Source organism: Azolla caroliniana, unplaced genomic scaffold, assembly GCF_043228905.1.
Source record: "Azolla caroliniana isolate FFs.n. ecotype wild unplaced genomic scaffold, voAzoCaro1.0.p SCAF_11, whole genome shotgun sequence".
NCBI lineage: Eukaryota > Viridiplantae > Streptophyta > Polypodiopsida > Salviniales > Salviniaceae > Azolla > Azolla caroliniana.
In genome coordinates, this window is record NW_028230446.1 from 8,550,962 (window position 1) to 8,623,050 (window position 72,089).

The window sequence follows — 72,089 nt, forward strand, 5'->3', positions numbered from 1 at the left end:
TCCGCGGCAACCCAACTCGATCGCAATCTCAAACTCGATGCGAACTCCAGCACCAAAGCATGTGAGCAGACCCAGTATCTGCAACTCATCGGGAGTCTAATCTACCTCACGATCACACGACCTGATCTCAGTTATCCGGTTGGTCTCCTTGGCCAATTCATGCAAACACCACGTTGTCGTGAAGATTTTCGGCAATAGTGTGAAAATCCCATAAAACGTACAAAATCGAGTATAAATCACATAATACAATAATTGTGAAGATAACATTTTAAATAAATTTAATATCTAAGTACAAAATGAAGGAGATTTCGAATGCACTTTATTACACGAGAAACGGACAACTAAATGTTAAGATATGAGGGTATAAAGTTTGTGAAAGGAAAAGAAAAAATTGTGAGATATCCCACATAGGCACGACAAATACGGCTCTCATCATATATAACGTGGAGCAAAAGATATTATCTTTGTGTCTATGTGTGGAGCATAGAGAGTTCAAGGTAACTTGAACTAAGAGTGGAGGTGGACTAGCTACTCATAAAGGGTTTTGGCCAACCAAAACCGGACCGGCGATGGAGCCGGTGATCCGGCGCCAGTGAGAGACCGGCATCTGATGACAATCCGGCGACGGCGAGGCGGCGACATCCGGTAACAGTATCCGGCGACGACATCCGACAAACCAGCGACTAGATATATACATATATACATATACAAGGAGGGCAAGGAAGGATTCGAACCTTGCACCTCCAAGTTAGGAATCAATTGGCTTACCATTAAGCCATGTTATTTAGTTGAAATTATATTTCTATCATTGTACTTTTACATGTAAATTCTCATACATAAGAGCTAAAATGAGTGACATGGTTATCATGCACCACATGTAATACATAAGCGCCAAATGGCAAACATGCAATTTATGCATGTCTTGTACCCTCACATGCATCATATGCATGAGAGCATCTATAAAAGAAGGAAGGGGGAGGAGAAAAAACACGTTTTTTTTTATTATGAAATTAAGAAGAAGAAATTCGTTATCAAATTGATGGTGTAACTTGTTTCTTAAATCTAAAGTTAAAAGTTCAATCAATCTCTCTCAATCGTTTAATCTTAACTTCTCTCTTTCCCAAACTATCTTAAGTACTTTCTCGCCAAAGCTTGTATCGACTTTGAATCCTTCCGATCCAGAACCCCGGCGGTTCCGCCTCACGATCCGCGCGTAGTGACGGATCTTCACGATAACGTGATACTCATTTAGATTGCGCTAAGCGAGTTCTACGATACGTGAGCGGCACAATGGATTGCGGCATCCTTTACAAGACTGCGATGCCAATACGACTCGAGGGGTACACAGACACCGATTGGGCCGGCTACAAAGCCGATAGAAGATCAACCTCCGGATTTGTTTTTTCCCTCGGCAACGGAGCAATATCCTGGAGCAACAAAAAGCAACCAATCGTTGCTCTTTCGAGCACGGAGGCGGAATACAGGGGCGCGGCAGTGGCCGCATGTGAAGCCGTATGGCAAAAGGATACTCAAGGATCTGGGCATACCCATCAAGGATCCGACTTCCCTTTATTGCGACAACATGAGCAGTATCTATCTGGCTCGGAACCCGGTGTTCCACGCGCGGACAAAGTATATCAAAGTGCACTATCACTTCATCCGAGAGCACGTTCTAGCTGGCGATGTTGAGCTACAACACATTAGCACCAATCTTCAAACGGCCGACATCTTCACTAAAGCCTAAGGAGCCGACAAGCTAGGGCAATTCATGACCGATCTCGGATTGACGATCCCTGACCTGCCAAGCTTGAGGGGGAGTACTGAAGACACTACGCAATAACGCGTGGATTCCACAACCGTGCAAGACACTACGCAGTAACGCGTGGATTCCGCAATTGCGCAACAAAGCCGTGAAGAGCCAATCTACCGTGCAAAGCCGCGATGAAAGACGCAAGCCGAAGCACAGACTTCGCAACTACGCACAACGCAAGCTGGAGCACGTATTCTGCAACTCCGCATAAATGCGAGTCGAAGCGTATTTCAGATACCGTCTGAAACCGACTCGACTTGAGCTTGAGGGGGCGTGTTGAGAATCAAGCTCAACATGGTTTAGTGTGTGAACTCACCTTGAGAGTGAATAGACACTCCAACGGTCAAGAATCACCATTAAGTCACCACTTTGTATTCTAGCATTTATTATGAGTCATAGAATCATATTCTATGACACATAACTTATGAGCTTTCACATTCCCCATGCTCTATGAGTCTTGTAGTTAATGAAGAGAGAGGGTGACTATATAAAGCACCCTCCTCCCACCTTGTATTACGTTGAGTCTTTCTCCTTTGTTAATATAATCTACCTTGCGTATATTCTATGTCTTACTCCTTCTCTCTCTCTCTCTCTCTCTCTCTCTCTCTCTCTCTCTCTCTCTCTCTCTCTCATACACACACATAGTTCACATCTATTCCGCTACATAAGAATCATACCTGATTCTTTACAATCATATAATGGTCCTCGACGTTGTGTTGTCTCGATTTCCATATGGAGTGGGGCCTTCCATCAAACTTGGCTTTAACCCTAACCCTAACCCTAACAATAATAGATAGTCTAGTGCCCATATTAACTCCAACAATCATCAACGTCCACCATGACGACAACAACAAAGAACCAGTAACATCCTCTACACCTGTAACACAACCACAAACGAGGTGATTCAATCCTATAACCTATTTACCCACTATTTATTAATCCCTACACATACCATAATAGCTTTGAGCTTCCTCCACGACACCCAATCTACTCCCATAATGTATCCATTTTGGTGGCTTCCTCTATCCAACCACATCCACCTATGACAATCAGTGCCCCTCCTTCTAGTAATCCGCATCGAAACCTGCATAAGCCACCGAATATACACTTTCAACAGCATTACAACTACGGCTTCCCTCAACAACCCACATTTTTGCAAACACCACCGCCATCAACGCCATCGTCACCGTCGTCATTGTCGATGTTGCCGCCGCCACTGTCTATGCCCCTCCCACAACATACACCGCCTATGGCACATAGTAATCCCCCCCCCCCCCTACACATACCCCATTATATACATGAGTATGGATCTGCCTCTGACAACAATCTCATACCCAAATGTATATTCCCCACCCCCATTACTTCATAGGATGTTTTGTTTGGGACTGCATATGGTAGTAGACATGGGTGCTACCTCCTCTCCTTCCATCTCCGCCTATTGTAACAGGGTTTCAAAACCCTAATTCCCATATCTTCCCCCCTCATAGTCAAACTCACACTCTCTCTAATCAGGCGCTCTCACAAACTACCCCTCCCCCTCCAAAAATCAACTACATCACGGACCCATATCTTTCATTGAGAAAGACCTGCGCAAGGCCTTCTTCAATATCCCAATTTTGATGCGGTGTCGTCCGACAATCAGCATGTCGTCAACGTACAACATGAGTATTATGAAGTCTCCTTCGTCAAACTTCTTCACGAACACAAAATGGTCGGCCTACGTCTTGTGTATCCTTGGTCAGTCATGAAGGAATCGAACTTCCGGTACCATTATCAAGGGTCTTGCTTAATCCATATAAGCTCTTCTTCAACCGGCACACCAGGTTCTCCTTCCCTTTCTTGATGAATCCTTCCAACTATTGCATGTAGATCTCCTTCTCAAGGTCATCATGCAAGAATGCAGTCTTCACATCTAATTGTTTGACCTCGAGATCCATGCTTGTTGTTATGCTCAAAACCGTCCGGATAGATGTCATCTTCATTATCGGGGCAAAGATCTCGTCGAAATCCACTCATTTCTTCTGTTGGAAGCCCTTCACCACAATGTGGGCTTTGTACTTTGGTGGATTTCCGGCGTCTCCCGATTTCAACTTGTATACCCACTTGTTTCGGAGCACCCTCTTTCCCTTCGGTAGGTCCATCAATTCGTATGTGTGGTTCTCATGCAAGGAGTCCATCTCGTCCTGCATGGCACTTAACCACTTGCAATTGTGGGTGTCCTTCTTTGCTTCTTTGAAGCTCTCTGGCTCCCCCTCGTCGGTCAGCAGTACATGCTCTTCAGCCAAAAATCTCTGGGGACCCTTCTCTCTTTGAGAGGATATCTTCTCTCCTTGGTCGACACAATCGGCTCCTCTTTGACTTCTTCTGTCAGTTCTTCATCCGAGTCGGAGTCGGCTCTATGTTCAGTTGACTGCCTTGTTCCCTGTTCGACAGTCGACCTGACTCTCGGTTCGACTTCGACTATTGACCCGAATTCGGTAGACTCTCCAGGTTCTTCAGTCAGTTTTCAGCTTCCGATTGTTCGGGCGGATGTGTTCTTCTCCAACTCCTCGTCGACAATTGTCATCTCCTCCATGAAGACTATGTCTTGGCTCCGAACAACATTCTTGTCGACTATGTCCCATAGTCGGTAGCCGAATTCTTCATCTTCATATCCAAGGAATATGCATAACCGAGTTTTCGGATCTTGTTTTCCTTGTTTGTCCTTTGCTATATACACATAGGCAAGATAGTCGAACACCTTCAGATGCCTGTATGAAACGTCTTTGTTAGTCCACACTCTCTATGGTACATCTCCGTCCAAGGGTGCCAAGGGCGATCGATTTATCACATACGTCGTTGTTATCAGCACCTCAACCCAGAACATCTTGGACAGCTTGGCATGTGCAAGCATACTTCAGACTCTCTCCATTACAGTTCAGTTCATTCTCTCAGCCAACCTGTTCAGCTCTAGCATCTTCGGCACGGTGTACTTGAGCCGGATTCCCTTCGACTGACAGTACTCCTCAAACTGCCCTCGGTATTCGTCTCCGTTTGTCCGCTCGAACTGCTTTCAATTTCCAGCCAGTTTCTCTTTCTACTCTCACCGGTTTCGACCAAGAAGAAGGACCAGGTACTCCTTGAAGACGGATAGTACCTGGTCCTTCGTCTTCAGCGTGGAGAGCCACAACTTCTGGTTGTTGTCATCTATAAAAGTCATGAAGTACTGCGATTTGGCATGTGACTTCGTGCCCACGGAGCATACATCGGTATGCATGAGTTCAAACGGTGCGCTCCATCTCATCGGTGGTCTCGACTAGAAAGAGGTTTTGTTCTGTTTTTCGGGCAAGCAATCACTGCACTTCTCAAGTTGCACGTTTTTCACCTCCAAAATGAGGTTATCTTTGGCAAGTCTCTACATCCCCTATCTGGCTCATTTGACACAACCTCTTGTGCCACAACTCACCGACAATGTCGGCTGCCACATTTGCTTCCTCCCGACATATCCGAGCATGCATCAAATATAGCGTGTTGGTCTTCTTAGCATGGGCCACAATCAAGCTTCCTTGGCTGAATTTCATGACGTCATTCCAGATGCTACCCGTGTAGCCTTCATCATCCAGCCGATCAACTGATATCAGGTTCAGTCGAACCTCCGAAACGTGTTGGACATCTTTAAGTATCAGTCGACGTTACCAGGCACACATCTCTGATGCCAACAATTTGGCATGCACCTTCATTTCCCATCCTTACAAAGCCATGGTCTCTTGCCTTGTATGATGAGAAGCATTTCTGGTCAGGGGTCAGGTGGAACGATGCTCCCGAATTGACCACCCATGCCAATTCACCGCCAACAAAGTTCACTTCTTCTGCTCACTTATGAGCAACAACTCCTCCTCACTTGTCGTTATTGCCAACGTTCCCTTTCGGTTCAAACTCTTCTTCGAGTCGGCATTGTTAGCTCCCCCAATCATTTCAACCAACTAAACCTAGTTGTTAAAGCGAGACTGGCAAGTGGTTGGGGGCATGAATTCTTTGTTCCGCATAAAGAAATTCAAAGGACGGATCAAATGCTAGGAAACAAATCCTGATTTTGCTTGCTTGCTTGTGGGGAAATCACAAAGAAGTTCCGAGACGCGGGCGGCAAAAACCCAGAGACCTTGCAAGCAACATTGCTCGCCCGTAGCAATGCTTGCCTTAGCCATTATCACCCACCAAATTACACTTTTCAAAGCTCGCTCTAGCCATTTCTCTACTGCTTTCCGGCATTGCCGAAAATGATTGAAATGAAAGGGTTTCAATTCTTCTAGAAGTGCCCCGACTTCCCATAGTAGAAGCACGTTGGCCTCCCCCTTGACTTCGACCTTGTCCCCGACTTCTCTCGGTTCAGGGGACTCCTGTTTTGACCTCTTCTTCTATGCATATCTCTTTCCATGACTATTGCACTTGGGTCGAAAATTGCCTCCTTGTCCTTTCGACGAGCCTCCTCATCCACAAGCTCGATTTTACTCTTGCCAGGGATATGTGCTTCCCTTCTGGTCTAGCATTGCTCAGTGTGACTACCAGTGTCTCTCAACTATCCAAAAGGGACCCGAGCAATAACAATGCCAATACCTCATCGGCTAGTGGTACTTTGAGTGAGGTGGTCTGGTTTATTAGTCCCTGCATTCATATGCTCTGCCATGTTGGCACCGTCTTGGTACATTCTTGTTCTCCAACATAATGTCGATCTTCTCCCAGAGTTCATGAGCCTTGTTCTCCTCATTAAAGTTATTGTATAGGCTCATGTCGATGAAGCATCTTATGTATGTCGTTGTCTTCATATGCATTACTTCCCAAGTCGTTCATCAATCTTGTCCGGTCTTTTATCTCCAAACTATACCCACAACCGGTGATCCTTGACCACCAACATGTCCCTCATCTTCAAATTCCACATTGAGTAGTTGGAGCCAGTGAGCTTCAACATACATGCCTTTGATGCCTCCGAATGAATCTTCCATTTCACTTTGTTTTTGTTTGAAGTTTAGAACTTCGCTTTGATACCAGATTGAGAGGAATCGTTCTCAGCCACAACCGAGTTCCAAACGCACAATCGAAGAAACAGAATCGAATATAGAGATTGATGCACTTACACACAATAAGTTTTGCCCTAGTTATTCATACTCATATAATGTTTGGGCTATTTACAAGTATAGCCTCAACAGGCACATCTAAACATATTTACTAATATGTTCCTACTATTGGTTCACACCGGATCCTGCTCGTCTGGTTCCAATCCGGAGGGATCAATTTCCCAACAATATGTATATTCAGTGAAGGGTGAAGGGTGTGGGTCCACCATGCAATGCACTTTCCCACATGCATGCCATGTGCAGCCGGTCGGATACCCAAAGGAAGGTCGGAGTCGAGTTGGTCAAGTGTGAAAAGACAAGTCGAATAGTGTATTTTTATTAAATAGAAAAGAGAGTAATTAGAAATAGAAGAATTAGTTAACTATAGGATCTTGCCAAACATGCAAGTGTACATTCTTGGAAAAGACTCTCAGATCACTTATAAAATAGGATCCAGAGCATTGTATTTGTATCATTCTATTTTGGTTAATATAAGTTTTTGGTCGCTAGTGTATCTGTCGTGTCGACTAATCTGTGTATTCGTTTATGTTCGGATCTATTCTCTGTTATACGTATATTATATCTAATAGTTGATCAAGTTCCTATTCCTATTTATAGTAGTTAAATCTACATTACGATTATGAGTAAGCGCATTCCACAGTTGACAAACACCATTTCTCCAACCACAATCATCTTGATAGAACGGTTCAATGATAGAACATTCGACCTATTGTGTCTGTCAATAGAGAGTCAACAGAGTGTTAACAAGAATCTAGACTCTAATACTAGATTCAGAAACATGCATCCATATTCTGAAACATTTGCTCTCATAAACATGTAGGGATATTAATATATCATGCAAGTTTTCAAAATGCAACAAGAAGGAATATTCAGAAATCATCCATTGCATACAAACCATTATCAAGAACATATTAAAAAATCATCCCAAGCAAACATCCAACAAGAATCTAAACCCTAATACCTTTTCAAGAACATTTTAAAATTTTAAGCATCCATTTCCAAACACTCAAAAACTTTCACAAAACCATTTTCAAGGAGCAAAAAAAGAGTAGAATCCAATAAAATACATACATCCCAACTCAGTAGGTGGTGATGCACAAATGTAGGTGTAGGTTGTTGGCAGCTCCAAGCGATGATGGCTTCTTCCTTCCCATAACCCTGGCTGCCATTTCAAAAATGTGAGGAAAATGACATACATTAGGGTTTTAGTTGACGACAATTATAAGTCAGGCTCTCCCAATTCTTGGGATCCCTCAACTAGTCGGGATCCCTTTATGAGTCAAGCTCTTGCCTTTGAGTCGGACAACTACAAAGTGTGAAGTCGATCAATTGAGATTTGAATGGTCAGGCTACTCGGGCTTCTAATAGTAAGATTTTCGATGGCACACTTTTTTTGGATAAAGATCTGACGGTGTAGATCACACATGCCCTTGGAAACGTGCTTTGCATTGTTTGTGGCCGCAATCCCCTCACCATGTCTCGTTATGATTTGGGTGCAAATAGACGCGTCATTATGCCTGTCACATTCAATTTAACATAGAAGATGTGTAACCTATGGAAGAATTTATGGATGATCACATAGTTCATGCGTCATGCTTACTAAATGAGTTTGTTTGTATGACTTGTAGCAAAGGGCTTGGCTTCAAAGCTTATATAATTGTTTTGTGGAATTTGATATTGCTTAGTATATTGCATACTTGTGTTTAGTATGTATTTGAGAGCTATCATGGATGTTAATGTACATGTACTTTCTCTGACATATATTTGAGAATTGAATTATATTTTGTCATTCACAACTTCTACACATCACTTGTCCACTTATGGAACACCAAGGTTTTCACTATTATATTGCAACCCTAAACATCCTATTTGAATAGCTTCCCTTCATGAGAAGTTTTAGTTCTTGAAGAAACCCTTAAAGCCAAACAACTTCATATCCGCTGAAAGAATGCCACCCTCGTACTCGAAAGGGGTCATTAACGAGGGCATATTTGATGTTCATTGTATGTAAGGCCACCAATGACAAGAAGATGCACATTAATTGTCTGATTACACGCTCCCATTCCTCAAAACATGATGTGAGCGGAGCCACCTCGATGTGATCTGTAAGCTGCTGCGGTGGCCAACGGAGTGGGTTAGTTAGTGACTCCACACTCGTATTTATTGTACACATATGTAGGAGGAGGTGGTGAAGGAGAGAGAGTGGCTTTGGCTTTGGTTAAGTTAATTCAGTTAGTAGAAGTGGTGTGCGTGCTTAAGAAGAAAAATAAGGTCAACTGTATATGTATGTATACACACATATTTTAAAACTTAACTTGCACTATGTATGTATGTATGTATATATATATATATACATAATAACATTGTTAAAGAAGAGCTGATTCGTTTGTTTTTGTTTTGTTTCTGAGGTCGGCCCCCTGATCAGATTAGGTTTAGGGCTTTGGAGAGAACAAACAGTGCAGACACAATCATAGCTGGCTAGGTTTCCGCTGACCTCTCGTTTGTCATGGGGGACTACGAGGGAGATAATGGGACCTACGAATCCCCTCCCAACAGAAAAGACCAGTCTAATAGAAGCAGACATCGCGAGGTAAGAGCTTTGCCCATCCACCCTCGCTCTGGTTCCGTGGATGTTTTGTTTCCTGCGTCTATGTTCTGGCATTATGGTTTTGCGTTTCTGAACTCGAGTAATGGAGTCATCTTCCAGTCGGAAATTTTATGCTACAAAGTCGAATTAATCTTTCTTGAGGATAGAAGACTGTTTTAATTGCATTTTCTGAATCTCAAACATTTTTAATTGGCCACTTTTATATCAGAAGGATTCTGATGATAAGAAATGGTGTGAACCTTGAACTAAGCGTAGCTGCCCATCCAAATATATGACACTGGCTATTTTTGACAATGTTACTATATCGACAGAAAATGTACTGGGAGGAAAGACATCTGGCTAAGGGTGAAACAACTCGAGTGAAATGAAAGGGTGGGTGGATTAGGTGGAAGATAAAATATAATAGACCATTCTTGACATCATAAGATGTATGGATGTTTATCCACCATAGGCAGAGATGATTGTAATCCAATTGATCCGTGAATAATGAATTCAAGTTGTATAAGGGCAATGTATCCTAAAAACAGGATAGAGTGCGCTTGATAATTCTGCCAATTCTGAAGGTGCATTTCCCAATTTTGGGGACTTTCTTTTCGTAAAATAGAAATAAAGTCACGTTGCCTGTCTACAATCACAGGAACACAGAACTTACAGATGCAACCACAGAAATGTTGTGCAATTTCTTGTGTAACTACATGTCTTTTGCAAGTCAGGTCTCCAAGCTTCTTTCTTCAATGTATTTTTTGAGGCATTGACATGCACAATGAAACAAAATAATAAAATCTATGTGTCAAACTTCAATTTTAATATTGATTGGTGAGTTGAATAATTTATATTATTTCAGACATTGATCTCACATAAGCTTGATTGTATCCAAAATAACAACGAATCACCATTGATACCATGGAATTTATTTACGTAAAAGATACTAAAGACTAATAAATTATTGATTCCCTTAGACATTTGGCAAGAGAAAATATTGTATTTTTTGGAAAAAAGAGAACTGCTTTTCAAGCATCTGATATCCTGACTTTATGCTGAACTTTTTCTGTCTGACAGCACATCTTGTTTTTCTAGAACACTTAACAAACACGAATCACATTGGACGATTAAGCTTTTGTTATATTTTCACTTGGTTTGACACTTTACTAGTCATGGTACTCTCTCCATATCACAATGGAGAACCCTTTGAACAAATTAGAATTGTTGACTAGTGATAGGCGTTGAAAGAATCGTACAAGTAGATTGATATAGACTTTGGCTTTGGTAACTGGTGCAAAGTTTTTTTCATATGCCTGAAAAACTTTTTGTTTTTACAATTTTTAACATTATCTAGAAACTGAATAACTAACAACTATCCTAGTTAGAGATACAATGTGATAAATAAAAGCACTAATCACATTTTATGGATCCGTCCATCTTGTCCCATGACATGCTGGATGGGCAAGGAGTTCCCTCAAAGATAGAGGGAAGAAAGCCGAATCTACTTTCTTTTTAAAAAATATCTAATTCGATGTAAAGAAGCTAGTGATTTACACAATGTTCTAAGTGATGATAGTCACCATTTTTTATGTGATGTCTCTTTTGGTTCAGAGGGATGCACATGAATCTAAGGCAAGAAATCAGACAAAGGATCACGATCGTGATTCAAAACGTCGAGATGGAAATGATAGGATTCAGAGTGAAAGGAGTGCTAGAGATAGTGAACAGAGATCTCATAGAGACAATGAACACAAATCTCATAGGGATAATGATCATAAATCACATAGAGGCCGAGATCGTGAACGAGGGCATGACCGTGACAGGTATATTCTGTCTACATAATTTGTAGCAAAGTGTAGTGTTTTTATCCATGGCACTCTTAACACCAGTGTGTCACACTAAAACTCTTATTTTAGTTCCCTACTTTAATTGTCTATAGTGGGATATTTATATAACTAAATTGGTGCAGACATGGCTATGATCGTGATCAAGATCGGGAGCATAGGCACAAGCATAAGTCACGATCTCCACCAAGAGACACATCAAAACAACACTCCAGATCTCGTTCACGTTCTCGGGAACGAAGGTAATTTGCATATTTTTTTCAAAACATATTTTGTTGCTATTAGTCATTAAGTATATATTTTTAATTCAGACATATAGTTATATGATATGCGAAAGTTGTAATCCTAAGGGAAATTTCTCTATGAAATGGAATGAGGGCAATTGAGATAACTTAACTGCAAGTCAATATGAGGAAGAAAGGGAGCTTATTATAGGTTAATATCTCATAAGAGGGAGCATGTTGGAAGCCAACACAACCAAACTGTGATATTCCTAGTGATGAAGAGCATGATAAGCACTCCATTCTGAAAGAAAGAAAGATATATTAACGTCTTTTAAGAGGCCAAAATGGCCTATAAGACCAAACAAGAGATTACATCTTTGGCGTTGTATAGAGAAAGAAAGAAAGATATATTAATGTCTTTTAAGAGGCCAAAATGGCCTATAAGACCAAACAAGAGATTACGTCTTTGGTGTTGTATAGAGAAAGAAAGAAAGATATATTAATGTCTTTTAAGAGGCTAAAATGGCCTATAAGACCAAACAAGAGATTACATCTTAAGTGTTGTCTCGTCTTTGAGAACAAATCAATATAAGTCCAAACAAGAGATTACATCTTCGGTGTTGTACAGAGAGAAAGAAAGATATATTAATGTCTTTTAAGAGGCCAAAATGGCCTATAAGACCAAACAAGAGATTACATCTTAGGTGTTGTCTCGTCTTTGAGAACAAGTCAAAATAAAATAAATATTACACAGTAAATATAAAAGTAAATAAGATGAAAAGAAAAGAAACAAGGGAATCTGGTTTTTGGCACATGTGAGATTCTCAAGTTAGGTATATTGTAGCTTTTGTCTTCGAAAGATCTCTAGCATAGGTCGATCCAGAATGGAAATGTCTCCGAAGCAAGGGAAGCACCTACGATGGCGGGAGATAATGGCTTTTATTTGTTGATGACAAGGGTTTCGAGGTCGTGGTCCATGGGGCCGGGGCCTACGTGCACGGCAAATTGCCATTGCCCGATCAATTATAACCCTTTGTTATGTCCTGGTCTGAAGCCCATTTATGTATCCCGTGATTGACTTGTAGCATTAGTAGGAGTGATGGGGCTAAAGAGAGAAATAGAGATGTTTGAGTAGGAGCTATAGATAAGATGTTTGAGTAGGAATTAGAGATAACAAAGTAGAACATCATAACTGCATGTAGCAAGCCAACACAACCAAACTGTGAAATCCCTAGTGATGGAGAGAATGATGACGAAGCACTTTGTACAGAGATTTTGAGTAGGAATAAGCGATAAGAAAGTAAAAATATCATAATTGTTAACTTGAAGTTTAAATTGTGTAAAAAAGAATACTATGAGGATTATTATAGAGAGAGATACCTTATCACATGTTGTCTCACACTTATTATTTATGGTTTTAGGTCGAGCTTTGTGGGAATCTAATGCTGACTCTGATGCTAGTCATACCATCCTTAATTTTTTGTTCGCTACAGTCTAGCAAACCCCTTGTCCTAATTTTATGGTTTTCATAGAAAATTTAAGGTTTCTGGCCATTATAAAAACAGGGATGAAAGTTCTACATCATTTTCAACAATAGGGTATTTTTTAAGGGAGAGTCCATGATTTGCTGGAACAGGTAGACGCCAGGCTTGTTTATGTTAGTTTCTGTTTTGATAGATCATCGAAGCGGCAAAGTGGATTTGACATGGCTCCACCAGCTGCTGCTGTTGTTAATGCTGCATTGCCAGGTTTGTCAACTGTTTATTGTCATTTTGTAACTGATTCTGTGTATTATTCAGCTGATTTGCTTAATTGAATAAGAGTAAGAGGGCTGAAGACAGTGATGTTGTTTGGAGTGCATGGATAGGTCTACCATCAACAGTTCCAGGAATGTTGCCAGGAATGTTTCCATTTGCTGCAGCTCAGGCTAGTATTCAACACCACATTAAAATACACTTCTTTATTGTTTGTTAGCTTGGAATTCAATTGTTAGTAAAGGACATTGCAAAATTTTGCATGTTATAGCAGCAGTTCTTGCCAGTTCATTTATTACTATGATCTATTGCATTGCTTTAATCAATAACTGAGCATTCTAAATTTAAAAAATTGCAATGGTAAGCATAGGTGGCTTCCCTTTTGTAAGCCCTTCATTTTGGTGCTTTTAAGTTTGAACCTAAATTATCTGAAAATGGATGTTAATTTCTGCAGTTCAGTGGACTACCAACTGTTTCTATGCAATCAATGACCCAACAGGTCTGATTTCTCATATGTTAACTTTTTTCAGCAATATGTGTAGAGAACTGAAGATAGAATGACAGTTTGCTGAAATGTCTAAAGGCAGAGATACAGAAACTAAAAACAATTATGGGGTTTAATACATAGAAGAGATTAAAGAAAGCAGAAGCAGTTCCGCAAAACAAAAGCCCACTAAAAAATGTACAAGGTAGGCGTGCACACACACATGCTATTCAAGATACATAGAATATACTCTTAGGAGAAGACCTTTAAATGCTGATGGGGCCTCATAAATACCTATTTAATGCTGAGTGGGAATCTTGTCCAAGGATCCCATTCAATGTACAAAATATTCTTATAGGAGTTGTACAGTTCTGAAAATAAGACTGTAAAACTCTAATAAAAAATCAGAAAATACTAAATTATATAAAAACCTTTGTATAGTTTAATAGGAGCAACTAAGGGCTGTTAATCCCAACAAACTCCCATTTAAAGGAGCTGGGTTACTCTACTAGGTAACTCCCACTCTCTCAAGGTAGTGTTGATAAACACTTTGGTAAACGATCTTCCAGATTCTTGGCTGTATCATTACACCATCCTCTATCACCTCTCTAATGAAGTGATAGAGAATATCGATATATTTAGTTCTTGCATGGGAAACAGGGTTCTTTGTGAAACATATGGCACTTTGGCTATCACAATGTAGGACTGGAACTTGCTTTGGGAGGCCATGCTCAGTGCACAAGAGAACTAACCAAATGGCCTCTTTAGAAACCTCTATAGCTAAGATATTCTCAGCTTCTGTAGTAGAGAGTGCAATAATCTGTTGCAGCAGTGAACACAAAATAGATTTTCTTGTGTCTACATCTCTAGCCATATTAGAATCACGATAACCATGAAGATTCAAGTCACCTTTGCCATAACAAATGCATGTTTCCTTAGTGCCTTTGAGATATCTAAGGATAGACTTGAGGGCAGCCCAATTGTTGTCCAGGTTGAACTCCTACTACTCCTACTGCATATGAAATATCAGGTCTTGTTGATACCATGCATACATTAATGACACACAAGCTGAAGCATATGGGATAGCTTGCATTGTATCTGTTTCCCCTTGGTCTTTGGGACAATGTGCTTTTGGAAGCTTTACTTGTGGTTGAAGAGGCACTGAAGGTGGCTTTGCATTAGTCATCTGAAATCTTTCCAATACCTTCTCAATGTACTTTTCTTGGAACACAAATAGTAACTTCTTGTCTGTCTCGTCTGATTCTTTTTCCAAGAATGTGCTCAGCTTTTCCGAGATCTTTCATGGGAAATGCAGATTTGAATTTGTATTTTACTTCTTGCAAAGTTGTTTCATGCTTTCCTGCAATGAGCATGTCATCAACATACAAAACCAAAATAATAGGACTTCAATTAGTTTCCTTTTTCATATAGAGACAAGGATCTGCTTTACCCCAAGTGAAACCATTTGAGAGCATGAAAGAGTCAAATTTCTTACACCATAGGTGCGGATCTTGTTTCTTCCCATAGAGGCTGTATTGAAGTTTACAAACTAGATGCACATTTCCTGGCTGCAACATATAAAGCTCTTCATTTAGACTTACACGAAGGAAAGTCGTCTTTACATCCATATGATATAACCAACAGCAAATCCCAAAAGGCTGAAATAGTGAAAAGTGTCCTAAGTGTAGTCATTTTCAGAGTCGGCAGACCTGCTGAAGTCAATTGATGAATAAGAATTGGAATTATTCGACCTAGAGAGGCCGATTGACGAGCAGAATCCTGCAGGTCCGCCTCCTGTTATGTTTGGAGAACTAGAAGACTCCCCACTTGCTTTTTGATGAATTTCTTCATCAAGGATTGCTCCTCTAACTCCATCAAATGTAAGGCTTGCACTATCTGAGAATGAGATTAGAAGAACCTCCCATGTTTTAGGCAATGTCATGAGTAAGAACGTAGCCTTTATTCTGTCATCAGAGATTTGCAATCTCACATCTTGAAGTTGATTGAATAGACCATTGAATTTTTAAATGTGTTCAACTGCAAACTTGGCATCATCAGGTCGTGCAACCATGAGCCTTCTCATGAAACGAACTTGATTCACTGCAGTTGTTACTCATACATAGTCTTCAATTTGTGCCGTACGTCATGACCACTAGGCAGCCCCTTGATATTTCCTAAAACTCCATCTGATACTGCCCTGTAAATGTGGGCAACTGCCTTAGGTTTGAGCAGTAAAGTTGCATCATCCATACCAGCTGATTTGTTTTCCTCCAATGCTTCTGCACATCCTTGTAAGTAAAGTGTGCTTTCCATTCTAACCTTCCATAGATTGAATCCAATGCCATGAAATGTCCTGAATTCTACCCCAACATTGGATGATGTATTTACTATGGTAAAAGGATGAATATGGAACAGACATGAAAAATAAACTCACTTATTCAAAGTGGAAGACTACGCAATGGAGCTCCTTAAAGTTTGCCACCTCACTCTGATACCAGTTGTACAGAAGTGACGATAGAATGACAGTTCTCTGCAATATCTAAAGACAAAGGTGTAGAAACAAAAAACAATTATGGGGTTTAACATATAGGAGAGATTAATAAAGCAGAAACAGTTTTGCAAAACAAAAGCCCACTACTTGAAAAATGTACAAGGTAGGAGTGCGCACACACCCATATATGCTATCCAAGATACATAGAATATGCTCTTAGGAGAAGAGCTTTAAATGCTGATTGGATAGCTAAGTCATGGCCTCATAAATACCTATTTAATGCTGAGTGGGAATCTTGTTTAAGAATCCCATTCAGTGTTCAAAATATTCTTGCAGGAGTTGTAGTACAGTTCTGAAAACGAGACTGTACAACTTTAACAAAAGATCAGAAAATATTAAACTATATAAAAAGTTTGCCTAGTTTAATAGGAACAACCTAAGGGCCGTTAATCCCAACAATATTTCAGCTATTTGACAAATGTTTTTTTAATGGAAACAAGGCAACAAGGCATGCAAGGAGAGTGTATGTTGGGGGTCTACCCCCATTGGCCAATGAACAGGTATTTTTTCCATGAGTTTCGAGGCAATGAAGGCACTGTTATAATGTGTTTCGTGCTATATAACTTACATAGCCATGGATAATCTATCATGTAAGCTTAATTATATATATTGATAAGTTGGAGAAAACATATCTTTAAAAGATGAAAAAAATTCAATCAACTGTCTATGCTTTGTGGAGTATGCAGAAATGTTTGTTTTAGGAACTAAGTTTGTTTCCTGGCCTAGACCATTGCAACTTTCTTTAGTCAAGTCATGGCAGTGATAGGTGGCAACTCAGCTGGTCCAGGTAAATGATTGTAGAAACTGCAAAGATTGACTTCACTTTAACTCAAAAGTGGATTGTACATATTACTCATTTGTAAGTTTGTATAAATTCTCTAGGTGATGCTGTGGTGAATGTTTATATTAATCATGAAAAGAAATTTGCATTTGTGGAGATGCGAACTGTTGAAGAAGCAAGCAATGCAATGGCGCTTGATGGCATCATATTTGAGGTACATGTTACTTTGTGTAAATTATCCAGCGTTATAGGCATTGGATATAATATTTTCAGCTATTGTTTCTATATAGGGTGTCTCAGTCAGAGTAAGGCGTCCAACAGATTATAACCCCTCAGTAGCTGCTACCCTTGGCCCAAGTCAACCCAGTCCACATCTCAATCTAGCTGCTGTTGGGCTAACATCTGGGTAGCAATTGCTTTAAAGGACCTTGAAAGTTTTTTGGACGAATATAATTGAAATAATTCTCTTAGTGTTCAAGTTTGATTTGCTAGGGCTATTGGTGGTGCTGATGGACCAGATAGAGTTTTTGTTGGAGGACTGCCATACTATCTTACGGAAGTACAAATCAGAGAACTATTGGAGTCATTTGGGTAGGACTCTTATGCTAATTAATGTTATACCATAAAGTATAAACTGATTAAAAGGTATTTTGTTCATATATTTTTTGCTGAAAAGCAAGGAAAGCAGAGAAAAATGGCTATCTACTCAAAAGTCTGTTAAGTGGTTTAGTCTATCATGACAATTGACTAATTGGTTTATAGTGAAGGGTAGTTTCAGCCTCAGAAGATAAATGAAGGTCAGGGACTCTTTAATAAGGATGTTGGATTAGATTCTGTTAGGGTTACATGGAATCTCCTTGGCTATGGAAAAAGTTCTCCAAAACAGTCTCACGGGTCTTGCTAATTGCAAACCAATAAATAACCAAAAACAAGAATATAAGACATTTGAAAATTACAAACTAATTCAGAGAAAAATTTCAGGCAGAACCCAAATCAACATTTTAAACCATATTTCATTGAACCTCTACAAAACAGAACTTCCTTTTATTAAATTTGTGTTCTCCAGCTGTGAAGTTTTGAGGCTGCAGTGTATCTACTCATTCAGCACCCAGCAGTCGAATCAATCATCGTTAGGAAATTACAAGAGATGAGCTCATCTTTAGTTGGCACCAGTAATGATCGCTATGTTGAGATCAGATTGAATTATGCCCTCCATAGGGTTAATCATATGAAGTAATTCTTAGAGACCGGTCAGGATACTAACTAATGTTGACCTTTAGAAAGAAATTTTAGTGAATCATTCAACATTGTCAGGCTATAAGCACATCATTTGTTGCCCAGGGTCATGTCTGAAGAGATGTCTGCAAGAGAAGCAATGGAAATGTTATTGTAATTGTGATGCTATTGTTGATCGGGTAGGGTTGTTGCAACTCATTCATGAAAAATCCTTGGGAACATGAACTAAGATGCAGTCAGCTACTGCACTTTACTCCACATTAGAGAAAAGGGAGTTCGGTTGGCACCCAGGTATCCAAAGTTTCAGTTTCAATGGCAGTTCTTGACTTAGTTCTAGTAATAAGGCCTATATAATAACATCACAGGTTTTAATTATGATTTAAAATGAGAGAATATAACAGAACAGAGCAACAACTATCATACACATTAGACTATCAGCTATGAAGGGATTTAACTTCTGCAATGTGTAGGAATTCAGTATTATCTTGACATGATTGGCGTGATCTTTGATGAAGAAGTTATGAGTTTTTTTATCTATCTAAATCTTCGTATCCATGCCCTGCTTTTTTTCATTTTTTTGAAAAACGCCTCTATCTTTATCCATTGAAGTTCCTTCCTTCGTTGATTGTTATAATACTTGAATCCTTCATATTGAGCTTTATTCTTGGGCATCCTAGCATCCAACATACTTGCAACAATATTTTCTTTTGAATAAAAATTGATTTCGCAATTAGCTATGCATATTTGTAGAAAGAAATCCTTTTTTGTAAGTACTTTTCTTAAAAGGTTTCTTCTCTTTCAGTAAAGGAACATATGTGTTTTGGAACTCATGTAGTATGCATGCTATTATGCTGGTTGTATGCTATATCATTGTCTTTAGAAGGTGGATTTGAAAGTTTGATTAACGATGCATATTTTTAGGAAGAAATCCTTTTTTGCAAGTACTTTTCTTAGAAAGTTTCTTCTCTCTCAGCAAGGGAATTTACGTGCTTTTAGATAAACTTCTAATGTAGTACACAAGTGCACTCTTCTATAATAAATATTTGAAACTATTGTTTTTAGAATTTTATAATCAATCAATTTCAATTCTCTCATAGTCATTCACTCTTTGAGTGGCACACAAATATATAAAGTTCAGAAGCCCAACATATTTTACGAGGATCTTGTAAATGCATCTGTAAATCAATCACTTGTTTCGTTTGCATAATCTCCTCAATATGTTTTCCACCAGCATTGATTTTCTTGCCCATGTAACGTGCATTAGTGATGATTTATAAATCATACTGAAATGCAAGCCAAACCAATCAGTAACCATATTGAATGACCTCTGAGAAGAAAAAATCAACTTCATAAAAAGTTGAGAAGCAGAAAGAAATGCTAAGCCCACATATTCATGTTAAAGGAAAAGTAAAAGTTAAACAGAAATGTGTGCAGACACATTCCAGCTGACGTGCTTTTGGAAAGTGATTCAATGTCACAGATGGATTAACTGTTTTTTTAGGTCACTCCGGGGATTTGATCTGGTGAAAGATCAAGACACAGGCAACTCCAAAGGCTACGGATTTTGTGTTTATCAGGTAAAACCTAGGCCGCAACAATCATGTAGTAGTTAGTTGGTACAGTGAAGTGATAATATCTAGGGCGTGAGAATATGCATGCCGGAGCAAAGAGAGTGGTTATTTTGAATTGATTTACCCACTTACGATATGTCAGGATCCAGCTGTAACTGATGTGGCATGTGCAGCACTAAATGGACTGAAAATGGGTGATAAAACGTTAACGGTTCGAAGAGCAACAGCCAGGTAAAGAATGTGCTGGATCCATTCAGCAGTGTAAAATGCAGACACACCTAATATGTAGACACATTTTTCACAGTGGGCAGCCAAAACCAGAACAAATGTTTGGTCTCCCACAATCACAGCAACAATTGACAATGCAGGTAGTCAATGTAACTTTCCTCAAGATTTAGGAACATGCTTTATCTCGGAGATGTAACCATTTTTCTCTCAAGCAATTCATTTGTGTACTATATGATTGCTAGAATTTGGCTATGCAAATGGGTGGAACAACAATGGCTCTGTCAGGGTATCCTGGTTTGATGACAGGATTCTCTGCTGGTTTGATGCCTGGAGTGACAACTGCGCATTTGTTATCCACTGAAAGTCCATCCAAGGTTATTTGCTTGAGTCAGGTATCTCTTTATTTAGTAATATATTATATTTATGTTGTCATATCTATGTGATGTTATAATAACACATATCTGCATGTTTGAATATGCACACATTATAAATTTGGAGAAACTCTGAAATACCCGCAAGTTTTTCTTTATTTCCAAATGACTTTGCCATGTGCATTTGAGGTAATAATGAGAATTTAGGTCAGGTATCTCTTGATTCTGTAATGTATTAAATTTACATTGTCATATCTATGTAATATTATACTCACGTATATGCATGTTTAAATATGCACACATTGTAAATTAGGAGAAACTTTGAAATACCCCGAGGCTTAGTCTTTATTTCCATGCGACTTAACAATGTGCACTTGAGGAAGTAATGAGAAGTCAGCGGCATTCTGGGATATACTGAGAAAGTTTTTCTTTATTTCCAAGGCGCTTAACCATGGGAATTTGAGGAATTAATGAGAACTCAGGTTGGGATATAAAAGAAAAGTTGGAACATTTCATAGTTTTTCTCTATAAAGTATGTATGGATTCTATCATATTGTGTACCGCAGTACGTAAAATCCATGTTCGTCTAGTATAACATTCGTTTTCCTATGTTGGAAAACGAATGCGAATGTTATCCAAACATTCTTGTGTTTTTTTTTTGTTTTTCCCCCATTTTTTTAATGTTTTTTTTGTTTTTTTTTTCATTTTTAGGCTTATCTACCTCATAATAAGTAGTTAATCCAAAAGAATGGTATTTATCATTCTTTGAGGGTATTTTTCTTTCGCGAATGCGAATGCACGTATGGTTCATACTATGTTGTGTACCATGCATGCATAGTTTGTGTTTCGGCCCTAAGCAAAACTTGGAAAAAACTCTAGACTACCTCTAAGTTTTTCTTTACTTTCAAGGACTTAATTATAGGCATTTGAGGAAATAATGAGAATTGAGAGTCATCTAGGGATATACTATAAAATACCCCTAAGTTCTTTATTTTTGAGGGCTTATCTATGGGTGAAATAACGAGAACACATGCATTTCAGAGTTTTCCTATAAAATTTGTATGGATTCTATTACATAATGTAGCATGCATGCTTAGTTTGCGTTTCAGCCCCAAATAGAACCTAGAAACTAAAACGTGAATTTTGGAAAAAAGTCAAATTATTCTCTCACAACTCTCTTTTTTTTGTATCTTTATCTCTCTCTCCCAAAATGCAAGCTCCATTCAACATTCCATTTGATGTCGAAAATGGGAAGCATGATCTCTTACGTCATTTGATTACGCAAGAGATCAATCTTATTACAGAGGATATATATACAAAGAGCACTAAAAGAAGAAATGAAAAAAGAGATAGAGAAACAGAAAACAGAGTTGTATGTCTCTCTCAAGATTGAGTTATTAGAAGAGATGCGGAAAGACATAACAAGCCATGTCAAGAAATCAAACTTAGAGCTCAAGGATGACATGACACAATACCTTAAGGATGAAATATTCTCAAATAAGGTTGAGTTAGTAGCTATAAAAGTTGATTTAGAAAAAAGGACAAGAAGCAGTAGAAAAATGCATCTCTACAGTTAAAACCAATGTCAAAGGAAATACAAACATGGGCAGACATGGCCAAAGATGCCAAAGCTCAAGCTAAGCATGCCCAAAAAGAAATTAAAGCAAATGCTCCTTGGATAGAGGTAGTGAAAAAACAAAAAGGAACATCCATGGATAGGATGGCAATGATGAATCCTACATTAGAAGAGGAAGCCAAGAGGAAAGCTCGTGCGTTGCATGTACGAGTGGTTGGTTGGGCCGAAAAAGGAAGCCCACAAGAAGATGCTAAGAATCTTGGAACAAAGATTGGGGCATCGGATGTTCCATTTGCTTTAGCGTGGAGGGTGGAAAGAGAGGAGTCTAGAGCTAAAGCCCTTATTATCCGCATCATGGATATTGACAATAAAAAAGCTTTCCTATCTAAAAGAAAGGTACTTAAGGGTGAGAAAATATACTTAGATAATGATCTCACTCCAGCCCAAGTGGCACACCGCAAAGAAAACATGCCATGAGCGCTTGATGCAAGAAAGGAAGGAAGAGGGGCTGTATATAGAGACGGTAAGGTCATTATTACAAAGAAGAGAACCACATGACGATATATGGCCTATGAGACCCTATGCGTGACTATATGGAATTGCAATGACTCTCTATGGACACGTTGGATATTTTGAAGATACCTTCAAAAACACAATTATTGTTATGTATACAGAGACCCACCAGTGCATCGCTAGCAAACTCCTTGAGGTACAATGATGTAGATCGGAGTCAATATGTCGTCCCCAACCTCGAACACCAGGAAGCACTAGAGGTTCGGGAGGAGTGGCTGTGTTATACAAGGATATAGATGGGAGTCAATATGTCGTCCCCAGCCTCGGACACCAGTAAGCACTAGAGGTTCAGGAGGGATGCACGTTACATGTGGATGCCAATCAAAGAGGTGATCTTACGGAGTTATATATTGCAATCTGCTACTTTCCACCTGCCTACTCAAGGTTTGCACCTCTAGGTGAGTCACCATATCTATCATTATATGATCATATCATAAGATTTGCTACAATGGGGGACATAATACTATTAGGAGACTTTAATGAAGGAACCAAGGATGAACAAACAACTATGTTTGACACCAATGAGGCTGTTTATGGAGAAGTTATGGCAGAAGAGGTTGGTCTAAAGCGACAAGCTCAAGATATGAGTGTTACAATTGAATATGACAAACACTTTCTAGCCTTGGGAAATGTGCATGGATTTGTGATATATAATGGATTGTCACAATGGCCTGGATCAGATGCTTTGACATGTTGGAACCCAAAAGGAGGTGCAAGCACAATCGATTATCTAATGGGATCTCCATCTCTTATGCCTGAAATAAAAGAGTTCACTATTTCGGGTAGACCTATTGGCTTGGCAGCAGATCATGCATATCTACGTTTCGTGGTAAAGGATGGATGCACAAGGGATGTATATGCTAAGGAGAGTGGGCTGGCTAAGTATCAATTTACTCATGAGACAATTGATGTGTATAATTGTGGAGTATATGATGGCATGCTAGATTTGGATCCTTTCGCACCCCTTGATGAACTTACCCAAGGATTGTCAAAATCATTGCATAAAGCAGCCACAAATGCCTTTTCTCACACAACGGCCAATCCCCCCAAACTTGGTAGAGTAATACAAAATAGTTGGTATGATGAGGAATGTTGTGATACAAGGAGATGCTTGCAGCGTGAAGTAACTCGGGGCATTTATACACACAAACAAGTGAGAGCAACCTTCCAACGCCTCACGGAAGAAGAAGAGATCGTATTTAGCTAAATTTGAAGATCATTTGTATGCTTGTTTCTAGGATAAGAAAGTAAAAGAGCTTGGAAAATGTTTAATGAGAGGCAACCTACCACACAACCGACCTCACCTTAGGTGTGGCATGAATATGCAAAGGTCCTATATGATATCCCAAGACAACCTCCTCTTCCCCACCCACATGGCTCATTCCCACATGCATCAACCTTTTTTACTCCACAAAATGTAAGAAATGCCATTGATCGGTTACAATTTGGGAAGGCCTAGGATCATGATGGATTGGTGGGTGAGCACTTTATCTATGCCCGTGACACCTTGATCCCATTGCTAGCACACATCTTTAATAGAGCCATGTATGAAGGTTTCCCTACTAGATGGACTCAGCATACCATTGTGCCAATCCTCAAGAGTGGAGACCCCATGATGCCAAGCAACTATAGGACAATAATGATTGGCCATTACTTGGCTAAACTATATGGATTTATTCTAGAATGAGAATTGAGTATATGGGCAGAGCAGAATGGCTGCTGTTCAGCTGGACAGGCAGGCTTTCTGAAGGGGTTCACAACGTTGGACCACATATTGACCCTCTAGGCCCTTATTGAGGAGGGCAGAGTCCATAATAAGAGGATTTATTGCTGCTTTTATATTTACGGAATAATGTTTATTTTATTTTGACTTGTTCTCAAAGATGAGACAACACTTAAGATGTAATCTCTTGTTTGGTCTTATAGGCCATTTTGGCCTCTTAAAAGACGTTAATATATCTTTATTTCTTTCTTGCTTTCTGTATCCTCTGTAACCTCAATTTTAAAATGTCACTAATGTTAAATTGTCTCAAAATGAATGGCTTGCACAATTCACCACATTTAAGCTCTTGTGATTTCCCTTGCCGCCCCAAGGCTGGATAGGAAATAGCAAATCTAACAGAAAAACTACAAAAGCAAATTTTATTCATCCAGATGAATAAAACATCCACAAATGTTTTGCAAGCTGGCATATTGATGAATATTGGAATGTGAATGTATAGAGGAAAAGAAAGAGACAGGAACTTATGAGTTCATATTGTAGTCAGCCGCATTGGATGCTCTCCAAATGAATGGAGAATTGCCTAGCATATTTGTTAAGGTCAAGTACTGAAATACTGGGAACATTATTGAGAGAAGTTGGCTGATGTGCAAGTTCAAATCTAGACAAAGATGCTAAAGCAACACCTACCATCACACCAATGTCCACACTCTCACAGATTGACAATAGAAAGTGAGGGCCATGGTTACTAGAGTTTTAAGCATATCTCATTGTTACACTTGCCAAACCTGACTTCTGGCTACATGTAGATAAACCTTTTTTTCTGGCTTTAGTCCTAGCTTTCCCCCATTAGTTCTGGGAAGAGGACTTAGTAAAGTCTTGTAGGTCCCATGTGTCATTTTGGCCCTCAACGTATATAGTAGGAATTGATACTTCGATGCGAAGACATGCATGACCCCAAGTTGCATTGAAAGTATCCTCCCATTTATGAGGGGTAGGTTGGCACTTCATGATGAAAGAACACCATTTCCATTAACTCAGAGTCAAATTTCCAGTTGGTAGTGCCAATGTAATTTATTTCTCATTAGATTTCTTGTATCAGAGATCATGGTGGATTGGTTATACTTTGTTCAATATGGGTATCTACGCAGATTGATATATACTTATTGGTGCTTTGCATGTTTATGACCAGACAGATCCTCCATCCAGAATGGACAATGTTGGTTCTTACCATCAGTTAATTCTCCTTTAGATAAAAATGCGTGGACTTTTATCTCTTTCCTATTAGTGGCAAAGATACTTGCATTACCCTAGCCTTCGGTAGTTTCACTCATTGGATGATCAATATAACTATTGTTGAAACTTGAAGCATTCAAGCGTTTCTGGATATGCGAGCAGGATTTTGGCTAGTTTATAATTACATCTATCTCTAAATTCTAGGATTTTGTTAATATAGTTCATTAAAGCTTAATATCTGAGAAAAAGCGATCCTTATTGTGAAGTCAGTTTTTGTTTGTAAGAAAAGATTGTTGCAAATACGTTGGATGCTAAGATTTCCAAGAGTAAAGCATGATATGAAAGGTTCAAGTATCATAACAATCAAAGGAATGAACTTGAAGGGATAAAGTTGGAGGTGTATTTCAAAAGTGTCAAAAAGTAGAAAAAAGCAAGGCGTGGACACTAAGATTTAGATAGATAAAAAAGCTCATAACTTGTTCATCCGATATTCAAATTTCGAAATAAAAGATGCATAGAAAAGTTGACAATGGAAGGTTTCCAAAAATATCTTGTATGAAAAATTTGGGAATATAAAGGAGAAATAGTGGTATAAAAAACGACTCATATAGACTAGCGTATATTTCTTAAAAAAAGCAAGAATAACGCAACCAGAACCCTAGAAATAGGAGGGAATTCTTTGCCATAGGGGAAGGAGGGAGGAGGAATAGGTCTACAAGAAATGAGAAGAGTCTTGGTAGAAGGAGCGAAGACGGGAAGTCTATTTTGGTTTAGAGTCATAGAAAGAAAAAAAGTTCTATGTAGTTGAGGTTTTAGTTGGAGTCTAAGAAGTTTGTATTGTTCCCCTAATGTTGTAATATAACATTCCTTTTTCTTTCTTTTCTCTATCTCTCTTCATCATTTTTCGCCCTCCAAGGAGGGTAGATTCCTTTCGTATTGTTCGAAGCCAAGATGGCTTTTCAATTTGCTTTTGCAGGTGATGGCATACAAGATGCTGGAACTTTTTTGGCCGCTTTTGATCACATGCAATGTCAATAGGGAAGATGACAAATATTGAGAAACTTCCTTTATTGGTGGCCCCTTTCTATGGAAGAGCAAGAAATTGGTATGAGTCCTTACAACCTAACCAACAAGTAAATTACCAACTGTTGGTGCAACAAACAAAGTATATTTGACTCTGTAATGCAATGAAAGTACGGGAGGAACTATTTCGCTTGCGAATGTCCTCCACACCAGAGTATACTGGTTACGAGAGGGAGTTTATTGACCTCTGGACTATGTGGATTCGATTACGTGGTGGAACAGAGGATGAATGGTTTAAGATGTGAGACAATTTATGTGGAGACAGAAAATATTCTTACTTTGCTGTAGGTAAAATGTTCTGCAGAAAAGAGAGAGATGCCACAAAGGGGAATGTTTGGTTCCATGAAATAGCAAGGGTTGCGATTGAGGATTCTTATTATAGGAACTCAACATATCCTTGGGTGGTCCTACAATTGGGTTAGGATCATCATTTAACAATTTTCTGCTGAAAGAAATCATAATTCTTTTCTTTTGAAGTTCTTAAAACTTGTACTCTAGATTTTGTAATGGAGGGAGATTATAAAGTGCCTTTAAAATATCCAATTTGTGTGTATTGACAACTTTGTGTAGCTTAGTTTGACTGTACGCTAGTTTCAAACAAAATCTCTGAATTAACAAAATCTGACCTTTCATATCCTAAATGTATATCTTTACATTTATTGTACTTTAAAGGTCTTTTGTTTACTTAATTTTGTAGTTGATGTGATCAGATTTATCTATTTCTATCAATGGAAACTGTTTTGAAGTGGTTAAATCTGTTGCCTTATATGTGTCTTAGATAAGTCCTATGGATATGTATTATTATGTAAGTATAAAAAATACATTTGGAGGGTTGGGTAACTAGAGCCAATCCCAATGGGATACTTGTGGATGAGCAGGATTGTTTCTTCAAATTAACTCTGCACACTGCAAATCACAATTTGCTTCAAACCAATGCACAAGCCTCTCCATCACGGGAGAATATTGGCAAATCTGATGGGACATGACTTAAAACTTAGGATATACATTTGTTAAAATTCTCTGGGGTTCAATTTGAGCTTAACCAATACCAAATGGTGTGAGGGAACTGGGATGACTGGCCCATGAACAGAGAGTGAGAATGGCAGTCGAGACTGCTAAACAATATATAAATATTTATGGCTTTGATAATGACAAAAAAGTTACAATTTCAATTTAAAAAAGATCTGAAGGTTGAAAATTTCTGTTAGGACCCTGCATCACATGCCTGACTTAGAAATCTCTTCCTAGGATGGTGACCTGGTTCCTAGAAATCTCTTCCTGCATTCCTGAGGGGTTTCTGGTTTCTATACTCAATTGGCAAATAACAGGATTCGAACCTGTATTTTCAAATTCACAATTTGATAATCTGACCATTAAGTCAGACCCATCTTTTGTATGACTTATCATTTTGTTGTATGTGCAAAATTGTATTATTGAATGTCTGGTTGTTTGCAGGTAGTGAGAATAGAGGAGCTAAAAGAAGATGATGTATATGAAGAAATATATGATGACATGAAGGATGAGTGCCGGAAATATGGTGAGTTGCAGGTCCAAAGTTAGTTTCCCTTGTATTATTTTCAAACAGCAGTATATGTCTGTTAAAATTTTCACTCTTTATTACTGTTATCGTTTTCTCAGGTACCCTTGTAAACATAGTGATTCCTAGGCCAAGTCTAAATGAAGACGGTGGTGCTGGTGTAGGGAAGGTAATAAATGTGTTATTCTTGTCTGTCAGTTTTTTAATGAATGGATATTGGTTTGACATTGTGTTCTCTGATATGGTGTGATGATTCTGTGGTATGGAGCTGCCGCTTTCTCTTTCACATGATTCTGGATTTGTTTGACTAATTTAAATCTTCACATTTTTTTATATATTCTGCAGGTATTTTTGCATTACAGTGATGAGAAAGGGGCTATCAAGGCAAAGGAGGTTCTAAATGGAAGGAAGTTTGGTGGTAACACTGTATTAGCTGTATATTATCCAGAAGATAAATTCTTGGCAGGGAAGTATGATAATTAGAACATTTTTCTAGAAATTTTGTTCATATAGGATTTCATAAAATTTTAGGTGGTGACTACTGCAGATATAGTGATCTGTTTTATAGGCTAATATTTTTGTCATGAACAAGAAGACAAGGAATGTCATCAAGGTGTCAAGTTCGTCTATGGTAGAGCATTGGAAGTACCTAGACTATATTTTAGGGGCAGGAAGAGATTTATTTGAAGTTTCAATCATTTTGTTGGCAACATCATGTCAAGGGCCACACTAGGCTTTCTTTTGCCGTGTTAGGCAAATCAAATGTAACTGGAAAGATGCTAGAGCTGACATTAGACTGGAAATAACATCTGTCAAGAGAAAACACACAAAACTGGTGTACAAGTGCTGAGGCTTAATGTCATCTCATTGTATAGAATGTTCTGTCATGTATTTTTTCCTAATCTGAAAAGTCAATATGAAACATAAAGCATAGCCATTGGCATAGATTAAATTGTAAACAAATTTCTGAGTGCAAGAAGCTTGCTGAGATTCACAGAATGCATCTTTATTTTAATGTGAGGTGCAACAAGGTAACTTATGATTGAAAATTTGATGAATTATGTGGGTCTTTTGTTGCTGTGGCTGGCATGCAAACACATTGTAATCTAATGAACACAAGTACCATTCCTTTGCAACAATTCTGAAACTAAGAGAAATAATCAGCAGTGTTGCCTTTTTAAATGTGATTAAACAATACAATGTCTTGGTACCTTGACCTCGTTTTCTTGTTTGGTTCACATGTCTAAATCTTGCAAAAAAACTGTGTAACTGTCTTGTAAAAAGATCAAAACAGCATCTCAAATTTTTGAATTCATCAATGAGTTCACAATTTAAAATGTATATTTGATGATTATATATTAGCATTTTGCAAATCATGAATTACCAAACCATGATCAAATAGTTGATACCATCTTTAAGGGTCAAGATCTTCAACACAACTTAAGCTTTTGAGTTGTTTCTAGGATGTACATTCATATCATGTTGATAACATGCCTCTATTAATTGCACAATGTGGTTGCAAAAATGCCGTATAACTAACACATGGACTTCAAGATTTTGAGTTATGTCTAGGATGTTCAAACCATTACACCGTTAAAACTGTGGTTTGGATGGATGAAAGTTGATGAAACCACCAACCAACCAAATTTGCCCAAAACCTACTTTTACTTACTTTGCTGGTGCTGCTACGCTTAGCTAGGGCTACTACTACCTTTCGCTTTCTCTGCTTTTGAGCTTCCACGCTACATTCAATCCCATCTCCCTCCCTCTGCGTTTCTTCGAGCAGAGCTCCCTATATTTATCGTTTCTCTCTGTAAGTCTCTCTCTCTCCCTCTCTCTCTCTCTCTCTCCACGTCTGCCGCATCGTTAGGCTGGATTTGTTTGACTTGCGTAACATCTGTATTCAGATACAGAGTGAACTTTTGAATCCGCTTGCGTCGCAGAGATTTTTCTACTCCTCTTGAAAAAGAATCTGGATGCATGAAAATATTCAGAAAGGCAATGCAACTCTTCCTTAGTTAGAATGACAAGGAAGAATTGATGAATCTAAGCTTTTTGGCAATTCAATACTTGAGGCATCTCTTTAAGCTCTACTTTTCTCGCTTTGAGACAAAGAATGCCCGAATTAATAATGTGGTTTATTATTATATATCTTTCAAAATCGATAGCGAAGTTAGACATTTTTCACTGAAGCTTTAATCACCAAACTGTGTCTTTTATTACCATCATTGCGATATCTATTCCATCATTGAAACGATGCTGTTTAGTTTAATCTCTTAGGAAAGCTGTTAAAAACTTGTTGCTTGGAGGATGGGCAAGGGTCCTGGCATTTTCTCTGAAATCGGGAAGAAAGCAAGGGGTATGCACAAAGTTTTCTATCTGCATATTGTTTTTCATTGGATGTGGCTTCGAGGTCATCCAAATCTAACAAAAAGATTGTCCCTGCCTTTCAGATACATTGTATAAAGATTATTATTATGACCACAAGTTCAGCCTCACAACCAACACATCGACTGGCTTGGTAATTTTTTGTGCTGAGCTTAGATGCTCTATGGTTTAATTGAAATAGATGTGTATATTTGAAGTTCGAAGGCTGACCAAGCCGCAGATGCTTAGCTGATCTTTTCGGACGATCAGCCACACTGGAACTGAGACATGGCGATGGTTTGAATTGAATTGAAAGAGAGGTGAATTGACGGGGAGGTTAAATGCATTGGAATTGAATCCAAAGAGAAGGTTTTTTTGAAGTAAATTAAAATGCTTTATAATTGAGTTCAAAGTGATGCTTTTTAATTGCACAGAAGGAGGGTTTAAGTGAAATTAGATGCTGTGGAATTGTGTCGAAAGAGAGCTTATTATAAATAAAATGCTTTTGAATTGAAGGCAAGGTAGGTTTTTCGAAATTAAATGCATCGGTATGGAATTGAAAGAGATGCTATATTCGAGGCTTACTTGTTTGTCATTGAATAAGAAGAGGCATTCTGAGTTGAATACTGTAGAATTTAGTTGAAAAGTTGGCTTGTTCATGCCTCAATTCTGTAATATTTCATTGGAAATGAGGCTTACCCAATTTAGTAAATGCTGTAGAGCTGACTGGGAAAGGAGGTTTATTCTAAGTTCATTTCTTTGAAAATTCTAGGAAAGTCTCGTTTGATGATCACACTGAATGGCTTTTTGCAGACTTTCACCTCCACTGGGACCAAGCAGGATGAAACTGTTCTGGGGGATGTCACAGTTCAGTTTAAGAAGGACATTCTCACCGCTGATTTGAATGTCGATACCAAATCTAGTGTGCGTAGGAATCTCATGTTTCTTGAAGTTTAACTCTTATGACCTAATTACTATTGACGAAATCATTCCTTTTTCTTAAACACTGTTGTTATTTTCAGATCTCTGCTACTGTCACTGTGGATGAGCCTACCCCTGGTCTCAAGGCAATTCTTAACTTTACTGTGCCTGACCAAAAGTCAAGCAAGGTATCAAGCAAATGTGAATTTATAACTTTAACGAGTAATTTTTTATTATTCAAGTATTGAAGTTTATCTTTGCTTCATATATGACACTTTTTCCCATTACACAGGTCGAAGTTCAATACAAGCATGGCTATGCTGGTGTGAGAACTAGCCTAGGTCTAACTCCGTCACCTATCATGGAGTTCTCAACAGTTTTGGGATCTAATGAAATAGGCCTTGGCGGAGAGGTTGGTTTTGATAGTGCTACTAGTGCTCTTACAAAGTATAATGCGGGGCTAAGCTATTCAAAGCCCGATTTCACAGCTGCCCTCTTCTTGTAAGAAGCTGCAAAATTATTACCAAGGGTTATTTATCTTTCCTTAACAATCATCATTCATTCCTCGCTTCCTTTTTGTTGTTTGTTTTTTAGGCTTGACAGAGCAGACACTATGAAATTCTCCTATGCCCACACTCTTAGTCCCCTCACGAATTCTGTGGTTGCAGCTGAGATTTCTCACAGCATTTCGAAGAACAACAATGCATTCACTATCGGGGGAAGCTACATGCTCGACCCCCTCACAACTGTGAAGGGTAGGATCAGTCACATTGGGAAAGTCTCTGCATCCCTTCAGCATGAATGGATTTACAAGTCATTTGTAACGATTTCTGGTGAGGTTGATGCTCTGGCCTTGGACAAGAAGGCAAAACTGGGGATCTCTGTCATCATGAAACCATGACCGATGTCCATCTAGTCTAAATCATTTTTTATCCGAACATTTATTATTATCATCAAATAACAATGTGATAACCTCATCTGCGAACAGTTGTTTTGGTAGTCCTCGGGCAGTTTTGGGTGGGTGTCCTTTTGTTTGCCTAGTAAATTAAAACATTATTAATTCGAATGCCCCCCTTTTTCGTAATAATTAAATTCTCGTTTTCTTAAGAGTTAGAATTGAGATTCTTTGTGAATGAACAAACTGAATGAGAGGATTTTCAATGACCTCTTTGTAAGAGCATTTAAATTGTGTGATTGGAATGAGAATGTGAGTGGTGGTCTGATAATATGTTGATTCCACAGCTGTTCAAAGCTTGAATATTTCTGATGGTTGGCCTAGAACATTTGATAGAATGAATGATGAATTTAATCTATAATCCATGAGCTGAATCCTAGTCTAGGATTGTGTATGACTAAAGGCAATGAATTTGATTTATAATGCATCAAATGAGAATTACTCTAGAATGTATATAATGTTATACGGACAATGAACTTTATCTATAATGTCATGAAAGGAATTAGAGTTCCCCAGAATGTGTAGAACTGTAAGACAGGGTATCGAAGTTTCTCAGGTCGTACATGACTGGAAGATAGTGAATTTGATTTGTAAGGCCATCAGATATGTATGACCATCGATGAATTTGATTTGCTGGGATTGTATGACCATCAGATATCATAGTCACTCATTGTTTCTGACAGTAAGATAATAAGTTTGATTTATAATGCCATGACATGATAGTCATTCAGATTGTATGACATTTAGCCAGTAATTTGATCTATAAACGAGTTAAAATTGCTGTGACAATGAATTTGATTTGCGAATCATGTACGCATAGTCACTTGGACTGTAAATGACAGCAAGACAATGAATTTGCTCTATAATTTATTACATGAATTGAAGTTACACAGGTATCATATCTACTATATATGTTGATGACTAAAATCTAGGATGCATATTAAAGTGGATGTCTTGCCCTAGTATTTTTTTAGTAATGGCCTTGATATTTTCAAGTGAATTCTTCTGTTAGATGGTCATCTTTCTAATTAATGGCAAGTTTACAAGTACCCAATGTGACAGATTCCATGTCTTAAGCATATATGTTGATGACTCATGCCTTACATGTGCAATGATCTTGATATGCAAACAATAGTGTTTCTGGATGAGTTGTATGGTCTTGTTGTTTAGTTGTGTGAACTTGACTAAGTCAAAACTCTTACTCTTGCATTTATATTAGTCAAAATGTTCTAATATCTGGCATGCACAAACATAGAGGATGCTTATTAAAGTGGATGTTAAGACCTAGCGTTTCTTGATAATGGCCTTTGATGTTTTCAAGTGAGTTCTTTCATTAGATGGTTATTTTTTTGATTAATGACGAGTTACAAGTGTCCAATGTGACAAATTCAATGTCTCAAGCATATCTGCTAATGACTCATGCCTTAAAGTGTGCAATGATCTTGATATGAACAATAGTGTTTGTGCAGGAGTTGTATGGTCTTTACTGTTTAGTTGAAGTCAAAATTCTTATTCTTGCATTTATATTAGTGGCATGCACATGTTGCGATAACATATGTGCGTAACCTACTCGAGTGGAACCATAGGTGTCTTCGACCAGGGAGTTAGAAAGGTGGAGAAGACTGAAGATTCGCTCTTGTTGAAGAAGGCTCCTTGTCGAGCAAAGGCTCATCGACCTTTGGGGCTCGTCAACCTTAGCTTGTCGACTTCTCTCACTGACCTCTCCCTCGTCAACTTCTCTCGTCGACCTCCCTCATTAGACAAAGCTCATCGGACAAGGGGACAATGAACAAGGTGTCAAAGAAAGGTCTAGGGTTTTCAAGGCCGAACAGAGCGAAGATCTTGATGATGATTAACACACAAATAGGATCTAAACACGTGATTAATGGATGTACACGAGATTAAGGCAAAATGTTGGTTAAAATATGCGAGGGATATCTTACAAGATTTAGGTTTACAACGACTAGATATAAACTACCACGATTTTGGTAGTTTTATACAAATGGTCACTCTATTAGAGCTCAAACGAAATGAAAACGAACAAAAGGGGGCTAAGGAGATTCTGGTGAAGGTGAGTCAAGTGAGCCACTAGGACCACGACTACGACTGTTGGCTATTGTGCCTGAATGGTGGAATGGCGGTGTAGTGTTCCCGTGTCACTTTGTCCTCCCTTCAACGACTGGAGTGCAAGGTTGCACGCCCTTCTCTCTAAATCGCCATTGTGTAACGTTGTCCACTATGGAGAAGATGATCCAACCTCCAAAGTAGTTGTAAGTAACCCGAAAGTCAACGAAGAACCCCAAAATAAACCCCATGAGAAGAAGAAAAGACCAAAAACCTCCCTAGACCTAAAGTTTGCAAAGAAGAGGAAAGCCTAGACACTCACAAGAAAGAAAAGAAACCCTAAACTCTCGACTAAGACGATGGAGGAGAGGAAGAAAGAAACCAAAATCCTAAGTCCTCTAGTATTGGAGGAGAAGAGAACAAGAAGACAGAAAACCTAATGGTATCCCTTAAACTACAAAAATGGAGACCCTCTAGAAATGAAGAAAGGGAAGAAAACAAAACCCTAATGTACATCCTTGGACAAAAACTGGGCGATCCTCAAGAAATAAGCCCTCTTATGCTCTTTTTATAGAGAAAAGATTAGTCTATTTTCGGCATTTAATGTAGTTTTATTCTCTTGCTTCGAAAATGCAAAAGAGAATAAAATAGTCCTTAATCCACGTTGACAGAGATTTGAACTTGTTGAGAATCAAACCAAACTTCCCCAATGTAATGACTTTCACACTAGCAATGGACACACTAGGTTCAGGCTAGTTTTGTAAATAGTAGAAAGGACAATTGGCCTAAGTTAGTTAGTATTTAAACCAACTCTTTTGTAACCTAGTTACCATTGGATGATTTTTGGTTGTAATTGTTCTCTGCTAATACACCTCCTTGTTCTCTATCTTTAAGTTCACACACACACACACACACACACACACACACTCTCTCTCTCTCTCTCTCTCTCTCTCTCTCTATTTGCCTTACACATACACAAAGTTTCCTTCCGCTGCACGAGATCACCTACACTCTCCATTTCTTTACATGGTATTAGAGCGAGTGGTATTCTGATAAAAACTTTCTCAACTGTGTTGTGTCACACGTAGATGACCAAATAGAACCGACTCAACAACAGAGAATAAATTCGACTTGCTGAACACTCAGATGGGAAGCGCTCTTCCTATCGAGAAACTCAACACATCGAACTTTGCATCTTGGGAATACAAGATGCACCAATACCTTGTTAGCCAAGGCTGTTGGAGTTACATCGAAGGAGCTCAAGAAAATCAACCCAACCCGGCACATGTCGACTACCCAACATGGGAGCAAGGGGTGAGTCGCGTGCTGTATTGCCTAGCATCATGCATCCATGATCACATGCTCAACTACATTCGTGTTATGGGCATGACCATATAATATCCGTGGTAAGTTGTACCGCAATATTCTACACACGAGGATAACATGTGAGGGTTAACGAAGAGTGTAAAGAATTTGTTGGGATTACGATCCCTTCGGGTGGGATGGTCGGATGTCGGAGATGAATGCCGACGAGCCCGGTTTCGGTTTCGGATCCGGATGTTGAAGACCCCGGCTTCGGTTTCGGATGACGAATGTACCCGGAGAGCGATCCGGATGCAGGGACATATCTGTGAATATGTCCGCTAAGGGCCCCTGAGGCTATAGTTGTAAATAGCCCCAAAGTCATATATGTATAAATATGACTTAGGGCAAATAGTTTTGTTGTTGCTAATCATTTTTCTGTTTTTCCACTCAAGAGGAGTGAAGAGGGAGCAGCCGTGAGAGAGAGAGAGAGAGATAGAGAGTGAGAGAGGAAGAGGACTACGCCTCTGTGTATTTCCGCCGCCTGTGGCGAGGACAGCGAGCTCAAGGTCGTCGCCTTGCAGCTCGCCATTGTGTACTTCTCTTTGTATAGCGTTGGTTTGGAGTCTCGTACTCCCGTGGTTTTTCCCATTTAGGGTTTTCCACGTTAATCCCTGTGTATACGTTTGTTTCTCTCTTTGGTTCCTATTTTCTGCTGCATTGATCCGCGATTACTCGGTTGTGGCCGAGTGGTGAAGGTCAATCGAAGCGTCGATTCGCAACAAACTGGTATCAGAGCGAACTGCTGCAGAAAATGGAAGGCGGCGGCAGCGGGCAGCCGGGGATGATGGTGCTGAATGCGCAGAATTACGCCGACTGGAAGATCAAGATGGAGGATCTTCTGATTGTTCGGGACCTGTACGAACCGATTGACAGGTCGGAAATACCGAAGGGGGTACTTGAGTCGGAGTGGAAGCTCCTGAACCGGAAAGCCGTAGCGACGATCCGACAATATGTCGATGTAAGCGTCCTACAACATGTGGCGAACGACACCAACGCATATGAGATGTGGAAGAAGCTGTCGGGCCTCTACGAGAGGAAAAATGCGTTGAACCGGACCTCCCTGATGAGGAAGATAGTGAATCTCAAGTACCGGGACGGCGAGAGTATGGTGGAACACGTAAGCACGTTCATGGGATTCGTGAATCAGCTTGCGGCGATCAAGTTCCCGTTGGAGGATGCAATGCAAGCCATCATCCTGATGTGTACATTGCCGGAAAGCTGGGAGAACTTGGTGGTGACTCTCAGCACCTCCTGCACAGAAGATAACTTGTCCTTGCAAACGGTAAAGACAAGTATTTTGAACGAAGAAGCGCGTCGGAGAGATAAAGAACCGGCCTCCGACCCGAAGGCGCTGCTTACCGAATCGGATCGGGGAAGACAATGGAACCGGAGTCCGCAAAGACGGGAGAAGTCGGGGACCCGGTCGCAGTCAAGAGGAAGGCCCACATGCTTCCACTGTGGGAAACCGGGGCACTTCCGAAAGAATTGTCGGCATTACCGAAAAGACAACGGAGCCGACGACACCGATTCGAAGAAGTCACCGGAGAGAAACGGTGCATACCGGGGAGCCACGGACCGGAGAGGTTCGGATCGGCGAGGGCAGGACCGGAAAGGAACGACGGCACTCGCGGCAAGTGAGGAAGAAATCATGCTCATCACCGAAGAAGGTGAACTAAACATTGCCGGCGATGAGACGACCTGGGTGGTCGATTCCGGAGCATCGTTCCACCTGACCCCGGAGAGAAGATACTTCTCATCCTACACAGCCGGTGAGCATGGCTGTGTTCGGATGGGAAATGAAGGTACGTGCCGGATTGCCGGCATAGGAGACGTGTGGTTGACAACCCCGACCGGATGCAAAATGCTGCTGAAGGATGTCCGACACGTTCCGGAGGTTCGATTGAACCTGATTTCGGCCGGGAGGCTAGACGATGAAGGCTACGCAGGTAGCATCCGGAACGGCGTAATGAAGTTCAGCAAGGGGAGCCTGATAGTGGCTCGGGCCCGGAAAGACAACACACTGTACCTGATGAATGCCCGGTTATGTCCGGAAGAACTGAATGTGGCAGCCGACACTGCCGGTGAGCTGTGGCACAAAAGACTGTGCCACATGAGTGAGAAGGGGATGAAGAGGCTTGCAGAAGACAACCTTATCCCAGTGAAGCATGTGCACCTGGAGAAGTGCACCGATTGCCTGGCCGGTAAGCAGAACCGAACCTCCTTCCACTCAAGGCCACCGACGAGACGTAGCGCACCATTGGAGTTGGTGCACACTGATGTGTGTCAGGTAGAAACGAAGTCACATGGCGGAGCCCAGTACTTCGTAACATTCATCGATGATCATAGCCGAAAACTGTGGACGGCACCGATGAAGACAAAGGACCAAGTGTTGTGCGTCTTCAAAGAACTCCACGCGAGAGTGGAAAGGGAATCCGGCAAGAAGCTGAAAGCGATACGAGCGGATAACGGAGGGGAATACCGGGGGCAGTTCCAGGAGTATTGTCGCTCGAAGGGAATCCGACTCGAGTTTACTGTGCCGAAGACGCCGGAACTGAACGGGCTGGCCGAGAGGATGAACCGGACCATAATGGAGAGGGTCCGGAGTATGCTGGCGCATGCGAAATTACCCAAGGGATTCTGGGCTGAGGCAATGTCGACGGCGACATATGTGATAAACAGATCACCCTCAGTACCTTTGGACGGAGACACGCCGCAGAGAGTGTGGACCGGTAGGGAAGTATCCTACCGGCATCTGAAGGTGTTCGGGTGTCTCGTATACGTGCATGTGGCAAAGGACCGGAGAGGAAAGCTAGATCCAAAGACCCGGCCATGCATATTCCTCGGTTACGGCGACGACGAGTTCGGCTACCGAGTATGGGACCCGGTTGACAAGAAGATATTCCGGAGTCGTGATATCATCTTCATGGAGGACAAGACACTCGCCGACTGGGAGTCGGAGAAGAAGATGAAGAGCTCCAAGTCGACCGGTGAGGATCAACTCTACGAGGAGCAGTCCCGACCGGCAAGGGACCGGTTAGCACTCGAGGATCCGGCCGAAGACGGTGAAGAAACAGAACCGGCCGAAGAAGATGAAAATGATACCGGAACCGGCCCCGATCCCGAAATGGATTCGGATGAAGAAGAAGAATCGGAAGAACCGATTACCGAAGCTCCCGAACGGAGATATCCTCTAAGAGAGAGGAGGGCCCCCCGGAGATTTCCGGATCCAGAGCACGTGCTGCTAACCGACGAGGGGGAGCCGGAGAGCTTTGAAGAAGCAAAGCACGACACCCAGAGCCGCAGGTGGTTGAGTGCCATGCAGGACGAGATGGATTCCCTGCATGAGAACCACACATATGAACTTGTGGAGTTGCCGAAAGGAAAGCGGGCACTTCGAAACAAGTGGGTGTTCAAGCTGAAACCGGGAGATGCCGGAAACCCCCCGAGATACAAAGCCAGGATCGTGGTGAAGGGGTTTCAGCAGAAGAAGGGCGTCGACTTCGACGAGATATTTGCCCCGGTAGTGAAGATGACCTCCATCCGGACGGTGCTGAGCATAGCGGCAAGCATGGACCTCGAGGTAGAACAGATGGACGTGAAGACGGCATTCCTTCACGGTGACCTCGATGAAGAGATCTACATGCAGCAACCGGAAGGATTCGAGAAGAAAGGGAAGGAGCACCTGGTATGCCGGTTGAAGAAGAGCCTTTACGGACTGAAGCAGGCTCCCCGGCAATGGTACCGGAAATTCGACTCCTTCATGACCGACGAAGGGTACCTCAAAACGCAGTCCGACCACTACGTGTTTATGAAGAAGTTCGAAGGAGGAGACTTCCTAATACTCCTCCTGTACGTGGACGACATGTTGATCGTCGGACGGGACCAGGTCAAGATACGGATGCTGAAGAAGGCTCTTCACCGAACCTTCTCAATGAAGGACTTGGGTCCGGCGAGGCAAATACTAGGGATGCACATCATCCGGGACCGGAAGAAGAAGCAGTTGTGGCTGTCACAGGAGAAGTACGTGACAAAGGTGCTTCACCGGTTCAACATGTCGGAAGCAAGACCGGTCGGATCGACCCTCCCGGCAAACTGCAAGCTGTCCAACAAGCAAAGTCCCAAGACAAAGGCTGAAAAGGAGGATATGATGAAAGTGCCATATGCCTCAGCCGTCGGGAGCTTGATGTACGCCATGGTGTGTACGAGACCGGACATCGGATATGCAGTCGGAGTGGTGAGCCGGTACATGAGCAATCCCGGCAAAGAGCATTGGAACGCGGCCAAGTGGATACTCCGATACCTGAAGGGCACGGCAAACGTGTGCCTCCGATTCGGCTCCGGTAAGCCCGAACTCGACGGCTTTACCGATTCGGATATGTCGGCTGATGCAGATACCAGCCGGTCCACATCAGGGTATGTGATGACGTATGCAGGGGGAGCTGTTTCATGGCAGTCGAGGCTGCAGAAGACGGTTGCGTTGTCAACTACGGAGGCGGAGTACATGGCGGCTGTTGAAGCCGGCAAGGAAGTAATATGGATGAAGGACTTCATTAGAGAGCTCGGTATCCGGCAGGAGGAGTACCGACTCTACTGTGACAGTCAGAGTGCAATCCACCTTGCGAAGAACGCGGCCTATCACTCCCGGACGAAGCACATCCAGCGAAGATATCACTGGATCCGCGAAAGGATAGAAGACAAGGAGTTCGTGCTGACAAAGATCCACACGGACGAGAACGGGTCGGATATGCTGACCAAGGTCCTCACACCCGACAAGCTGGAAGCATGCCGGAAGAGGATCGGATTGGAAAGACATCCCATGCCGAAGTGAAGGGGGAGTTTGTTGGGATTACGATCCCTTCGGGTGGGATGGTCGGATGTCGGAGATGAATGCCGACGAGCCCGGTTTCGGTTTCGGATCCAGATGTTGAAGACCCCGGCTTCGGTTTCGGATGACGAATGTACCCGGAGAGCGATCCGGATGCAGGGACATATCCGTGAATATGTCCGCTAAGGGCCCCTGAGGCTATAGTTGTAAATAGCCCCAAAGTCATATATGTATAAATATGACTTAGGGCAAATAGTTTTGTTGTTGCTAATCATTTTTCTGTTTTTCCACTCAAGAGGAGTGAAGAGGGAGCAGCCGTGAGAGAGAGAGAGAGAGATAGAGAGTGAGAGAGGAAGAGGACTACGCCTCTGTGTATTTCCGCCGCCTGTGGCAAGGACAGCGAGCTCAAGGTCGTCGCCTTGCAGCTCGCCATTGTGTACTTCTCTTTGTATAGCGTTGGTTTGGAGTCTCGTACTCCCGTGGTTTTTCCCATCTAGGGTTTTCCACGTTAATCCCTGTGTATACGTTTGTTTCTCTCTTTGGTTCCTATTTTCTGCTGCATTGATCCGCGATTACTCGGTTGTGGCCGAGTGGTGAAGGTCAATCGAAGCGTCGATTCACAACAGAATTGAGGATTACTTTTAATCCTAGGGATTGAGACAACCCATTAAGGCCAAGTGTGAACTGGCATGGGGGCCTTAGGTCTGGCTATAAATATGCGGCCTAGCTACCCTCCTTTGACATTATCGACTACGTCGAAACTTTGCTCTTGTGGTGATCAACTCTTGTAGCGAGCGCGCGAGTATCAAGTACGGCTTGATGCCACAATGGTGGTATGGGATACCGATAGAGGCTCGAGTCCGTCTTGATCCCTTCATTTGGGGGTGGTTGGGTGGATCATCACCCTTCTTTCTCTCTCTTCTCTATTTATATTTATATTATATTTCCTTATCTCATGCTTAGATTAGGATTTGACTCTAAAAGTGGGTATCAGAGCATTTTTTCTAATATTTTCTTTGTTTTGGATGGTGATCGATCGATATTCGTTCGAGATTGATCCAAACACACGTCAACAAAGGAACTTCAGTACTTCCTTTCTTTTTTCTATTCTTTCTTCTCCCATTCTAATAATGTTTTAGTTGATATGTAATAATTTCAATCATTAAAATATGTTGTAGTGGTAATCATTTGGTTGTATAAAACATACATATGTATGTGTATGAGGTCAATACCTCAATCGCCATGTATTTGATATGCAATTTGTGTTGTATAGGTAAGAGACCAATACCTCGATTGCGTATTACGCTTACTTACATATGTTACGTTTGTGTATGAGGCCAATACCTCAATTGTTATATATTGGATATGTGATTTGTGTCGTATGCATAAGAGGTCAATACCTCAATTGTGTATTACATTTACTCTTGTTTTTTGGATGTTGTGTGTGCGTAGAGGCTATATGGCTCGATTATATATCTCGTTTACATCATTGATTGGTTTATATTTGATTAATGATTCTTTTATATATATACATATGTGATTACATGTATACGTATGTGATTGTATACATGTCATAAACATATAGTGTATATATTAGTTATTTGTCACGTGATATTACTTGATCGATGGTTGTCTTTCGGAGTAAGGATCTTGGTGGCTGTCCTCACATTTTTGTGAGAATGTTGCCATGACTCACCAATGGTTGGACATTTTGGAGGTCGCAAAACTCTAGATTTAGTTTCTCGACAATATTGGTGGCCTCGCCTTCGTTATTTTGTTGAGGAGTATGTTCGTAGCTATGATACATGTTGTTGATCAAAGAGTCCTCGACACCGATCCTATGGCTTACTACAACCACTTCCCATTCCGGAAAATCCTTGGAGGTCTATATCCTTGGATTTCATTACCGATCTCCTAGTTTCAAAAGGTTTTGATGCAATTCTCACAGTGGTTGATCGACGTACCAAAATTGCACATTTCTTGCCATGTACAAACTCTATTACTAGTTATGTAGGGGGTATTAAGCATCACGGTCTTCCGGATGATATGATTAGTAATCGTGGTCCACAATTCAATATTACTCTATATGGACTTATAAAGAAGGATCTATCAATTATCCAAAAACCAAATTGGTTCAACACCATCCTATAGCTCCCTATTGCCTACTCTTTGTACTCCATCGTATAGTGCAATCCAATATTTTCTTTTCAATTCTCTTTCTATCTTCACTATATCTGTTTCTCTTTCTCACTCTCTCCCTCTCTCTTTGTCTTGGCACTCAAATCCACAAGTTTTTTTCCCTATTTTGGCTTAATCTCTTTCCTCATTCCACTTTACCTCCTTCCCACTCCAAAGATTCTCCACCTTCTGAGACCCCTTTTTGTATCTTCTATCTCCCCTTCTATAATCTTCTTATTCTTTCTCTTTCCTCATTTTTTCACGCTTTTTATCTCCTATTTTTAGCTATGACACAACTACAAACTTAGAAATTTAAAAAGCTACAGAAAGCTCTCTTTACAAGCTTTCTAAAACATATTTAAACATGACATTTGGGTGACAAACAATAGAGTTATGATCATTCCTTTTGGACTGTTTTTGGGTGGCCCACGTTTTCTTTTTTTTACTTTTCTCTATGTCTCTTACTTTTACTTTTGACTTCCTAAGGTCTTAGTTCGTTTTCGTAGCCTCCAAATGTGAATGATCCAAAGCTTATATTCTTGTAGTGTTCAATAGCTTGAATTCTAAAAACACTTTCACATTTAGCCCTCCCCCTTGCGTCTTGGTGAACCCTAACCTACTAATAAAACCAAATATTCTCCTTCGCCTTATTCATGGCTATAGACAAAGGAGAGAATAAATAAAAAAGAAACAAATTATGTGACGAAAACCCCCTCTAGTCGGTAGGAAAAACCTCACACTTATAAACATACATACACACACACACACATTGACAATTGCCATGACCATCTTTCTCCTTGTCAAGACTCAACACAAGGAAAGAGGTTACCAAAATTATTATGTCTTCGTCAACTCTCCAAACACGAGTAGGGCCATGCGATACATAGCTCTTGAGAGAAGTAAGTATGTCAACATATGAATAAACCTTTCAAGTGAGCGAACTTTTTGCACAAACACCTTTAGAGCTTTGAGACTTGTTGGAGTTGTCACCTTTTGAATTACTTTGATCTTTGATTGTACATGAATTCCTTCTTGGCACACCACATTCTCCACACTACCTTGTTTTTTATAAACGACTATTTCATCTACAATCTCATCTCGTAAAGGAAGTGAAAATTGATCTTGTTTGGTTGAATCAATCAAGGGTTGAAAGTTGATGTCATCTTGCCTTAGAACCATAACAATAAGTGACACACACCTCAAATCCTCCATATGATAAATGAAACTCTCTTGTAATAATGCGTTAAGATCTTCCTTTTTCACAACCTCCGATTGTTGAAGCATTTGGGCAATTGGTACACTCTCCTTCAAGTTGATGTGGTGTTTGATATCATCTTCTCCTTTTATCTATGAATAGACATTTATGAGTAACTTTGGAAACTTAGAAAGAAGAGAAATAAACCTTAGATGCTCTTCTCCTTGGATATCGTTTGAAATCATCTTCTCTTTTTCCCCCAATGTGACTTCTTCTTCCTCAAACACCACGTGGAACAATTTGTTTTCCCTATCCCATGAAGATCCATCAATCGTTATGATTTCCTCTTCGATAGATGATTCCTTCTCCTTTATACATTTGATTAGTTGTTGTAGATACAAGTTGTAGAAGATGTTAAACCCCTTTGATGGTGATAAGTTCATGATACTCCAATCATGTATTACATGCAATTCTTGCATCCAAGGTCTTACTAATAGTAAGGAATAAGATGGACCTTTAATGAGTATAACATGTAAATCTATGGAAATAGATCTACCAAAAAAATCAATAACCTTATCCTCTATAGCTCCCAAACAAGGAACCAAAAACCCTTGTCAACTATATTATTTTCATTTATTATTTCACTATAGAAAATTAATGTATATTCCAGATTTCTCTGGAACATTCTAGAAACTTCAGGAGTACTTCTGACAACACTATAAAAAGAGGCACAAGGCATTATTTTGAACCAATTCCGTTCAATGCCAAGCTTAAGCCTCCTAGCTATTCTTATACCTACTCTTCATATAATATATCACCTGTTATCATCATTCTCTCTCTCTCTCTCTCTCTCTCTGAGTCTTACACACTCCCTTCCTCTTAGTACTAATCTTCATAGTACTTTCCTTCTCTAGTACTAATTCCCTCTCTGTTTTAGTACGATTCCTGACAGTTTGAACCGAATTTGTTATCCTCTTATCCCTCCTTCCCTCATTATTAATCCTCTTATCCTCCCTAGTAAATGGCAACTATTAGCACTCAAGAATACCAATCTGTTTTCTCGAAGCTCCTGTGCATAAAAGAGAAGTTTGTAGCACTAGAACAAGAAAATCATCGTCTGTTGGGGGATCTTCAACAAATAACTCTAGAAAAACAACAACACGGGGAGTTGACGTTACTTGTGCAACAACTTGAAGCGACTATTGTATCATTACACAAGGATCAAGCACTCAAGAGACTCACAAAGAACCCAAGATCGGTCTTCCTATGAAATTTGATGGGACCCGATCGTAGTTTAGAGGTTTTCTTAATCAGGTACGTTTAGTGATTCGAATGCATTCTTCTCGATATCCCACTGATGCATCACGAGTGGGACTAGTAGGCATGCTACTTAGTGGCACGGCTTTGGCATATTTTGCCCCCATGTTAGAAAAAAGCTCTCCCTTGTTAAATAATTTTGAAGAGTTTATTAGCGAGTTTAAAGCCTTGCATGTGGTTTAGTACCTAGCTATGTGTCTATTTTTTGTTTCAATTTACTAATGAATATTTCAAGCCAAATGGAAGGGGAAGGAGGGGGTTTACCAATAACCCTTATGGATCATCAATATAGGGATGATGCTATCAGTACACAACAAGCGATACAAAAGTATTGGGCAGAAAAGAAAAGGAAACATCGTCAAATGTTGAAGGATAAGAAAGACACATTCACTAAAGGTAAGGATAGTATTGAGTGTGATGTATGTCTGAATACCATTGAGAATGGAAGTAATGAGACTACTATCATAGAGAGAAAGGTTGTAGACTATTTCAATGTTCAGACCAAGCACATAAGCAATGAAGACAAGAAGGTAGTGCTTTATGGAATATTAAATGATCCATCAATAAAGGAGTTTGTTGATTGTGATGGTCTTAATGCAAACATAACATTTGTACTAGTAAATAATCTCCGTAATAGTTTCGTATCCATGAGCAGGTCAGAAGATGATCTTGTCTTAAAAAGGTCATCTAATGATGTTACTTAATAGTGATGTTGACGATCTTAACATCAATGTGCTATCTAAGGTAATCGGTGTTAGTAGAAAAAGTGTCTACAATACAATGAACTGGATTATTTCAAGTGGTGAAGGAACTAGTCTGCTAAAGCTAATATCAGAAAGCAAGGATATAATCACCATATTTTGGACTAATTAGAGTAGGGTTTCACCCAATAAGAAGGATTTATGGAGGAAATGTTGTGGAGGTATTCCTCGCGGATGCGTGGAATGAGGCGGAACCTCGGGGGTCCTGTACCAAAGAGCGAGAGAGGAAGGGGAAGAACCCTCTACGTGCGAGCGTAGATCCATAGGGACACGGCCCTTCGACGCAAAGACGCAAGTGGGACAGCGACATAGAAAGACACGAATGTATGTATGTATTAACAAAGACAAACAACAAGAACACGAAGACAACAAAACACGAAGTCGGTTACAACCGAACATGCCGGTGAACAGGTGCCGATACCTGTTCGTAAACGCACAGAAAGACAGGAACAAGTTGGAGGTGCTGCCGGAAGCACTCGGGCATTCCTCAGAGCAGCGCGAGCCTCCCAAAACCTGCACAGAAGGAAGCTATGGAGTTTGCGAACCAGAGAGAGAGAGAGAGAGAGAGCCTTCGCACGCAACCGACAACACTTCGTCCTCGACTCTCCGCGATCCCTCTACCCTCCTCGTCTCCCTCCTTTTATAGGCAAGGAAGGAGCCGTTTCCCCTTTACTCCCTACCTACCGAATCTACCTAGGATCTCCTACGTACAACTTAAGGCGCACGTGCATGAAGAGTCGGTTTCTACGCTCCGGTGCACGGATTCCGCTCGTGGACGGTTTTCTTCACGACATCCGCCCCCACCTAACCGCGCATCCACCGGCATGCGCCAAATTGTGTTGGGACGGAGAAAACCGGTCCAGCCTTCATTCCCCGCCCGTCGGTTCTTCCTCGGTTTCGGATCGTTCGTCGTCCCGGTCCAGGTTAACCGGATCCGGCTCGTTGTCGTGACGCTTCTTGAACGCTTTGATCCGCTTCCCAGCTACCGGTATCGCTATTCTTGTGCCGTCGAGTTCCGCCAGATGGTACGTCCCGTTGTTGTTGGCGCTTTGTACCACGTAAGGCCCGAACCACCTTCTGGCGAACTTCCGTGTCGCTCGGTGCTGGTTGTCGAGGCCGCTGTCGTAGACTAGCACCCAATCGCCTTCCTCGATCCTCTTCGGTCGGAGCCGGTGCGTTCGGTCGAACCGGGCTTTGTTCCTCGTCCTTGCCACTCGAAGCTTTCCCGCGGCCTGCTCCACGTCCTCCGGTCTTCGCTCGAGCTGTCGTATGCGCGCCGCCAATAGTTCCTCCCGGCTCATCTCGTCTCTCCAGTCCACGGTTGCCCAAGAGGAGATCGTGCGTTCCATCGGCATGATCGGCTTCTACCCAAACATCAGCTCTGCCGGCATGAATCCGGTTACTGAACTGTGCGTAGTTCGGTCCGCCCACAACGCGTAAGGCAACAGCCGCGGCCAGTTTCCGACTTGACCTCCGCATGCCCGAACCAACGCCTTGACGATCGGTCCGTGTCCGCGCTCCACCTTCCCATTCGCCTCCGGATTGTATGCAGTGGTAAGCGAGAGCTTGACTCCTAGCCAGTCGAACAACTCCTCGGCCTCTTCGGCGTCCAACTCCCCGCGATCAGCCACGATCTTCCCGACGCACCCGTACCGGCATATCACGTCCTCTATCAGGAACCGACACACGGCCGCGATCGATTTGTTCTGAAGGGCTCGGCCTTCTACCTGGTTCGTCAGATCTTCCCGAGCCAGGACCAGATACCGCATCTGTCCCACTCCCATCGGCATCATCACCAGATCCACCATCCATTTGAAGTGGATGGTCGGAGGGTACGTAGGGTGAAGCTCGTCCCGATGTCGGACTATGGAGTGCATCTGACAGCTCTCGCAAGTTGTCACGAACCGATGCACGTCCCGGTACAGCCCCGGCCACCAGTACTTCCCCTTTATCTTCTCGAACGTGACCCACGTTCCACGGTGTCCAGCCCAAGGGCTGTCGTGGTAGGCCGTCAACAGCTCCTGTTCTTCCTTCATCGCTACCACCCGGAGCGGGACGCCGTTCCTCTTCTTCGGGTGCTTCCATAAGTATCCGTCCCGGAGAAAGAATCGGTATGCTTTCTTCCGGATCCGGTTTGCCTCGTCCCTCGTCCATGACGCATCCGGTGTCATCGTCCTCAAAAACCCACCGATCTGGAGCCACTCACCGTCGTACTTGCTCTCGTCGAAGTCATTAAGTGCCGGAGTGCTCGTCCCATCGGCCGTTACGTATGCTACCTCGAAGAAGTCCACGCCGACTTCTTCGTCCTCCGAAACCATGCCGCCCTGGTCATCAAACCTTGCCCTCGAAAGCATGTCGGCCATGGCGTTGTCCTTTCCAGAAATGTGCCATATTTCCGGGTCCAGGGACTTGATGTACGCTATCCACCGGAGCATTGCCAGGTCCGGTGTCGCGCATCCGGAAACCATGCCGAGAATCGGCAGGCAATCTGTCTCGATAACCACTTCTGTCCCGATCAGGTAATCTTTGTCGGCCTTTAGTGCCGAAACGATACCCCAGAGTTCGCGTTTAACTTGGGCGTACCCTCGCTGTCGTTCACTGAGGACCTTAGTGCCGAATCGGATCGGGAACCGGGTGCCGTCCCCGTCTTCTTGGTTGACGACCCATCCGATCCCGGTCGGACTCGTATCCACCGTTATGTATACCGGGGTACCCTTCTCGTAGACAGCCTTCCGGAGCGGCAGTGCCGCCGCAAGAGCTTCCTTCAGCTTCCGGACTGACTCCGTGTGCTCGTCTCGCCACTCAAATTTTCGCCCTTTCTTCAGCAACCCGTATAGCGGCTCCGCAACGTGGGCGTAATGAGGGATCCATATGTGGTAGAACGCGCATGCCCCCAGGAACCTCCGAACTTCCGTAACCGAGCTACAATCGGTCTTCATCGCGGAGATGGCTTCTACCTTTGCCGGAGACGGCTTCCGGCCATATGGCCCACATAGGTGCCCGACCACCAGGATCTCTGATTGCCCGAAGGCCGATTTCTCCCCGGAGAAGGTGAGCCTCGCATCCTCTAGCCTTTGTAGCACCTTCTCGCAGTCGTCGATGTGTGTTGCTACGAATCGCCGGCATCCGTCCGGCCCGAGTGTCTCGTCCTTCTCTTCCACCGGGCACCCCTTGATAGGGATGTCGTCTAGAAACGGCATGGTGATGTCCGGGATGCAATCCCTCAGTACTTTGTTCATTGCATTCACCATGTGGGCCACCGAGTTGGTCCCTCCTTGTGGCAGGGTACACATTCGTACTAGGCCGAGGGGAGTTCGCATCGTCGTAATGTCTCTGCTCTCCACGGCTAGCTGGAACTGGTCGTACCCCGAGTACAGATCACCGACCGAGTAAATCGACCTTCCGGCGAAGGCCTCCGCGAACTCGTCTATGGTCGGTCCGATTCCTGCGTTCCGGATGGTCACTCTGTTGACCGGCTGCAGGTCCTGAATGAAGCGCAATGTTCCGTTTTTCTTTGGTATGGTAAACCATCGGTTCGAGTATGGCGCGCTCGACGGTTCGAGAATACCCATATCGACTTTCTGCCTCAATAGCTCCATCAACTTCGGGATGTGAGCTCTCGGTATTGGAATCGGCTTGAGATTCCACGGTACATGCGGTACCGTGAATATCACCATCGGCTCCACGATCGTCGGGTCCACGCACCCGATCTCTTCCGGTGAGAATGCGAAGGCTTTCCCGTGCCTTCCGAGCATTCCCCGAAACCAGTCTTCCTCCGCCGGCAGTAGGAACCCGCCCCCACCGATTTTGAGCTCCCGGAGCGTTCCGTCGGTGAAGGTGTGTCCTATGCAGGCTGGATCTCGTAAACTGGGGTCCGACGCCACCCTTCTGATTCGGGACTCGCTGCCCTCCGGCAAGGGTGCCGCAACCGGCCTTACCTTCCGATCCACAGTCTTGTACTTTGTGCTAACTCGGGCCATCCGATCCGACCCGAGCCCCCGACTGAAGTTCACGATGACTTTGTACATCTCTTCGGAACATACCGGTATCGTCCGGTCTTCGTTAAGGTCTTCTCCGGCTACCTTCCTCAGCATCCACAAGGTGTTGTCGAAGGAGACCGCCTCCATGGCTCCGCTGATTTCCTCGTCCGGGCCGAGAACTCCGCACGCTCGAAGTCCCTCTTCCGCCCTTGTCTTTTCTCGGCCAACGATGCCGACTATCATACACCCTCCGTTGTCGGAGAAGCAAAATCTCCTACCCATCGTACAATCGTGAGGTCTTTTCCGAGTGTCCGGACTGTCTCGGCCCCACGCCTTGGCAGCCCTCTCTAAAAATCCTCCCCGTTCTCGCCACCGAGGGATTCGCGGTTTCTCTCGTGGTTCGGCCGTACCGTCAGAAACTGAACCGAATGGCGCCCGTCCTGGCTTTTGACCCTCGCGTAGGCCGACCCGTTGTCCAGCACTTTGGTCTCCATCCGCGCCGCCGTGATGTATGGTTCACCTAATATGACCGGGTGTGAGGACGTCTCCTGTACGAAGAAGTGTTGGTCAATCTCGACGTCGCCGATCTTGACTCGCACGTTCGGGCAGGCCCCGTGTAGTTCCTCGGTGGCGCGCGTCGCCGCCCGTATCTTCCACCCGTGCTTGGTGTTGATCGGCCACTTCCCCTTCTTATAGAAGTCCATGGACATCAGGTTTATTTCCGAACCGTGGTCCACCAACGCCACCACCGGTTCCTGAACCTCTCCGATCTTTACCGGGGTCTCCGTGGTCGCTCGGGCCCAGTGTGGCCTCGAATAGTGGCTCTCCGCCCACTCATCTGCCAGCGCCGAGTCATCAATGTGCGTCGTTCGCACCTCTACCGGTCTTTCCGGATCCGTCTCCGTCGACAACCTCTTCCGTTTCACCAAGTCTACAATGGAGTCGTGGAACTCCTTCTTGGCGATCCCTAACACCTCTCACAATGACAGCTCGACTTTGCTGTCGAGGATCCGTTCTTCTAGGACCTTCCGTAGGTCCGTAGTCCTTTCTATCTCCGTCCCCAGTCGGTATCCGCCCTTCCTGGGGTTGTCTTGCGAGCTGGACCCGCCGGCATCGTTCCGTCGTTGCCCGAATCGGGTCTCGTACCGTTGTGAGGGCCCGGCCGCTCCGGCTTTCCCCACTCGCTTGTCTTCTACCAGAGCCTCGTAGTTCCGGCAGGCGGCTTCTACGAAGCCCGTCTTCTCCTCGACCGGATCGCTCCACCCGGTTATCTCCCGGACCCGTCTCTCAGCACGGTCCGTTTCGTCTTTCCTTGGCCGTGCGCCGGCAAGACCTTCCAGCATTGCCGACCAGAATCCGTCTTTACCCTCCTTTCGGGTCTCGCTACCCCCGACCCGAATGCCGGCCGACGCCGAGTAGTGGATGGCCTCCACGTTTCGGGCCGCTGCCTCTTCCATCAGCCTCTTCATACCTCCTCGTCCGTCGTTTCGGTTTAGGGCCCTTCTGGTGTCGCGGGCGTGCACCCGGCCTTCCCACAGGTACACCACCCGGCTCCTCAACGCTTCTGCGAAATCACCGCAGTCCTTCCGGATGTGGCCGACCTCGTCGCACCACATGCACCTGTTCCCTGCTGCCGGCCGTCGGTCACGAGCCGGTTCCCCGCCTTCCCTTCGAGTCTGGGCGATCTGGAGATCCTTTATCGCCCGCGTCAACTCCTCCAGCGCTGCTCCTCCGGACGAGCCATTGACCATGCCGGTCGAAGCCGGACCGGTTTCGAGCCATTCCCGGGTTTCTTCCCTTCGTACTTGCGGCGCCGGTTCAAGCCTCCTTGCTGTAACAGAGCCCGCACCGGCCGCCCCGTTGTCAACCCATTCTCGCCGTTTGTCGAAACGGCCACAGACTCTTTTAACCGCAGCCCAGTCGGTTGTCAACCCGTCTTCGGTTTCCAACAAGGAGCCGACTTGATCCCGGTCCCGCTCGTCCACCGACTTGACGAACAGTATCCAGGATAGTTCGGTCAAGCGCCGAAAGGCGCGCAAAGCGTTCTTCGAACTCCCGGAGGAGTGCCGACGCGTTTCTTCCTTTGCCGGGGAACTCCACCCATCCCATGAAGTCCCATTTCGAAAGCCGGAGCGTGTCGTCCAACCCATATTTCTCTAGGAGTCGGCCTTCGAACTCCTCCCAGGTACGGCTCTCCGCCCGTACCTCGAGCACATCCGCATGGATGCTCGGCATCGCCACTCGAGGGAACCCGACAAGACGCCTCTCTTCTGGAATGTCCCGCATCAGCATTTCCGCCCCGTAGGACGCCAAATACTTCGTAGCATCTTTTCCGCTGAAACGGCCGATCGTACCGACAACCGCCTCAATGGCTCTGTCGAGGGCGCCGGTGCCCTCGCGTGTGCTCAATATCCGATCCACGGCCGAAGCCATGGCCTCCGCAAGATCCGACCCCCTCATCTTCTGCTCTTCTGCCGCCTCCTCCACGTCGGGTTCACCAAAGATGTGGAGGTATTCCTCGCGGATGCGTGGAATGAGGCGGAACCTCGGGGGTCCTGTACCAAAGAGTGAGAGAGGAAGGGGAAGAACCCTCTACGTGCGAGCGTAGATCCACAGGGACACGGCCCTTCGACGTAAAGACGCAAGTGGGACAGCGACATAGAAAGACACGAATGTATGTATGTATTAACAAAGACAAACAACAAGAACACGAAGACAACAAAACACGAAGTCGGTTACAACCGAACAGGCCGGCGAACAGGTGTTGATACCTGTTCGTAAACGCACAGAAAGACAGGAACAGGTTGGAGGTGCTGCCGGAAGCACTCGGGCATTCCTCAGAGCAGCGCGAGCCTCCCGAAACCTGCACAGAAGGAAGCTATGGAGTTTGCGAACCAGAGAGAGAGAGAGAGAGAGCCTTCGCACACAACCGACAAAACTTCGTCCTCGACTCTCCGCGATCCCTCTACCCTCCTCGTCTCCCTCCTTTTATAGGCAAGGAAGGAGCCGTTTCCCCTTTACTCCCTACCTACCGAATCTACCTAGGATCTCCTACGTACAACTTAAGGCGCACGTGCATGAAGAGTTGGTTTCTACGCTCCGGTGCACGGATTCCGCTCGTGGACGGTTTTCTTCACGACAACGTGTTGGAAGGAGTCAATACGAGGAGCATCCCATTCATCTTCTTGATGTAACTGAGGTATTTACATTTATCTCAACTTTTGTTTTGATTTTTGAGCTTATTGTCACAAGTCTATACACTATTGAGATTACAATCACTAGGTAATTAGCTACATCAGGGATCAGACATAGCTAATTAGTGACATACAGTATTGGCCATAGCTAATTTGCTACATTTGTTAGGGGCATAACTAGTTAGCAACAATAGGTCTATATAGTTATGTCTCTTACTTAACTACATAATAGGTTTAGCTAATTGTGTCTCCTACTAGCTACTGTTAATAGCTAGTTCACCACAACCGTTGCTAATTAGTATCAGAATATGACCATAGCTAACTAGCCACTAGCAATAGCTAATTAGTTATTGCCAATCGCTAACTAGCTATTATCAGCTAATTAGCTACCACAATAGCTAATTAGCTATATCAAAATATGATCATAGCCCAGGGAAGAAGAGGCCAATTTGGTCAAGGCCGACACAACCAAGAGCAACCCCGAGAACACAACTTCTATTACCGACAAGATGTCTCGAACGCACGAGGCGGAGCGTCCGCATGAAGGGGGAGCAATCAAGCCGGACCCAACCAACAAAACAATCTTGCTCAGTGCGGATACTGTGGTAAATTCGGCCACTATGAGGCAGAGTGTCGGAAAAAGAAGAGTGAGTCAGTCTCCACAAGCCCACAACTCACAAACTACGCCTCCAACTCCGACTACGATAATCAGGGCAAAATGTTTGTGATGAGGCATAAAGCGCACTCGATGACAGCCTCAAACCCATCCAACACCTCCAAACCAGAAGATGTATGGTTTGTCAACTTTGGCGCATCGAACCACATGACATCCCACGAGGATTGGTTCAAGGAGCTACGAAGGCCCGAATGACCCAACTATGTGGAAACTGGGGATGACACAATTCACCCCATTCGGCATATCGGCAATGTCCCATCTGGGGAAGAAGGCAACCAAACATACATCAAGAACATTTTGCATGTTCCTACAATAACAAAGAACCTGGTCTCAGTTGGCCAGATATTCGAATAGTGGCGATGGAGGATGCTTCATTGAAAAAGAATGTTGACTCACCACTAGGGATCGGAGAGAAGGTCGGATGTTTATCCTCGACGCTCATGAGATGAACTCAACAATGTATGCTAAGGACCAGAGAGCCGACGTTGACATAGAGTTGTGGCACAAGTGAATTGGTCACAATAATGTCCAAAAGCTCAGAGGAATGTAGTCGTCTTCGGACTTCCTACTTTTATCGAAAAGGAGAGAGCAGGCATGTGCGAAGCTTGTCAATTCAACAAACAACACCGTCAACCGTTCCCAAAGGAGAGGAACGTAAGCAAAGGGAGCGTAGATGTAATGCAATTAGATGTATGGGGACCAACCCATACGGTAACATTCGGTGGTTGCCGATACTACATAACATTCATCGACGACTTCTCCAGACATACTTGGATCTACCCTATGCGGCAAAAGAGTGAAGTGTTCATGTCACAAATTGCAGCATGCCGCTATCATGTCACAAATTGCAACACGCATTTGGTTGAGGCCAGTTTGGGAAAAGGTAAAGTTCAAGGATTGAGAAGATAGATTAGTATACTTGTTAGAGGAGGCTTAATGGAAGAGATGAGAGAAGGTAAAATCGTAGCATTATCCAATTATTGAGCGTAAGGGCAAGAGAGAGAAAAAAGGAGTGACACACAATTATTGAGAGGCAAAAACTACTTTCCATTCATGTCCCCTATGGTGGGGTTATATAGGTACATTACATTAGGATAACAATCCATGAACATCCAATGAGTGTTGTAGGTTAGTTACATAATGTTCTAACAACCTAGACCCATTTTACAACCCTTCTGTTAGTCAATCCCGAAGTAGGGGAGGATGTTTTGACATTGCTAAAATATTATTGCTGGGGCGTGTCATCCACAAGGACTCTTGAAGATGGTTCAACTAATGCCAATTGGACACCAAAACCAATTGAAGAATCCAAACCGACAAACTCGGCACCCAGGAGATCCAGACGAGTCAAAAGGCCGATACAGTATTGTTATTTCCCTTTAGGTAAGGTATTTCAAAGGTATTCCATTAGAAAGACCATCCATTTTTTATGTGATGTGATACATGATTTTTCTCATTAATTATGAAACACTCGATTCCTTCGTTATTACTTCATTTCCCACAACTATATGTCATATTTCCCTTCATTACAAACTTATTCTTTGCTTAGCATTTAAGAGAATGTGAGCTACCGCTTTTCAATACAATAATTATACATGTTAGAGTATAAGGACAAAAATCATTTACCAATGTAAGTAACGTGACCGCCTCAAAAAGGTATGATGATGAAACTTACTAAAATTATTTACCACAAAAGAAACCACCATGTAATGTAAGGTGCGATACGTAATGGCAGACAATGTTGCAACGAACCAATAAGCTAAGCGTGGAAAATTTGTTTGCAATATAGAAAAGAATGGTTTGGTGATGAAACCAAATCGTTTCTCTTTCCATGTCAATGAAGGTTTATTGCATCATTCAAATGAATACAAATCAGGATTATAGGGACATAAGCTTATAAAATAACGACACCTGATTCTAAACCAGTTGATGCAAATACGATCAAAGGAAGAGCAAGATGTGCTAATAGCAAGATACCCCTCATGGATAGCATGGTCCGAGCAAAGCCGCTCGAAATCTTGACTGAACTATAACCAGCCATCATATTAACAAATAAACATATTCCTAAGCTTAATGCATGAAAACGATAAGGATTAACTCGAAAAATATCCTGGGAAAGGCGCTAACGGTGGAGGTACACCCGGCAATAATAAGAGACTGAAAGGATGAGGCCCCTGTGTTTAAGACCCCACTAAGATAGTTCCAAGAGAAAGAGAGAATAGAAAATGACTTATTACCGTAAAACTATAAACTACCATACCTTACAAATTACGAAATAATGGAAAGGTAAAAGTAATGAGGATCGGGAGAGAAGAATATTATTTCGAAACGCCACTAATTTATTCGTTCACTCGATTGTGCACAAAATCATAAGTCATCTCCACTAGGGATTATGAAGCATTCATTACTAAGTGTCCTCCATTTGAGGTCACCAAGTGAACTAGGAGCCGGATTAGACACATGGTCGGTGACATAGATTGAATTGATAAATAAAATATACGAATTTCCTATATGGATGGAAATCGATAGAATAATGAAAAAGGATAGACTGTAAGTCGTGATGAATTGAAGGGTTTTGTTCCAACATGCAATGAAAGAGGGTTGTTCTTAACGTTTATCAATTTTTCGAACTAGCTCTGTTGAAGACCTCATATGAGATTTGGCTCAACCTAGCCCCAACAATGGTAGAATATTTCTGAGATGTCAACGAGCAAGTTGTACCTTTATTCATTGACAACATCTTCCGCTTCGCCAAAAATCGAGGAATCAGAAGTCTCTGCTTTCTTTTTGGCAGGTAGAATGCCAATGAAAACCATTTCTTCGGCCGTCAAGCAAGCAAGTTGTGCGTTATCAACTGGTTCTTCCCGCCCAACCAAGTCTTTATAGGAAAGAATTCCAAATCAATAACTTCCATTCAAGCGCACTTGCGAATGATCTGACTAACCTAGCCCCCGGTACAAGCATTTGCACACCTAGATGCTACTACTACGCCGATTCTTCCCGCCCAACCAAGTCTTTATAGGAAAGAATTCCAAATCAATAACTTCCACTCAAGCGCACTTGCGAATGATCTGACTAACCTAGCCCCCGGTACAAGCATTTGCACACCTAGATGCTACTACTACGCCGCTTTCAAGAAGATTAGATGAAGAATATCTATGTGGCCCATTCATTTGTCTTCATGAGGCGGTGAGGGCCAAAATAAAAGCCAAGGCAGCTTCGGAGCGAACTCTATAATCAAAGCCAAGATTAGCTTTAGACAATTCCGTCAAGCACCATGAAGCGCTGGCTTGAGAAGTATCGCAAGACTTGACTTTCTACGCCTTACTCTTAATGAGTGAAACTTTCCGTATCCATTACTCTTTTACAATTGATTATTTGATAGATATGGAATGTGATGAGATACACTCTAATCATCTCATACGACCGCCCCGATGAACACCAGCACAACTAATCACCTTACGATGGTTAGCAAAATTCTCTCTCGGTAAATTGGGTCAATGAGACCATTGGCGTTCGTTTTAGAATCGGATAATTACATGTCCCACATCCACTAATCGTCGGGCCACCGAACAATGCTTCATCCATAAGGTAGCCAGAAAATTGGACCTTTAGTTTAGTTAGGTTTTCATCGCTTTCCGCACGCCTAGTCGAAATCAAGTCGACCTTCCCCCATTTACTTTTTTTCATAGAAGCAATAGCGGCATGTATAGTGCTCGGTCTATCTAATTTGTATCGGAACGAAAGCAACAATGAACCGCATCATCCACGAGTCTTCCATCGACAAAGGACTAGCTCTGGCTCACGACGAATGCAAGCTGGAAAACACGGAACTTGGTACTTGGTTAGTGAAACCATGCATGAAAAATCTTATTAAGTTACCCACTACTAGATTCGAACCAATGACTTTCGCCATGTGAAAGCGATACTCTAACCCCTGAGTTAAGTAGATTGGGCAGTTTCATAGCATGTCATCGAGCCTTAGAAGTCAAGGCGACCATTCTATCTACAAGATTTTCTATCAATTCCTGCATACTGTTCAAGGAAACTCGTGGGTTCCTGCTTTCCCTCAATGCCGAGTTGCTCTTTATGGCCTAGTAAGAATTCAATAAATTGAGTAGTTGCACCTATTGGTATAATAAGATATTCGTCTGAACTCCTACATCAATACCATTTATGTGGGTCTGGGTCGCAACATCAATAACATCATCCACACCTTGATCCTTACTACCTTTCTCAACCAGTTGGTTGTCAACAACGTCGCTGTCAGAGGCCTATCAAGTGACATTATTTCATTGAATACTTTTTTCCTCCGCTAACGGCCAACGAAAGAAAGAACTGCCATAAATATCATGAACAGGCCTTGTGTTGGCAAGGAAAGCAACCGCAAATCACGCTAATGTTGTTGTTGTCCATGGGCCAAAATGGTAATTCAAAGAAACGTAAGAGGAAGTATGCGTAGCCAAGAACGGGAAGAAGCAAAGCACGCCGAAGCAAAGAGGAAGGGAAAAGCTATAAAACGAAGAACATGAGAATGAGACAAGGGGGGCGAGAGCAAGGGAAAAAGGGAACTATAACCTGTGATTATGGGATTTCGAGGATCTAGGTCATACTATCACTTCGCTGTTAATTCCGATCGTGGGCCATGTAACTGTATTCATTACCTACTCGTAATACGTATAGTTTTGGGTCTATTTCTTGTGTTGGTGTTATGTGATTGTTGTCCCTTATGAAATTGATGTGGTGAAACACTATCTAGGAAGAAACCTCCCTTATGTAACGTATTTGAAATCCTGTTTTCTGGTGTCGCCCTGACCACCACGTACCACAACTCTTGGTCCGATTTCGGCTAGGAAATCGAAGGTGTCGCCTCTGGGAAGGAAGGCAACACAATTTGGCATTCCCGGTTCACACTGTGCAGCACAGCGGACTCATGTTGGTGGTCATCCCAGTTGCCATTATGACGCCAAATAGAGTTACTCACTCTCAGCTGCCACCCTGCCGCACAGAGCCCATCGAGGACACAACCAATTCCGTGCTCACACAACACTTGTCCCCGGAATCGCAATCTTCGCCACCGGTGATCCTAGACACACAGTCGCAAATCGGTCCTAACCTTGCTACCCCTCTTAAGTCCTCCAAAAGTCTCACCACAACCAGAGCTCAACCCTTTCCCGGCCCTACTGGAAGATCCAGAGCTTGACACAACGTCATACCACCCCTATGCCCGCTACACGGATGGCCCGGACGCTGACGGCCGCATCCGTTACTTTCTCGACACATGGCATAGCGTCTCACCGCCGAGGAGGTCAACGCCTCCAAAATCGCCGAATTCACTCTCTCCCTCGACAGCCCCATTGCACAGTGGTATTCCTGGCACGATCTTAGGGAGTTTACCACATTCCAGGATGTCCGCAACTAGTTTCTGGAATTATTCCACCAAGAGGTCCCGAAGCGGGAATTGCTTCATCAATTCTATACGATCGGCCAAGGACCTACCGAAACCGTGTCCAAGTTTGTTTGCCGCTTTCAAGACCTATACCGCCAACTCGCACAAGATATATCTGTGAATCATTTGAAAGATACGTTTCTGGCCGGCCTCCGTGAGCCTCTACGCACGACATTGGCTCTTACGGATTTTTCTCAACATACCATCGAGCAAGTGGTCACCTTCGTCCTTGCGTTGGATAGGGCACATCATAATAATTCATTCGCTATGGGCATACTTCAAACCGCCTTGGCAATGACCGAGGAAACTAGTTCCGATAAGCATTGCAATGCACGATATGTGCCCAATCTGGCCACTCCGCTCTTGACTATCTTTCACGACCACACTGCCCCATCTGCCATTCAAGGGTCCATATGGTGGAGCAATGTGAATACAACCTGCTGAACCGAACGAACACGGCCCCAATCCACCAAATTGAGCCCCGCGCCAACCACACACAACCTCATGAGCAACCACCTCCACGGAACCAAAAACCGACACGGCCATGGGAAAACGATAGGCCCCATTGCAACAAAGGGGGCAATTCTGAACTGGACAATTCACATAGGGATAACCAGTATCAGTCGGAGCCCCCTTGCTACCCCAACCAATCCCACCACATGAATGATCATTGGCACTATCATCAGGACCACCGCCACTACTATAGGAATTACGGCCACAACGACTACGATGCACCTCAGCATTCACGGTACGATCGACGGAATAATCGTGGTTTCCAAGCTTCAAGGAACTGACGTCACTTGACAACCGTCGCCGCGATAATCAACGCATCGATAATTGGCGAACCCCAGAAATTGAGTCTCGGGGCAACCCTCCACAAGCATATCCCCAACCGGGCGGGAAGACCCGGCACACAATCTAGCACAACCCCAATTCGAGCATGGAGAGTCCAGTACCTCGACAACAACCACATGCTTCAATTGTAACCAACCCGACCACTACGCCAACCAATGCCCTACCAACACTCGTGGAAAAGCATCGGCTATAAATATGATTACGGTTGACATGCAATAGGTGACTACACGAATATGTGATGCTTACAGATGAGGGAGAGTTAGACAGTTGAGAGAAGTTATGGCACATGATCAAAAAGAGAAATGGCTTGAGGCCATGAACGATGAAATGAAGACTTTGCAAGACAATCACACTTATGACTTGGTAAAGCTGCCTAAGGGCAAAAGAGTGTTGGTAAACAAATGGGTTTACAAGCTGAAGACTAAGGAACATTGCTCACAACCAGAATAAAAGGCAAGATTGGTTGTAAAGGGGGGGGTTCAATCAAGGTATCAATTTCAAGAAGAGTTTTTCAACAGTGGTAAAGATGTCCTCAATATCACTTGTACTTGGGATCGCAACTAGCCTCAATCTAGAAATTGAACAACTTGATGTAAAGCCCTCCTTCCTTCATGGCGATCTAGAGGAAGAAATTTACATGAAGCAACATGAGGGATTTGGAGTCATAGGAAAAGAAATTCTGGTATGCAGGTTAAAGAAGAGCTTGTACGGTCTAAAACAAGCTCCTGAACTTTGGTACAAAAAAATTGACTCGTTTATGTCAAACCATGGGTATAACATTACTAACTCAAATCACTTTGTGTTCTTTAAGAACTTCTCAAACGGTGATCTTATCATTCTACTCTTATATATAGACGATATGTTGATTGTTGGTCAAGACATCAACAAGATTGGGAAATTGAAAAGAGAGCTTAGCAAATCATTTGCTTTGAAAGACTACGATAACACTATGGGTATTATGGAAATGTAGATGCAGTCGACTTTACGATGCCGCAAAGCTTGGCATTCCAAAGGTATTGCTTGAGATATGGGAAACATTGTTGACAGTAGTTCGTGGGCAGTATAATAACATGGCTGGTTCTCCAGAAAATATTCATAAAAGAAAGACGAAGCTTCTTCACTTATGGAGGAAGGGGCCTCTCTTTGTAATGACAAACCAAAGACCTCAATGGAATTATCATCTTCCATGGACCTTTTCTTGATATAAAACCATGTTAATGTATCGTTTAAGGCTCAACAACCCTATATAAGTTGTTTTTGTATGTACAAGTTTAGGTGTACATACATTACGTTGTAAACCTACGGGCAAATAACTTTCACTTGTACTTTCTCGATGTTTTAGCCAGTCAACATTCCACACGTGGGCCACGTTAAACTCAACTAAACATAGTGTCGTACAAGTGAGGAAGAACAAGGAACAATAAAACAAATACCATATGATAGAGAACCTTTAAGTTTGCCCCAACTTGAGATGGAGGGGGAGAATTGTGGGGTTTTTCCACTAAAGTGGGACCCACAACTCCAAGCTAGCTAAGGGCCTAAAGCCGGCTAAGAGCCAAAAGTAAGGTAAGGGGAAGAAGAAAACACATAGACAACACGTGACTAAAAGATAAACACAGAGTGTGAGTGACTCAAAAAGGAAGAAGATGAGAGTGTAAGAGCATTTCTAGATCCTACAGACAAAAGGAAAGAGACTTTGAAAGCGTGTTCATGCCTCCACAAGAAGCTTGCACCCCTCAATTGGGCAACAACTTTCCTGTTTGTTTCTATCGTGTTTTGTTCTACGTTTTATTTGTCTTCCTATTTGATCTTTCAGTTCAGTCAGGTGAAGACTGCTACCACGGCTGCAGCCTTGATGCAAATGTATCCATCCCTCTAGTGAAAACTAAAGAGGTTATTGTCACTTGTACCCTGAGCATAGTGAAAGTTTTGGTACCCTAAGAGTCTCGTGGTTTTTTTCTGACTTGGGTTTTCCACGGAAAAATCTCGTGTACTCAGTTTACAGTTGTGTCTGTTATTTATTGAGTTGCTAATCCAAGCTAATCACGATCCCCAGTTCCTAACACACTATAATATGAAAGACAAAGCAAATGGGTGTGATAGATGATGTTACCATATTCTATCAAGCGAGCTCAGTGATGCTCACAGAATACATGCATCAATGCTGCTACTACTATTTGTGGATATGAGAAACTATGGGAGTTGGTGATAGCTATCTAGAATTTGATATTCAATTGTGTGAATAGAGAGAGATATGAAGGTGAATGAATTGACAAATAGACAATTGGCCTGCATCATATGGAAATGACTTCCCAATTACTTTTAGATAGACAGTTAACATTTATTGATCAACAGTTCATAAATAAACATAATAGTCTAACAACATTGCACCTTCAAGAAAATGATTACTGCAACCTTAAGCTACAGTTTTCTTTAACTACTCACATATGCTTGGGTAACGCAGAATGAAATTGTGTTGAATTGCTACAACATTTAAATTTTCCACAGCTATACAGAATGAAGAAGAATATTGTAACAAATATCAACGTATATATTGAATTCTTTCTTACATTCAGAGGTTCATTTACCTGTCCTAATCCCTCAATGGCATTATCAAGGAGTATGTCTCAATGCCATGGGTAAATGAGGAGGAGGACTGCGTATCATGCATATATCTGCAATTTGCAGAATATATAAACCCTTTCCTTGATAAATGCGTTTTTATGCTGAAAGGAATGAACTAATCTAATAGAATGCACACCCACACAGACAGCAAATTCTATCGTCCTCCAGCATCCTTATAATTGCCCATCATCACTTTTCTATACTCTGTGGTCATCCATTTTCAAAGGAAACATTAAACCATGGAAATGCTGGTATAGCTAATTAGAACTGTGATGGATTTTGCAACAGAAATAGATCATTCTAAAGAATGTGTACCTTCTTGGTTAGACCACATGGTCGCAGCATAGTTATTGAGAGGGCTATCATTGTTGGGTTCTGTTGCAGAGCGATGAAAGAAAATGGCACAAGAATTTCAGAATAAAAAAAACTCCACCTCCTATTTACACATGCATTGAAAGGAACAGATATGGTATACAAAACTACCTCCCAAAAGACTTTGGATGGACAAAAGAACTGTTCTCACATCATATGCAGATGACCACTTGTCCTGAAAATGGCAAGAAGTAGAGATGATTGTATACATAAACATTGTTAGATGCATTTTGAGGTAAGAATAGTGATTGGACATTACCTGGAGAATGTCAAGGCAAATGTTGCCATGTTGATCAACGTTGGGATGGAAGCATGGAGAATCAAACTTCACCATGGGTGGCTTAAACGGATAATCGGTAGGAAATTTCATGGTCAATTTGTAGGACAAACCATCATACACAGTCCCGGCACTACCTTTGATGGTACCAATCCAGGAGAAGATGTTGTCACCCTCTGGAAACGCGGAGATGCCAGGATCTCCCCTCGTCTGCGAAATATATATGTATATATGGGCTTTTGATAACTCAAAATGTGTGCCTGCCTGCCTGCCTGCCTGCCTACACACAGTATGAAAGAAGAGTAGTAGGCGTTCTTACCATTAAGGCCATGAGTTCAGACTGGAGCCTAAAAAATAATGGAGAAGAAAGATATATCAGCAAGGAAAAGAGAGTTCAATCATCATTCTGCAGAATGCAGATTATCAAAAGAATAGTAGAAACTGAACAAATAACAGAAAACAAGTAAGAGGCATAACAGAGAAGGCCAGTACAGTAAGTGAAGGGGGAACATCAAACAACAACATGATAGCGAGGTGGTGTAAGAGCTGAGAAAGGAGAAGAAAGACTTCGTTTGATGAGAAAAAGGAGAAGAAGTGAAATACCTACCTCCTGGAGACAGAATGGGTTTCGACAGGGTTAGAAGGGGCTTTGTTGTTCTTGAGGAGAGGAGTGGTAGGAGCGACGAGGCTTTGTTGGTTATCCTCCTGCTGTTGTCTGTCCACAGCCATGGCGGCGAGATATGGAGATTTTGGTTGGAGCTCCGCTCTGCTCTGCTCTCACCTGATCTGATCTGATCTGATCTGATGTGGTCGATAGATAGATCGATTAGATTAGATTAGATTAGATTAGATAGATGATGGTTCGCAGCCAAAGCAGCCTATATATAATTAAAGAATGGATGGACGAAGAAGAAGAGGAAGAGAGGGAGTCCTTCCTGAGGATTTATTTGTTTGTTGCTTGCTCCCTCTCTCTACTACGTGTTAAATAACGGGTGTCTCTTCTGACAGAGAGAGAATGAGAGAGCTCCTTGTTGTTTTGTTCAGTTGACCGTTGTAAGGGCATCATACTATTTATTAACAAAATGGAAGGGAAGGCTCCTTCCTCTCTATTTGCAACGACATCTAACCGGCTGAATATTTATTTTCTAACCCAATGACCCATATCATATAATGATCCTCTTCTATTTGCTATCCTCTAGAGCAATGAGAAAGCACGGAGAAAATACCTTTCCTTGGAGCACTCCCAATTTCCATCTACACCTCCCTAGATATATGGAGGCAGTATGTAACAATGGGCACAGTTCCGTTTCGGTTCGATTCGGTTTCATTGCCTTGAAATCGAACCGAACAGAACCAAACCATTTATATAAAACAAAAACCAAGCCAAACCTTTTAAGAACTCTCAAGCCATTTAAAGTAAACCATTTAAGAAAAGGTAAACCCAAACGGGAACGTTGAAACCAAACCGAACCATTTAATAAAAAATTAAAACCTAATCATTTAAGTCAAACTAATTAAAAATCTAAATAAACAAAAATACATTAAATTAAATATGCATTTCAGTTAAAATTTATTAAATCATTAAAAGAAACTATAACTAAACCATTAAATTAAATAAACATTTAAGTTATATTAAAAACCCATTAAATTAATAAACTATTAAGGTAAAAAAAAAACCTATAAACCGATAAATCTAAGTTTTAGAACCAAACTTAACCGAAACTGAACCATTTATTAAAAATCCAAACCATTCAATCTATGTCGAACCAATAAACCGTTTTAACCATGGCTTAATGGTTCGGTTCATATTGAGATAAAACTGTGCCCATTGCTAGCCGTATGGAATGTACCAAAGTAGCCACCTCATCTAGAAATATAGAAAAATTTCTCGGATAAGAATTTTGATTCATACTTATAGTGTATCTTCTCCAAGACTACTAGTCTAAAGCTAGAGTTAAGCTTGAAATATGTTTTCTTTTCTCCAATGGCATTTTTCGGTTATGATACAAATCTAGAGTTTTTTTCTTTGGTAAGAAGCATGCAAATGTCATATTTTGCATAAATGATGTATAATGAGTGGATTTATTGGGCAAAATTTCTTCTTGATTGAAATCTCAGTTGATTGTTGGTGTACGATGGGAAGTTTCTCACAAATCTTTTCCCATTGTCACAACAATGTATCTATGCAAGAAACTCATTTTTTCATTTAAGATATTTGTTTTAACCATATTCTTTTTGTTTCTTTCATTTGTCTTGTTTCTTCTTGTTTTCATTTTGTGATGCTAAATTTGATGACCTTGAACTTGTGTGGATGCAATTCAATAGCAATCTCTATGAGCAAAGTGTAGTGTTTTCGATTAGTATGATATGTGGTGTCCCTAAATACATATGGCTTCGTAGGTGGCGACAGTAGCTCCACGGTAGTTAGCCATTGTCGGCTCCTTCTTACCGCTCCACGCTACCAAGAGAGAACATAAAGCCGGATGTGAATGGAGTAGCGTTTGGCCACAACCGAGTCTCAATCGCTCAATGGAAGAAATGGAACAACAATAAAGATTAATGCACTTACACAGAATGCAACGACACAGTATGTTTACGTGGAAAACCTCAAGAGGCAAAAACCACGGGAGTTCGCAGACTCTGAATAGGATGACTATAGGGCAAAGGTACTACAATGTGAGACTCAAAGGTAACAACCTCGAGCTTTGTCTTGGCTAGCCGGCAGTTATAATAGAAAAGCTTTTAGTATCTGTGTGTGTGTGTGTGTACAAAAATAGTGATAACAACTACACTATCATATTTGCCCTAAGTTATATTTATACTTATATAACTTATGGGCTATTTACAATTGTGGCCTGAACGGCCCATGAGAAACATATTTACAAATATACATCTCTTCACGATTCATACCGGATTTGATTGGACCCCTTTCGGGTCCATCTGATCCGGTTTCTGGATATCCTTCCAATCGCCCCAACCCGGTTCACCTTGATCTCTGGCTTCTCCGATCCCCATCTGGAGCGACCGATATCTCAACAATCTCCCCCTTCACTCCGGTATGGGGTCTTCGTTAGTCCAATCCATCTCTGGCACGCGTCCAGCTTGTTGGCTCAAAACACCTTGGTCAACATATCCGACCCGTTCTCCTCCATATGAATCTTCATCAGCGAAAATTCTTTTTCTACCTTTTCTTGGAGCCAATGATATCTCTTCTGGATGTGCTTAGTTCGGGAGTGGTAGGCTGCGTTCTTTGTGTTGAGAAGCAAGCTCAACAAAGGTATGTGATGCTTATTGAGAAATAAGCTATAGTAGCTATTAGCTAATTAGCTACTAGTGGACATAAAGGTGAAACAACTATTTAGTTATGCACAACTATTTAGCTATTGACAGCTATTTAGCTACAGACAGCTAATTAGCTGCATATATAAGTCACTTATGTACTTAGGTAAAAGTGTAGTAAGTAAGAGAAGTGTAGAAGAGTGAGAGTAGAGTAGTAAGAACAAAAAACAGAAAACAAACGAGAGTGAGTTGAGCTCTGCGTGTAATGAAGTAGAAGCTTTTTGGACTGTGCAAAGGTAAGTCTCCTTCCCCTTCCCCTTTCTGTCTTGAGCACTAAACGATCCAGCACATCACGATCCGTTGTGCACACAGAAGAGCCGAAGCGCCTTCGTAACATGGTATCAGAGCATAGTTGCTCATAAAGAATATTAGAACAGTACAGACATCTGAGAAGTTTGTTTCTAGTTGTTGATCTGAATCAGATAGAGTTGTTTGTGAAGTTGACCCTAATTGAAAGAGAAAATGGTTGCAGATAATGCAAGCCAAATAGTTACAGAAAAACTGGATAAAAACAAATTCCTGGCATGGAAATTCAGAATGACAAACTTCATTATGGGGAAAGGATACTGGGATTATATTGAAGGAGACCTAGAAGAGGCTCCAGAGATCCCTAAAGAAAATGCATCTGCTGCACAGATTAAAGCATTTAAGGAATGGAACCAAGGGGCAAGAAAGGTATTGCATTGGTTGTCACTTAGCATCTCAGATTTGATGCTTGGACACATACAAGATGTTATGCTTCCAAAAGAAGCTTGGGATAGTTTAGTAAAACTGTTTGCAGTGAATACAAAGGCAAGAAAGCTTCAGTTGAAAATTGAGCTAAATACCTTGGAAAAAGGTAAGATGTCAGTAAATGAGTATGCTCTGAAAATAAAGAGCATATGTGAATCACTTGCTTCTATTAATGTGAAGATAGAAGATGATGATAAGGTGGAAATATGCTTAAGAGGCTTAGGACCTCAAGACAAGAGTTTCAAAACATCTATTCTCACAAGGGATAGTATCCCAAGTTTTCCAGATCTGGTTTCAATGCTTGTAGTAGAAGAAAGAAATCAAATGGATGATGTAAACAAAGGAAACTCAGAGAATGAGGGGAAAGCCCTCTACAATAGTGTTGGAAGAGGCCGAGGAAGAGGCCATGGAAGATTTGGTTCAGCTAGAACCAACAACAATTATCAAGGAAGAGGACAACAGGCTGTAAGTGGAAGAAACAACATCAGAGGCAGAGGTAAGCAAACCTATTTGAATGATGATGGCTGTTGGTATTGTGGAAAACCAGGCCACACACAGGCTGAATGCTATAAAAAGAAAAATGATGAGAAAAGAGGGAAGAGACAGGAAAATAATTATGCCTCAACTAGTGAATATTGTGATAAAGATGGTGCATTTGTGATGCAACATGAAATAACAGCAGTGGCTGAATGTTCACAGAGATGCAATGAAGAGTTTATGAGGTATGTAAATTCTGGGGCATCTAATCATATGACAGGACATGCAAATTGGTTTGAAAGTTTAAGGGAACTAGAGATTCCTAGTTATGTACAGACAGGTGATAATACTACTCACCAAATAGAGCATGTTGGAGATATCCCATTGTGGGAAGAAAAAGGAAAAACAAAGTATATGTTGAATGTTATGAATGTTCCAAACCTTGCAAAAAATCTGATTTCTGTTGGACAGATAGTAGAGCAAGGAATGCAAGTGAAGTTTAAGCAAAGTGGATGCTTCATAGAGAAAAATGGAAAGCTCATTGCAAAAGGAAAACAAGAAGGAAGGATGTTTGTGTTAGATGTGGATATGCCTAGGAAGATTACAACCATGTTTATAGAAGGAATGAGTGTAATCTCAGAAGTGGAAATGTGGCATAAAAGAATCGGTCACATAAGTATGCAAACATTGAAAAATATGTTGAGGAAAGATGTAGTGGTTGGACTACCTAAGTTGAAAGACTGTGAGATGGGAAAAATATGTAAAGCATGTCAATATGGAAAGCAAAACAGGTTGCCTTTCCCTCATGAAAGACATGTAAGCCAAAATTGGTTGGATTTGGTACATACAGATGTATGGGGACCAACAAAAAATGCATCAATTAGTGGATGTAAGTTTTATGTAACCTTAATTGATGATTTCTCAAGGAAAACGTGGGTTTACTTCATGAAAGAAAAAAGTGAAGAATTTGATTGTTTCCGTAAGTTTAAATGCATGGTAGAAAAGCAAGTTGGAACTAAAGTAAAGAGCCTTAATGACAGAAAAAAATATGCCATTGTATTATTGGGCAGAAGCTGTAAACACAACAAACTATATCCTAAATAGATGTATAACATCTGGAGTACATGAAGTAACTCCTGAAGAATGTTTCTATGGCAGAAAGCCAAGTTTAGGACACTTAAAAGTGTTTGGATGCCTTGCCTATGTTCATGTACCTGCTGAGGTGAGAAGTAAGCTTGATCCAAAAGCTGAAAAATGTATTTTTGTTGGATATTCAGAGGAGCAAAAAGGGTATAGATGTTATAACCTTTGACAGAAAGGATTGTGGTAAGTCGGGATGTAATATTTGATGAGTTGGGCAGCTGGTACAACCCAAAACAAAATGTAGAAACTGATGAAGACTGTGAAAATGAAGACATGGATAAATCTGAAAATGTAAGAGATAACCACAGAGTTGGAAACAATGTTGGACAACAAAGTTCCACATAAATGGAATGTACTGGACCATCTGGAAGCTCAGGTAGTAAATCTGTATCTAATGCATGGAGTGGAAAACATGCAAGACACAAAAAATATGATGATAAAAAGGGAAAACAGAAGATGCCAGAATATGAATGCTTGATGATGGGTCTAGAAACATGGAAGATGTAGATTCAGATACATCATTGGATAATGAGCTTGGTATAGGAGCCCTGAAAGTCCATGGTATGGAAAAAGCAATGAAAGATGCAAATCAGAAACTGAGAAGATCAGATCGAGAGAACAAGACTGTTGAAAGATTTGGCTATGACACATATATGGCTATGCATTATGCATACATGTCTAAAGTGATACAAATCCCTGATCCAAATAGCTTTGATGAAGCAAAAGATGAGAAAAAATGGGTGAATGCAATGCAAGAAGAAATAGATGCATTGGCTGAAAATAGAACATGGGATTTGGTAAAGTTACCAAAAGAAAAAAATGTGGTAGGTTGCAAATGGGTCTACAAGACAAAGCATGATTCAAATGGAAATGTTAGTAGACATAAAGCAAGACTTGTGGCAAAAGGATATGCCCAAATGCAAGGAATTGATTATGATGAAACATTTGCACCGATTGCAAAGATGGCAACCTTGAGAACACTACTTGCTGTGAGTGCAGCCAAAAGATGGGTTCTGCACCATATGGATCTAAAAAATGCTTTTTACATGGTGACTTAGAAGAAGAAGTGTATATGTGTCAACCACCAAGTTTTGAAGATAGGAAGCATCCTGAATATGTTTGTAAGCTGAAAAAGGTTTTTTATCAACTGAAACAAGCACCGAGAGCATGGCATAGGGAACTTTTAGAATCTCTGAAAAAAATTGCTTTCAAAATGTCAAAGGTTGATCCATCATTATATGTAAAGAAGATAAATGATTGCATTGTTGTGATCTTGATATATGTTGATGATCTAATCATTGGAGGTGATTCTATGGAAGAGATAAGTAAGTTGAAGAAAAATCTGGAAATGCAAATTCAGATGAAGGATTTGGGAGAGCTGAGATACTTTCTTGGCACTGAGATGATAAGATCTAAGAGTGGTATATATATGTTGCAAAAAAGTATGCAACAACTATGTTGAAGAAGTATGGTATGCTTGGATGCAAACCTATTTGTATACCACTAGATAAGAACTGCAAATTGGGGGCTAATTTGGGAGCCAAAATAGAAGATGTAAACATGTATAGGTCTATGGTGGGCAGCCTCATATATTTGACCATAACAAGACCTAATTTGAATTATGATGTTGGATTAGTCAGCCAGTTTATGCAACAGCCAACAAAGCCACATTTAGACTGCATAAGAAGAATTCTGAGGTATGTAAAAGCTACTCAGAACTAGGGACTGTTTTACAGGGTTGACCTAGACATAAAGTTGGAAGGATATACAGATGATGATTGGTCTGGAAGCCAAACTGACAGAAGATCCACAAGTGGATATATGTTTACATTGGGAAGTGCAGCTATTTCATGGAGTAGCAAGAAACAAGCCACTGTTGCATTGTCAAGTACTGAAACTGAGTATAGAGGAGCTGCAATATCTACCTGTGAAGAGGTATGGATCAGAAGATTGCTTTATGATTTGGGAGAATATATAGATGGTGCTGTCACAATTTGGTGTGACAATATGAGCAACATTCAATTGGCAAAAAACCCAGTGCTCCATGCAAGAACAAAGCACATTGAAGTGCATTATCACTTTGTTAGAGAAAAAGTGATTGATGGAGAAGTGGATCTATTGTATGTAAGTACAAATCAACAAGTGGCTGATATTCTTACGAAGAGATTGAGCATGGAAAAACATACACAGTTTAGAGACATGATGGGAGTTATAACCATCGGCATGGTAGTTGAAAAGCATGAAGAAAAGAATATTGAAGATGATCCCAAGAAAGGATAAGTTGAGCTTGAGGGGGATTGCTGAGAAGCAAGCTCAACAAAGGTATGTGATGCTTATTGAGAAATAAGCTACAGTAGTTATTAGCTAATTAGCTACTAGTGGACATAAAGGTGAAACAACTATTTAGCTATGCATAGCTATTTGGCTACTAACAGCTAGTTAGCTACAGACAGCTAATTAGCTACTGGTAGCTAATTAGCTGCATATATAAGTCACTTATGTACTTAGGTAAAAAGTGTAGTAAGTAAGAGAAGTGTAGAAGAGTGAGAGTAGAGTAGTAAGAACAAAAAACAGAAAACAAATGAGGGCGAGTTGAGCTCTTTGTGTAATGAAGTAGAAGCTTTTTGGACTATGCAAAGGTAAGTAAGTCTCTTTCCCCTTCCCCTTTCTGTCTTGAGCACTAAACGATCCAACACATCACATCCTCTGTGCACACAGAAGAGCCGAAGCACCTTCGTAACA

The 72,089-nt window shown here is 41.9% G+C and overlaps 3 protein-coding genes across 4 annotated transcripts; 2 read left to right on the plus strand and 1 right to left on the minus strand.

Moving 5' to 3' along the window:
- Positions 1 to 9,377: 9,377 nt before the first annotated feature.
- LOC147857694 (splicing factor U2af large subunit B-like) lies at positions 9,378 to 29,211 on the plus strand. The gene is made up of 18 exons (XM_087327779.1): positions 9,378 to 9,511; positions 11,123 to 11,334; positions 11,481 to 11,597; positions 13,257 to 13,327; positions 13,447 to 13,505; positions 13,788 to 13,832; positions 16,809 to 16,868; positions 17,095 to 17,155; positions 17,251 to 17,363; positions 17,440 to 17,555; positions 17,642 to 17,740; positions 19,887 to 19,962; positions 20,099 to 20,187; positions 20,261 to 20,324; positions 20,427 to 20,576; positions 28,199 to 28,280; positions 28,382 to 28,449; positions 28,626 to 29,211. The coding sequence occupies exons 1-18, from the start codon at positions 9,428 to 9,430 to the stop codon at positions 28,761 to 28,763; spliced, it is 1,704 nt and encodes a 567-aa protein (XP_087183905.1). The 5' UTR covers positions 9,378 to 9,427; the 3' UTR covers positions 28,764 to 29,211.
- An 811-nt stretch (positions 29,212 to 30,022) lies between these two features.
- On the plus strand, positions 30,023 to 32,553 carry LOC147857695 (mitochondrial outer membrane protein porin of 36 kDa-like). 2 transcript variants are annotated; one of them, XM_087326712.1, is made up of 7 exons: positions 30,023 to 30,093; positions 30,561 to 30,639; positions 30,734 to 30,801; positions 31,461 to 31,571; positions 31,670 to 31,756; positions 31,861 to 32,069; positions 32,163 to 32,553. In XM_087326712.1, the coding sequence occupies exons 2-7, from the start codon at positions 30,591 to 30,593 to the stop codon at positions 32,467 to 32,469; spliced, it is 831 nt and encodes a 276-aa protein (XP_087182838.1). In that variant the 5' UTR covers positions 30,023 to 30,093; positions 30,561 to 30,590; the 3' UTR covers positions 32,470 to 32,553. The 2 variants fall into 2 exon arrangements, with proteins under 2 accessions (XP_087182838.1, XP_087182839.1); XM_087326713.1 differs by lacking the exon at positions 30,023 to 30,093 and having other exon boundaries at positions 30,548 to 30,639.
- A 30,383-nt stretch (positions 32,554 to 62,936) lies between these two features.
- LOC147857696 (uncharacterized) lies at positions 62,937 to 64,625 on the minus strand. The gene is made up of 6 exons (XM_087327392.1): positions 64,264 to 64,625; positions 63,976 to 64,003; positions 63,639 to 63,866; positions 63,491 to 63,554; positions 63,323 to 63,382; positions 62,937 to 63,211 (listed from the first exon to the last, which is right to left on the minus strand). The coding sequence occupies exons 1-6, from the start codon at positions 64,383 to 64,385 to the stop codon at positions 63,162 to 63,164; spliced, it is 552 nt and encodes a 183-aa protein (XP_087183518.1). The 5' UTR covers positions 64,386 to 64,625; the 3' UTR covers positions 62,937 to 63,161.
- Positions 64,626 to 72,089: the final 7,464 nt, after the last annotated feature.

Coding starts and splice junctions, on each gene's coding strand:
- LOC147857695 (XM_087326712.1), top strand. CDS start 30,591: ATGGGCAAGGGTCCTGGCATTTTCTCTGAAATCGGGAAGAAAGCAAGG. Junction 30,802..31,460: donor CCAACACATCGACTGGCTTG/GTAATTTTTTGT, acceptor GGCTTTTTGCAG/ACTTTCACCTCCACTGGGAC. Junction 31,572..31,669: donor ATGTCGATACCAAATCTAGT/GTGCGTAGGAAT, acceptor TGTTATTTTCAG/ATCTCTGCTACTGTCACTGT.
- LOC147857696 (XM_087327392.1), bottom strand. CDS start 64,385: ATGGCTGTGGACAGACAACAGCAGGAGGATAACCAACAAAGCCTCGTC. Junction 64,004..64,263: donor ACCCATTCTGTCTCCAGGAG/GTAGGTATTTCA, acceptor ATTATTTTTTAG/GCTCCAGTCTGAACTCATGG. Junction 63,555..63,638: donor TTTGCCTTGACATTCTCCAG/GTAATGTCCAAT, acceptor TGCCATTTTCAG/GACAAGTGGTCATCTGCATA.
- LOC147857694 (XM_087327779.1), top strand. CDS start 9,428: ATGGGGGACTACGAGGGAGATAATGGGACCTACGAATCCCCTCCCAAC. Junction 19,963..20,098: donor ACGGATTTTGTGTTTATCAG/GTAAAACCTAGG, acceptor ACGATATGTCAG/GATCCAGCTGTAACTGATGT. Junction 28,281..28,381: donor GGATGAGTGCCGGAAATATG/GTGAGTTGCAGG, acceptor TCGTTTTCTCAG/GTACCCTTGTAAACATAGTG.